The sequence below is a fragment of the Dryobates pubescens genome, chromosome 20, assembly GCF_014839835.1.
Source record: "Dryobates pubescens isolate bDryPub1 chromosome 20, bDryPub1.pri, whole genome shotgun sequence".
Taxonomy (NCBI): domain Eukaryota; kingdom Metazoa; phylum Chordata; class Aves; order Piciformes; family Picidae; genus Dryobates; species Dryobates pubescens.
In genome coordinates, this window is record NC_071631.1 from 4506122 (window position 1) to 4573020 (window position 66899).

General features: G+C 53.4%; 5 protein-coding genes and 1 long non-coding RNA gene across 8 annotated transcripts; 1 reads left to right on the top strand and 5 right to left on the bottom strand.

Annotated features, from left to right (window-relative positions):
• Nucleotides 1–3770: 3770 nt before the first annotated feature.
• LOC128898233 (uncharacterized) lies at nucleotides 3771–4953 on the bottom strand. Its single transcript, XR_008462758.1, has 3 exons — nucleotides 4698–4953; nucleotides 4521–4623; nucleotides 3771–3945 (listed from the first exon to the last, which is right to left on the bottom strand). It is a non-coding gene; the product is annotated as an uncharacterized LOC128898233 (long non-coding RNA).
• Nucleotides 4954–8101: 3148 nt separating this feature from the next.
• Nucleotides 8102–15194, bottom strand: MEAF6 (MYST/Esa1 associated factor 6). Of its 3 annotated transcripts, none has more exons than XR_008462751.1 (8): nucleotides 15050–15194; nucleotides 14786–14901; nucleotides 14622–14709; nucleotides 14134–14179; nucleotides 13382–13574; nucleotides 10120–10178; nucleotides 9390–9423; nucleotides 8102–8899 (listed from the first exon to the last, which is right to left on the bottom strand). XR_008462751.1 is itself a non-coding variant. In XM_054170671.1 (8 exons), exons 1-8 carry the CDS (start codon nucleotides 15143–15145, stop codon nucleotides 8891–8893), a joined length of 612 nt encoding a protein of 203 aa, XP_054026646.1. In that variant the 5' UTR covers nucleotides 15146–15194; the 3' UTR covers nucleotides 8102–8890. The 3 variants fall into 3 exon arrangements, 2 of the variants coding, with proteins under 2 accessions (XP_054026646.1, XP_054026647.1); XM_054170671.1 differs by lacking the exon at nucleotides 10120–10178 and adding an exon at nucleotides 10281–10310; XM_054170672.1 differs by lacking the exon at nucleotides 10120–10178.
• Nucleotides 15195–16880: 1686 nt separating this feature from the next.
• Nucleotides 16881–19437, bottom strand: SNIP1 (Smad nuclear interacting protein 1). The gene is made up of 4 exons (XM_054170659.1): nucleotides 19243–19437; nucleotides 19072–19168; nucleotides 17918–18513; nucleotides 16881–17360 (listed from the first exon to the last, which is right to left on the bottom strand). The coding sequence occupies exons 1-4, from the start codon at nucleotides 19419–19421 to the stop codon at nucleotides 17096–17098; spliced, it is 1137 nt and encodes a 378-aa protein (XP_054026634.1). The 5' UTR covers nucleotides 19422–19437; the 3' UTR covers nucleotides 16881–17095.
• Nucleotides 19438–19580: 143 nt separating this feature from the next.
• DNALI1 (dynein axonemal light intermediate chain 1) lies at nucleotides 19581–23579 on the top strand. The gene is made up of 6 exons (XM_054170685.1): nucleotides 19581–19661; nucleotides 19738–19853; nucleotides 19934–20103; nucleotides 20774–20952; nucleotides 21568–21732; nucleotides 23212–23579. Exons 1-6 carry the CDS (start codon nucleotides 19581–19583, stop codon nucleotides 23245–23247), a joined length of 747 nt encoding a protein of 248 aa, XP_054026660.1. The 3' UTR covers nucleotides 23248–23579.
• A 635-nt stretch (nucleotides 23580–24214) lies between these two features.
• GNL2 (G protein nucleolar 2) lies at nucleotides 24215–35963 on the bottom strand. The gene is made up of 16 exons (XM_009908393.2): nucleotides 35807–35963; nucleotides 35635–35719; nucleotides 34489–34583; nucleotides 33902–34041; nucleotides 32257–32441; nucleotides 31713–31779; nucleotides 30319–30477; nucleotides 29655–29768; nucleotides 28885–29013; nucleotides 27698–27802; nucleotides 27430–27588; nucleotides 27189–27296; nucleotides 26437–26858; nucleotides 25722–25801; nucleotides 24975–25060; nucleotides 24215–24403 (listed from the first exon to the last, which is right to left on the bottom strand). The coding sequence occupies exons 1-16, from the start codon at nucleotides 35868–35870 to the stop codon at nucleotides 24260–24262; spliced, it is 2142 nt and encodes a 713-aa protein (XP_009906695.2). The 5' UTR covers nucleotides 35871–35963; the 3' UTR covers nucleotides 24215–24259.
• Nucleotides 35964–41843: 5880 nt separating this feature from the next.
• On the bottom strand, nucleotides 41844–48341 carry RSPO1 (R-spondin 1). The gene is made up of 5 exons (XM_009908392.2): nucleotides 48067–48341; nucleotides 46084–46275; nucleotides 45101–45250; nucleotides 44585–44773; nucleotides 41844–43413 (listed from the first exon to the last, which is right to left on the bottom strand). The coding sequence occupies exons 1-5, from the start codon at nucleotides 48158–48160 to the stop codon at nucleotides 43256–43258; spliced, it is 783 nt and encodes a 260-aa protein (XP_009906694.1). The 5' UTR covers nucleotides 48161–48341; the 3' UTR covers nucleotides 41844–43255.
• Nucleotides 48342–66899: the final 18558 nt, after the last annotated feature.

The window sequence follows — 66899 nt, forward strand, 5'->3', positions numbered from 1 at the left end:
GAATGCTGATCAGAACTGTCCCTGCTGCAGGCTTTTCCCTCCTGCCCTGAGCTGCTCATGGGCCATGGGCCACCACCCTGGGGCTGCCTGTGGCTGTGCTGTCACTGGGGAGTTTTCAAGCCATGTCCTGTGGCTCACCACTTCCTCGTGGTGCTGCAGCAGGCAGGACAGGACAGGGCTGCTTTGCCTTTGACTTGTTTCTTACCCATCTGAAGTGGGTTAGGTCTTCCTGTAACACTGAGCTGCTGGAGCTAAGGAGGTCACACAGGCACCCTGTGAAGTTTCCTACACAGCTGGGTTGCACTGCTTCACCCTGTTGGCAATGTGCAGATGGTGATGTGTCTTGCTGAGCCCCATGAGAGGTTGGCTCCTCTCTGAGCAGTTCCCCCCTCCAACAGGGTGAGAAGTTGCTGATGTTCCCTTGGGAAGGGGGAGGTCTCAGGATGAGCTAGAGAATGGGGGGCAGAAGGCTCCTGAAAAGCATCAGGAACCAAGAAAGGAACAGAATTGCTGTGATGACCCAAGGCTGTTTCAGTTGGATGGTGGAGTCTCCTTCTCTGGAGACTTGAAACCCACCTGGATGCATTCCTGTGCAGCCTGCCCTGGGTGATCCTGCTTTGGCAGGGGGGTTGGACTTGATGATCTCTGGAGGTCCCTTCTAACCTCTAATGTACTGTGATGGTGGGGTCTGGCTGAAGGGCTAGGAGCTGAACAAAACAAGTCTGGTGACCCCATTCATCACCAGCTCTTTCCTTCCAGATCAAACATGCTGTCCTTCACCCTCCAGCAGTGCTCAGGTCACTTGTAACCTGTGCTGCTTCCTGCTGGAGCAAGGTCTCTGCTCTCAGTATGAGATCACTGTGGCTGCAGCCTGGCCAAAAGCATAAGGCAAGTCCAAGGAGGGTGGCCTGGGGTAGGGAAGACTTTGACTTGAATGTGAGTAGGCTGTGTGAAGGTACTTTTAGAGAGCAGTGAGGGATACAGCAGGATGTTTGGGGTGTAGGGAATGGTCTCTTGGCCTATCCAGTTATGGTAGAAATAGATGGAAAAGGTAAAGAATTTAACCCTCTGGAAAGATTCCAACCCCACCTGGACACTGCTCTAGGCAAGCTGCTGTGGGCTAACCTGCTTTTGTTGGGGGGGCTGGACTGGGTGGTCTCCAGAGGTCCCTTCTAACTGCCTCCACTCGGGGGTTGTGTGGAAGGCTTTGCTCCCACTGTGCAGTGGCAGTCAGGGCAAGAGTTCTCCTTCAGCAGCGTGTCCTGACCTTGTGTTTTCAGATCAGTGCTCCAAAGAGGGAAGGAAAAACTGGGAAGCTGTGCTGTGGCAGAGGTCAGGGGAGGAACTGCTGCATTCTCATTTCTCCTTCCCCTGTGCCAGGAAGGGCCCTGGGTGGAGAATGCATCCAGTCTAAGAGGATCCAGCACCCAGGGGCTGCAGGGCCCAGCTGGGTTTGCTCCCCAATCCCTGGCAGCAGCTGCCTGCTGCGGTTCTTGCTGGCTGAGCTCCCGTTTGAACCACTCTGCTTCCCCCTCGGGGGATTTCCAGGATGTGGCTAGCTCAGCTACAACACCCTACGGCGTTTGCAGAGACGGGAACCTGACCCGAGGCTTCAGCAGGGGCTGTGGGAAAGGGGCAGCTGCGTAATGGAAGGACAGGAGTGTGGCATCGTGTGGGGGCTGGGGCAGTGCCACCCGTCTGAGGCAGGTCACCGAGGAGGAAGCAGCCTCAGCATCAAACGACCCTTTTCACCCAGCTCAGAGGCTGCAGGGCTGTCCTCACCCTGTGGGCTGGAAAAGGAAGAGCTGCCCCGAGCATGGCAGCAGCTCTGCCCTGCCTGTCTGGGGCACTGACTTGCAGAGAGTGTGAGCAGCTGCAGAGTGAATGTGGCACCAAGGTGAGCAGAAAGGTGCCAGAGCTGGAGAGGGTCTGGGTCCTGCCAGAGGGGAGGGATGTGGGCAGAGGCAAGGAGGCTGGTGGTGTGCTGGGGATGGTGCAGTGCTGCCACTCACCCTCCAGTCAAGCATTTTTCAGTTTCCCTGTCGCCAGCCTCCCGTGAGGCTTAGGCCACGTCCCTGTGGTGCTCCCTGAGGCTAGGATTTCCCTGGGGAAAGTTGTTCCTTCAGGCGTTGCAGCAGGGAGCAGAAATGTTGTCTCAGTTTCTCTTGAGCAGGCTGCCCAGAGCGAAGTGACCGTGGGGAGCAGCCAGCTCAGCCCTCCCGGAGGAGCCACCGGCAAGGAGCAGCCCTGAGCTGAGCTTCACTCTGAGCCTCGCCCCGGCCGCCGCCCCCGGCCCGCATTGCACAAACTCGCTGCAGTAAACACAGCTCTGGTTGAGCAAGAGGTCAGGAGGATCTGCACGGTGTGGTGGCCACAGGCCTCACTCGGAGATGGGTGGTGAGTGCTGCAGCAGGGGCTGCCAGCCCGCTGAGCTTCTCCAGAGCTGGAGCACGGAGCTAACGGGGCTTGGGCTTTTTTACCTTCTACCTCCTGAGCCCCGCTGGCAGGGGAGTTCCAGCCCAGTGGATTGCAGCTGTGGAGCTGAGCTCTGGTTGCAGCAAGGCTGAGCACTTGTCACTGCAAAGCTGGTGTCTGACACCACCTGTGTTGGGTGATGCTGTTCCTGTGCAAAAAGGACCCGGGAGTGGATCATTTGCAGGACCTGATTTACTCTGAGGTGGGACAGCCTCACAGTTAGAAATACCAAACACCCTGCAGCAGCCAGGTTGGTGCAGGATGAGTCAGGCCACTGCTATTCAGGTTGCATCAGTTCCCTGATGTGGGTGCTGCATGGACACGTTAGGATCACTGCTGGCTGTAGGAACCTGTCCCCAGCCCCTGCACCTGGCCGGCTCCCAGTTAGGGCTGTGGGGATAGTTTCCATGTCCTCTCCAGGGCCCTGGGAACAGCAGCCAGCCCAGGGTGATGGCAGCTGTTCCACAGCCTTGGGAGGTTAATTCTCAAGCAGAATCAGCCCAGTCTGCCTGGTGCTGGTAACAAAACCCATCATGAAAGCATTCCCATAAAAGCTTTTGTGCTGGAGGCCAGTTCTCGGGGCTGCAGGACTGTGAGGAGCAGGGTCACAGGGGAGCCCTCAGCTGTGTGCCATGGGGAGATCTCTGCACTCACCCCAAGGGAAAATTCCACCCTGGAGCAAGCACCAGCTGGGGAGGAGACAGGAGAGACTGCACATTCCTCTGGCTGGTCCCAGGGGCAGGTGCTTGCTTGTGTGGTGGGTCAGGGCATCTGCCCTGCTTGGAGAGCCAGCTTTGGGTGCAAATTTGTTCCATGCTTTGTCCCCTGCCCCTCCTGGAGAGCACTGAGGTCTTTGCAGTGTGGTGGGGGCTCAGCCATTCCAGCCCCTGCAGGGCAAGGACCAGAGAGACACAGCCAGGGGACAAGTGGTCTCTGTATTTTATAGCAGTAGGGGCACAGCCTGTAGTCCTGTGAGGCTGGACCAAGGCTTGGGTATAGACCCTCACCCAATGCCTTGCTTGGAAGCCCAGGGCCCATCCTGCTGTCTGTGGTGCCTGTGGCCATGTAGGCTCTGCCCTCCTGTAGCTGGGAGGCTTGGCACCTTCCCAGTGCCCCACAGCCCTGTCATCTCCCATTCCTGGGCTGAGGTCTGGCTGACCCACCACAGCTGGTGTGCTCTGTGCAGCTCAGAGCCTGCTGTGCTCGGCACTGGCACTGCCCAGGCATGCCTGGCTGAGCTGTTCTGAGGGTACCAGGACTCCTCTGCCCCCCCAGGAGAGCCATTTCCCCCTGGCTGCTGTTGCAAGGAGCCATCCAAGAGCTGTGTTGTGTGTGGAGCACCTGGTGAGTGACTTGTCTGGCCCATGAGGAAGTGGATGGGGCAGCTCTTGGGTTTTGCAATCCATCCTTTGTCTCAGTGTCTCCAGCTTGTGCAAGGTGAACAGGAGCTGGTGCTGATCTTCCTCAGTCCTGGAAGCTCCCAACAAGCTGTAGCAGAGCAGGAAGATGCTCCTCACTGGGCTCCACAAGAGACAACCCACCTGGGGCACAGTCAGCCCCAGGGGTGGCTTTAACCTGTCCCAGGCAGCCCAGGAGCCTAACCTCTTCCTGCTTCTGGGAAATGGCCACAGTTCTGCTGAATGGGTAGGGCTGGGCAGGATGGGGGAGGACAGGGCTGGGCTGGCACTGAGGGATGGAGCCATAAACAGGGACATGGGCACACAGCCAGGACCACACTGTCCTGTGTCCTGCAGTGCCTGTACAGGGAGGGACGCATGTGGGTGCTCTGCTTGTGCCATCACTCATGGTTTGTACCTGTCATGGAGCTGCTGGCCCCAAAAGGCTGCCTGGGCACGGGGATGGCTGCCAGCGTGGCTCTGTCCACTGGCGTCCTTCAACAGAGCCAAAGGGTGAGAGGGGAAGCGATGGCTGCTGGTCTGCCAGTGCTGCCCAGCGGGGAGCTCCATCCTCAGCTGTGGCTGCAGGTGGCAGGACCCCCCCCCCCGAGCATAGGCTCCCTGTCCCCCGAGGTCCCCAGCTACTACCTGCCGTCCTCTCCCCCTCGCTCTCGCTGGCGCTTTGGTCCTCAGTGTCCCCCAGCAGCTCGGGGCTGTCACTGCCATCCCATCGCCGTGGGCACTCCTGCAGCTGAGATGGGCTGTGAGGGTCTGGGGTACCCGAGGGGACTGGGGGGAGGTCTGGGGACCCCCCCAGGACCTTACCCGCTGGCGCAGGCCTTGCTGTTCCCGCAGCAGCTCCAGGAAGCGGCTGCTCCACAGCAGCTTCTCGGCGCCCAGCTCGGTGCAGAGGAAGCGGACGTCAGCCTCCAGCGCCTCCAGCCTGCCCAGCACGGCCTCCAGGGGGTCCCTGCGCCGCTGCCGCTCCACCACTGCCCTGGCACCACAGCTCAGCTCCTGCCGGCACCCCGTGACACCCACCCTGCCAGGGACCCCCCCCGGCTGTGCCAGGGACCCACCTGCCTGCCCGGGCTCCAGCGCAGCAGTAGAGTCTTTGTCTTCCTCTTCTTCCTCGCTTCCCTCACTGCCGCTTTCCAGCCTCAGCCGCAGCGCCACGCCAAGCTGAAAGCCCCCATGGACAGCAGGGACTGACACATCCACCTGCAGCTGAGTCCAGGCCCCTGGCACTGCCTCTGACTGGGCAGTCCTGCTCTGCCCTGGGGATCTACAGCCCCGCTGGTGCCACAGGGCCACCCAACAGACCATGCCACTGGGCTTGGCTGTGTCCTGGGGGTTGGAGATCTCTGCAGCCATCGAGGCATGGGGGCACCTTGTGGAAGTTACCTCCTCAGTGATGTGGAAAGCTCCATCCCAGCAGCTCTTGTAGCAGATCAGCAGGTACTGGGGGAGAGGATGGCAGCCATGTGGTGAGTGCAGCAGGCTTGACTCTGCCTCTGGGACTGCAGAGCCCAGAGCAATGTCCCATGTCCTTGGGGCTCTTGGTGGGCAGAACCAATACAGCACCATGGGCCAAGAGGCAACCCTTCAGCGTGAGGGTCCCAGTGCCCCAGCCCTGCTGCCCCAGCTGCACCAAACCACAGCCCCCAGTGCCACCACTACAGAGCCCTGGCAGCGTGCCCATGCCCCAGCCCCTGCTTCTGGGCACACACCACGTTTGGAGCCAACACAAACTGGTGAAGGCCCCTGGGGGAGGGGCCCTGCAGTACCAACCCATGCCAGCCTCCAGAGCCACCGCAGCCCGTGCAGAATCGTCTCGGAGAGCGAGAGGAGCCAACGGCACCCAGCACGCAGCAGCTGCCTCCACCTCAGCACCGGCGGATCCTGCCTGCCCATGGGGACCCTGCGGACCAGGACACGGAGAGGTGACGCTCCCACGGGCCCGGGAGCCGCTGCCTCGCTGCCCAGAGGCGTGCCTGGCAGCCCTGGTGTGCACCACCACACACCGGGGGCGAGCCCTGCTCCCCCAGTGCCGGAGGCCAGCACACAGACACACAGCACACAGCCCAGCAGGGACTCCTGCTGCCCCTCCCCAGCTCTGTCCCCTTACCGGCTGATGCAGCACCTCAGGACCCCTCCCCAGCCTGGCCGCTGCCCTTCCTGCCTGGTGGCAGCTCTCGGCCGCTGCTTGGCTGCTGCCCTGAGGTCGATAAACTCCTGTCTAATCCTCTTGGGATTAGTCTTTCTCCTGCTATAGCTTTGGTGGCCATAAGGACAGCTGCTGCTCTGCCACCCTGCATTTGCTCTGCTCAGGATTCAGCTCCTGCAGGGAAAGGCCTTGGCATTTAATGATTGATTTTTCCCTTTCATCAGCATTCAGGTAAAAGTCTGTGCAGCAGCCCTGGCTCCTGTGTCTAAAGGCCTTCCTGGGGACCTTCCACCAACTCAAGCTCTTTAGGAAGAGAACCAGAAGCTTTCAGCAATAGAAGTTTTAGGCACAGCTGCCAGAGCCTGGCTCTAGCATCCAGCTCACAACACAGGAGCACAGGATGTTAGGGCTTGCAAGGGCCCTCTGAGGATCAGTGAGTCCAAGCCCCCTGCCAGAGCAGGACCATAGACAGGTCGCAGAGGAATACATCCAGATGGGTCTTGAAAGTCTCCAGAGAAGGAGAAACACTTGTAGGGGATGGTGATCATACTCCCAGAGTGACTGCAGCCCCCGCACTGTCCACAGGAGAGATGTTGCTGCAGAGCTATGGCCGTCGGTGCCTGGCCTGGGACAAGCAACTGTTCCCTTGTCCCTGCCCCATGGTAGCCACAGGGCTGCTGCCCATCAGCAGGAGGCAGGAGGGCAGGGCTGTGCCAGCAGCAGGACAAGAGGCTGTTAACTGGGACCCAAGCAGTTGCCATTTCTGCCCTGATCAATGTGCTTGCTCCCTGGGGCTGCTGCTCTCACTGTGCTCATCGGAACAGGCTGTCCCCTTCCTTTAGTGACAAACACTGCTGGAGGCAGTAAGGTTGCATTTTCCCCTTGTCCCCACAGCTCCCCGGTGCCTGTCACAGGGACAGTGCAGCTGATTGATTGCCACAAACACTGCCTGCACTCACAGGACTCCAGCTATACCAGCCCTTTGCTGCTGCTCTGCAGGTCAGTGTTCTGGCCAGAAAGGTACAGCTGCTTTCCTCCAGGTCAAAGAGAAGGGTTTGAACCTCTGAAGTTCAGGTGCTCTTGCAGTCCTTGTGTTGGAACAACAGCAGCAGTGGGAAAAAAGCTGCTTTTTACCACGGCCAAGTAATCCTTTCTTCCAGCAAAGCAAAGCCTTTTAGGAGTTCATGCTGTTTCCTAGATCTTCCACCCCCCTGTATTTAACCTCTCTCACTTAAAACACAAAAAAGTAGGCCAGCTTTGCAGCTTGTCCTTTAAGCTGTTCCATCCTGAGATCCACAGCCCTTGACAGCAGTGCCAGCAGCTTGCCCTGGCCTGGGACAAGCCCTTGCCCCGAGTGGCTGCATAGCTGCATTGATCCCTGAACAGAATGCGGGAGAACTTCTTCACCTCCACACCTGGCTTTTCTCCTGGGCACTACTCTGTTACCTGCTGGACTGCCTGGAGGGAGCTCAGAGAGAGACAAGGTACCTGGAGAGCAGAGGTGCAGCAGAAGTTTGTGAACACTGGGAATGAACTGAGTTGCTCCAGGTGCACACAGGGGGTTGTGGGGCAGGGGCTGCAGCCCATCCCATGGTCCTCCCTCCACCAGCAGTGTTTAAGTAAACACAAGTGCCTTACAGCCAGGTAATAAACCCACCCACTGGCCTGGGGGCAAAGCAAAGCTGATTTTGCCCTCAGCACTGGCCCCTTGACTGGCTCTGTGAGCAGCACCCAGCACCCACACTTGTCCCTCTGTGTACTCATCCAGAGGCAGTCCTGGCTGCTGGGCCCTTATCAGCAGGCGTCCTGCCAGCAGCAGCAGCTCTGACTTACAGCCAAGTCCCACCTAGAAGCAGGATTAGCTGAACATGGCTAGAGAGATTAGTGCCTGGCAATCCTTTCAGGACTCAGTGTTGTGTCTAGCAGAGGAAAGAGAGAACAAAGAGTGACAGGGAACAGCTCTTATGCCAAAGTGGAAGAATTCCAGCAAAGTCCTCACAAAGCAGCCGGAGGATAAAAAGCAGGAGGAGTCAAACTGTGGACAGAACAAAACAGGAGAAGAGAGACAAACGTGGAGCTTTATTGTTTATGTACAAATGACAGAAGTTTGCATTAAAAAGACAATCCACCCAACCTTGCAGACAGCAAAGAGCAAGATGGCTTAGAGCTCCAGCCTTCCCTGCATCTAAAAGCAGTTGTGTGCATTCTAGGGGATGGTGTTCAAAATGAAAAGTCAGAGAACAGGGCAAAGCCAACTTCTCCTCTGCTCAACTAAGAATCAAAATGAGCTGCTCCACAAAACGAAGATCCTTCCACTCTACACAGATTAAAACAAAGAAACCCAAAGTCAATTTGTTACCTATACACTTCAGTTAAAAAAAAAACAAACAACAACAACGACAACAAAACCAAAACAAACCTACACAGCTAAGTATCAGCAACAGAAGTCATCTAGGTCTGACAACATGGATGGGACATACTGACTCATACCCCAGTTCCAGTGGAAAAAGGAATAGCTCTCCAGGGGCTTGCAGATGACAGGGGTGGCAGCAGCATAATCAGCCAATTTTAGGAAGTTCCCAACTGAGGAAGCACAGAGTTGTCAGGAATTCAGGACTACTACTACTACTACTACACCTTAGTCCTCTTGCAACTCAGGTGATTTCAAAATGAGGCAAAGTACATGGTCCAAAATTTCCCATCCCCCCACCCCCCAGCTAAGTTCTTTAGTGAGCCCCTCCATCTGCAGCCACTGGGCCAGAGCTGCCATCCTGCTCATTCACTCGACTGGGACTTTTCTCAGTGGGGATTCATGGAGACCTACATCCCAGAAGCATCACCACTGATGGGTCTAGTAGTCCTGTGGAGAGAGGAAAGGAGAGGCACATCAGGAGCTTTCTCCACTTCTGCTTGCAGAGCTGGGATTCTGAGTCTTCTCTCACTTCTACATACCATTAGTGGCAGGCAAAAACAGAAAAGAGATTTTTGTTTGTTTGTTTGTTTCTTGTAGCTAAACATTCAAAAGAAAAGACCCTTCCAAACCTGCATCAACCACAACCAGGTGCTTGTAATGCTCCAGATCATGACAAGGTAGCAGGACGCAAACCGGCTTTTGCCATCGCAAGCGCACAGCACTGAGCTGCGACCTAGCTCCACCACAAGCCTACCTGGGCTCAGTTACTGTTAAATCCACCAGACAAAGCTTATTTCATACCACGGCATTCCTTCAATCCATGAACATAAGCTCTTAAATTACAGCAGAGGGAGGCTTTGTGAGATTAGGAGTCAGTCAGCCACTCAAAAAGTCTACCGCCGAGCAATGAAAACAAGGACAGAGCACGGATACTTACGGCTCTTGGCTTTTTGTTTAACTTGAGATCAATCCTGTGGTTGGAAAAGATAAGAGAAATGTCCATTTCAATACATTAAACCAACACTCGAGTTCAAAGAACCAGCTACTGCATTATGGCACAGGCTACAACAAAGACTAATTGGTTAATTCGATCCACATTCTCAATTGGGCTGAGCCAAATCACTGTCCCAGCGTTACTGGGCAAGAGAGCAGGAGGGAGATGGAGAGTGGATTCTTTTAGGTTTTTGGCCAAAAAAAATAAGTAAGTAATAACATATGCAACATTCCATCCTCTCCAAAAAGAGTTAATCAAGGTTCAGCATCAAAATCACAGGGAGGTTAAAGCAGCATCAAGGAATAAGGTTAATCAGGCATGCTCTATGTTAATCTGTTAGAACCGGAACTATGCCACGGGGTGAATTATTCAGACATAGTGAAAATGGTTAATTACTGGGAGTAAAGAAAGGGAGTTTAAGGCAACAGGGTTTTACAAGAGCCAAAAAAGGAGAGAGTTGGTTACATTTTGGGTGTTTGGTTTTGTTTTTTTTTTTTCCAGAAGGAAATATCCAAATCTACACTAATCTCCTTCAGAAGCAAAAGCCAGAAGAATCAGGTTGGAAACTACGTTTACAAATTGTCTCTATTAAAAGTGGAAACAATAGAAAAGGGGGTGGGGGGAAAAAGGAGAGTGAGGTTAATTTTGCTGAAGTTATTAAATAAAATGTTACCTCCATCAACGCTTTTCTGTCTCTAAAAAAACCTTCCCAGCCTACCCTAATATACATACCTACAATTAAACAGATAAACTAGGGGTTAGAAAGGTCTCAAAGGCACATTGGTGTCTACACACTAACAACACAGCACAAGTACTAAGTCAAGTCAAACTTACTCAAAGTCATAATCAAACATGCCAGACGGGCTGAGGGGCAGCATTTGAAAGGAAGAAAGCAATAGAAATTAATATACTAATGAATTAAATCAATTAGTTTGATTAGCCACCCTAGTGAGATTACTGAAAAAAAAATAAAATAAAGTAAAAAGAAAAAAAAAATGATAATCAAGCCACTGTTCAAAGGTCTGCAGAGCTCTAAACCAGGGCTGGGCACAAAAGGAAAAAAAAGCTTTCCAGATCTAGCAATGCAGAACCCCCTCCCCACGTGGATTTCTGGGAGAAAAGAGTCAGAGCAGAGGCAGAGTGGTGCTGCGGGGGGGATTCTAAAGGCTGGAGAAGGCAGCTCAGAGCTGTCAGTGCAGACCAGCTCCCAGGCAGAGGGAAACTGATGTGGCTGCAAAAACCAGCGAGGGGGTGGTGAGCAGCAGCAGCTTTGTCTAGATCATTACAGCAAAGCAAAGCTCCTACAGGCAGAGGTGGAGGCAAGAAGGAGGTGGCCAGCTTTGCACCCAAGTGTCCTCATCACGCACACCCCCACACACACCACACCCCCCTTGCACCCACTCCCTCCACAGCTAAACAGAGACCATGGGCACTTGGCAAGAGCTCGTTGCAGTTTGGTGGCACCACCCCTTGGCACTGGCATGGACACCCAAGTGCTGTCCCAGACCCAGTTCTGCCCCAAAGCCAACAACTCTGTCTGATTGTGGGAAGGGAATCATCACCAAATCAGCTGGAACCAGCAGCTTGTCAGCACTGGATTTTCAAGAGGAAACAGGATTGTTTCCTCCCAAAATACTCATTAGCCATGAAAGCTGCTGAGCACACAGAAAGTCCTTGTCTTGGCCTTCCTGTGGCCTCTTGACTTCAATCAAGCACTGGAACTGCTGTCTGGTTCCCTGGCTTCAACTGTTTGAAGTGAAACTGCCCATTCACACCAGTTCTGCCCAGTCTAATCCAGCCCTCCACACTACTCAGGGTGGCAGAAAATCCAGTGGAGTCTGTGTCCCTTCAGAGTGCCTGTCCCCAACAGTTCCCAGTCCTTCAGAACAGGTGAACAGGACTCAAATGTAAGCTGGCCACTAGAAATGCCTCTGAACAAAAGGAACTGCTGACACTTCTCTTTGGTTTTCCCTTTTTCATTCCATGGACTCCAGGAGAGCCATCACAGCTCTTCCCAAAGGGCACTGGGGGCTCAGAGCATTTGGAAGCACTTCCAGCAGACTTCTTGACGGTTTTTTTTAACCCAGATATAGTTGGAAATTGTTTCTGTCAAAATGTAGGGGACAGTCAGGAATGGCAAGCACAATTTTAATGGTTTGGGGTTTTTTAACAGATACACTTCACAGTTTTCTTCTTGCAATAATCTACCTAGCCGTGTTAAGAATCATAAGGTAGTCAATCACTAACTCACTAAGCCTTCCACAGCACAGATGTGTCTGAGGAATCTCTGAGGGTAGAATTTCTGGACCAGACCAGACCAGGGCTCCACTTGTCCAACACTGTCCCCAACAGGAGCCAGCATCAGCTGCCTCAGTGGCAGGAACACAGCAGAAATCCCAAACTCCCCCAACCTGTCAGTGAGGCAGGATCCTCCTATCTCCTGTCACTGGAGTTTGGGTTGTGGAATGAAGCCAAAGAGTTTGTCTCATGCACAGCACTTGCCTTGGCCCCACTGCAGGGCTGTTTGCTCCCCATGGAAGTGCTCAGGATTCCAGAATTTGCCACTTTCTGAGGCTGCTCCTCAGTTCTACAGCTTGTTTCTCTAAAGTGGTTTAGAGATGCAATGTCTTGTGTTACCCCTGAATTCCCTTCCAATTGTGCACAGGCAAATAAGGAGTTTTCAACTGCTTTGGCTTCCCAGTTCCCAAGCAACCAAAGGGACATCTGCTATCTTAGGATGTTCACCCAGCTGAGCCTCTGCAGGAGGAGATTCTAATCTAAGAATTAAAGGCACACTAATGACTCAAAACCTAACGAAGGAGAAAAAGCAGTTAAAAGTTTATCAAGAACTCTACCTACCTCTCCATGTCCTCCCAAACCAACCCTCCCGCACTTTTACCACTTTTCTTTCAAACACTTCTCTCTGGTACCTGCATGGGAAGGTCCCTTGAAGAGGAAAGGCCATCCACACACAAAGCCAAGATGCTCACAGCGGGCAAGGACACTTCATTTGCAAAAGCTCTTTGCCTTCTAACACTCTGTAGGTACCAGTGCAGCCACAACTTCCAGGGAAGTGCAGCTCTGCAGTTAACTGTCTCCTCTTGCCAGGGTTTCCTCCCCTTGGGCCTGACCCCACAGTGGAGTCAGCTCCGTGGGGCACCGAGTCCTGGGGAAGCCGCAGGCTGTGCCAGCCCACAGGCAGCAGGTGTGAGGCAGGGGGAGGTGTCTGAGGTTTTCAAGCCCCCCCAGCCCACCGTGCCTGCCTCAAGGGTGTGCTGTAAGGGGCAGAACTGGTCAGCTAAATTCAATCATAAACAGTTCAGGAGATGTGCTTCACAGGAATTTCAGGTCAGTTTAATAACAAACACTTTGAGGTGAACATGACAGAGGAACCCTTCTATGGCATAGTCAAAAGAGACTCAGTTTAGGACATGACAGCTGAAAGGGCTTGGAGTGGGAATCTTTGTGAAGACACTGGGAGTGTCCACATCCCCAAAATGTTCAATTTGCTTCTTCCCCCTCTTTCTGCAGAGGAAGCACTGACACTCCTGTCTTACTTGGCTCTGCAGAAACCAAGAAGCCAGCACAGGAGGCCAGGGCTGCAACCTCCCTCCACTGGAAGGAAGAAAGCTTTATTTTCCTGCAGAAACAGAACTGAAACATTGGGCCAGAATCAGAGCTGCACCAGAGCTGGGATTAGTGCCCTGTGCTGTTTAACTTCTCCAGCTTCAAGCCTCCCCTCCTGGACACAAGAGGGGAAATGAGGTCCTGGTGAACATTATAGGACGTGTACAACTGAAAACAGAACAATCACCAAATACATGACCTGAGCTGCTCATTATTCCAACAATCACCAGTTCCTGTCATACAAGGCAGTGAATTCCACCACAGCTAAGGCTCAGACACAGGACAAGAAAGCTGCTGGCACCACTAACCTGTGCCGGTTTTTGTTCTTCCGTTTTTTGTGGCTGCTGTGGTGGCTCCCAGAAGAAGTAGAGGAAGCAGCTTTCTGGGGTTTCACCCCCTGCACAGACCCGTCCAGCTCTTCAGCATCCTCCTGGCTAGGCTCATTCTCCTGATTGTGGAAGTCTGGAGAAGTGTCACTTTCCGTGCCACTGCCCGGCTCCCCTAGAGCAGGACAGAGAGAGGAGCACAGAGTCAGCCCCGCAGCTCACAGCCCAGGCTGCCCTGGCAAAGCTCTGCACGGAGGCAGCAGAGATGCACCAAGCCCCAGGGCACCAGGAGGAGGAAAACCTGGATAGTGGACAGCAAGCGACCTCCTCAGCCACTGAAGCACACGAGAACTGCATCTGCTTTGGTGTTCATTACACAAACACACAAATCCTGACTGTAAGCAGCATCTCCCCACCTCACCTGCACCTAAACAGCAGACACACAAACACACTGCTTCAGCTCCCCCAGCCTCTGCCTCCAAGGAGCTCCAGATCTGTTCCAAGAAGGTTTATGCACAATAAACCCTCACTGGCTCAGCCTGACTTCTGCTTCTCACAGTGACTCTTGCTAAGCTGGGGGCCAGAGCCCACACTGCAAGTGCTCAGCGTGGCAGCCAGTCTCTGGGCAGGAAGCACATACAGCAGGGACCCAGACAGCTGGAGATGGGGCTGAGGGGTAAGGAGGAGTATGAATCCTTCCAGATTACTTTGAGGGGAATGGAGAGGTGACTTACGCTTCTCAACAAGCTGGTCCTGAACTCCAGCTAATGCACTGACAGCCTGCAAAAGGGAGAGGGACATCAGCGAGGGCAGCAAGTCACCCACTGCCCCCCAAAGGCTCAGAGCCACAGAGATCATCTCACAGAGACACATCAGGACTCTGCTGTGAAGAGCCCAGTGCCAGCATGGCCCAGCAGAGTGGGGTGAGGAGCAGGAAGATAAAGCCACAGATGACAGGGAACGTGTGTGGCATGGGTGGCTCCTGGCTCTGGGTTACTGCCACCTCTCCGGGCAATGGCAAAAGAGTTTCTGGAAGAGGCTGCAATGGGGGGTTGAAGACGCTCGAGATGGGGGAAACTGGGCAGGTACTGGATCTTAAATGGGAAACTGGTCCTGCAGGTGCAGAAGCACCAAAGGAAAAGGATGGAGACTGGGATGTGCACAGGGTCAGGGCTGTGCACAGGGTCAGGGCTGTCCTGCCGCCACCCTGCCTAGCACTCACCGCTGCCGAGGTGACCGAGGACTTGCTGAAGAGCCGCTCGGCCTCCTTGAACTTGCGGTTCCTGCGGTCGTTTTTGCTGTTGGAGTTCCTGAAACGCAGAGAAAGGCGATAGCTCGGGGCCGCGGGGCCGGGCGGGGCCAGGCCGGGCCGGGGCAGGGACTCACTTCTGGTTGGTGAGGTACCGGTCCCAGCCGCGGATGATGTTGCCGTACATCTGCGTGTCCTCCAGATAGCTGCCCTCGAAGGCGTAGATCTGCCGCTCCAGGTTGGCGAGCGTCTCCTGCCGGGCACAGGCAGCGTATGGAACGGGCCCGGCCCCGCGCCCGCCCCGCGGCCCAGGCCCCGCCGCCCGGCCCCGCCGCCCGCCTGCCCCGCGGCCCAGGCCCGGGCCCCGCCGACCTCCGTCTATCCCCGGCCTCCGTGCTCACCGCCAGCTCCTGCTTGCGCTTCACCAGCTCGGCCAGCTCCCGGCGGGTGTCGGGGATCTGCGGGGGGCCACCGGCCTTAGCATGCAGCGCGGCCATGGCGGCTGCGGCCTGCGCGGGCCGGGCGGGGCGGGGCGGCGGCGGCGGCGGCTGCGCTGCCGGGAGGGGCCGCCGGGGGCAGCGCCGAGCCCGGCCCCGCCGCCAGCTCCGCCCGGCCCAGCCCTGGCACGGAGTGTCCCCGCCCGCTGCCCGCAGCACGGAGAGCCGGAGCTTGCGGCTGGGAGCGAGGCGCCGATATGGAGGCCGCTGTATTACGGCCGCTTCGGTTTCCACCACCCTCAGCCTCGGCACCCCCCGGTGCGGCGGCCGTTCTCCAGCACCGACGGCACCGGCAGCTCGAAGCGGGTAAACTCACGCACCGGATCCAGCCAACGGTGCTGCTTTGCGGGCCCAGTCCCAAGAGCAGCCCGAGAAGTCAGCTTCCCTTTCAGCGCACCGATCAGCTCGGTCCACAGCGCGGCTTCCCAGGAGGATTTCCCCGTGTGAAGCTGCCTGTGACAGCCTGGGCACTGAACAAGCTCCCGGGGCCGTGCTCGATAAGGAGGGTCCAGGCAAGGGGTGGCATACAGCCCCCCACCCCTCCACAGGCAGAGCCTCTCACGGAGAGAAGGTCTACATCTTCAACTGATTTGGGGTCCTTGATACTGCAACACAGACTGAAAACAAAGCTGTTTCAAGGAACATAAAGGGGGAGAGGAGAGACACCAGAATAAACATTACCACTAATATCAAATAGGGCTAAATGTACAAATTCTTTATTTAAAAACCCCTAGAGTACATATAAAGGAGATCCTCCTGGCAAAACTCATCCTACCACCATTTGAAAACCTACCTCAGTGCCCCTATTTACATCAGAAACTTCCAGGCTGCATACAGCAAGATGCAGCACCGGTATACATGAAGTATGTACACAGCAGGGATGAGCTGGTAACACTCAACAACAGCCAGGCAAATGAGTAAACAGTGTGGGAAATACACATTTCTTATACCATAACGTGATGGGGAGAAGACACCAAAACTTTCAGTGAGTGGAACTGGCTTTTCTCATCCTGAAGAGTATTCTCTCATGAGGAGGAGACTATTTTAAACAAGTGACTTAGATAAAACTTAAATAGTGCAAACTCTGGCTAAAACATCTCACCACAGAGAGGGGATTTATGCACAGTACAAACTCACCCAAGGAGATGTTACTCGTGGGGCAGCAGTGGAGTGAGGAACAAAGACCCCAGTGTCAGACCCAGGCACTCAGCACCCAGGGACAGTTTCAGCACTGTCACAACAGGTAGGGGCAGACCCTGACCCAGTCACAGAATTGACACCCAACCCCTGTCCCCCAGGAAAGGTTTCACTTCCATTCCAAAGAACCTTGTAATTTTTGGTGTATTGCAGTGCATGTTGCCACAAAGCAAACAAGGACCCAACACATGGACACAAGAGGGGCTTGGCACCATTTCTGCTGCCTTAGCTGCCAGCTGGGTCAATTCTCCTGTTTGGAGCTCCTCACGGGCAAAGGGATTTGGCAAACTACCGACAGGATGCGTTACAAAACATTTTGTGTTACTTTCTAACTCATACTTCAGTTCAGTAGCATTTCAAAGGGCTATGACAAAACAGTTAATAAAATCCATGTCAAGATATGCCGGTGGTGGTTTGCAGCTCCCTTGGACAAGGGCAGTCTCAACGTGTGTTCAGCATTCCCAGCAGCTGAGCTTTCACATCCAAGAGCTCTTCTGCTTCTTGTGGGGGGGAAGGAAGAAAAAAAACAAGGGGCAAAAAAAAGAGCAAGCTGTATTTCCTGATACACAGAACTATCAAGAGATGGAAAATCAGTGAGCTTCCCCCAAATATGCTAGGAGATCAGCAACAAAAAGGACTTTAAGGCAATAAGAGGCATCAACGCTGTGATGCTTCAGCGTTCACATCCCAACACACGTTCAGCTGCAAAGAAACTCTTTCCTGTCCCACCCCCTGCCATCTCCTCCTCAGCTGTTAACTGTCCGACTCTTCCTCCTTCTCCTCCTCGTCATCATCGTCCTTTGCATTGGCCTCAGATTTATCTGAGGACTCGTGGAGGAGGACGTATTCCCTGCTGCTGAAGCCGAACTTGAGCACATCCTTCTCCTTCAGTTCGTAGTAGCGCTGGGGCTCGATGCGCTGGTTGTTGAGGAAGGTGCCGTTCCCCGAGCCCAGGTCGATGATGTAGGGCCGCACGCGCCGCCCCACGGTGCCATCGGCACGGGTGTACTCCACCAGCCTGGGGAGGCAGAAACACAGCCGCAAGGGCATCACACAGTGCGAGAGCAAAGGGCCTTTCCACGAGCCCCAGCACACCAGGTCCCTGCTGTTCAGCAGCAACAATACCGTGTGAGACAGAGGGAATTTGGCCAGGCTGCATCATTGCCTGACCCTTCTGATGTAAGCCTGCAACTGGCTGCGCCCAAGGGAGCAGCTCATCGGCAGCAGCAGCAGGAAACCCCCTTTTTAGAGATCAGCAAAGTCTGCTGTGAAACACCCAGTGAACAAAACCTCTCCCTCTAACGCTTTCGCTGCCAGTCACACCGGCCAGCTCATCCCAATTCAGCTAGAGCTCTGTTATTTCTCTTGCTAAAAGCCTGCTCACAGCTCAGTTAGAGCAAGCAGCAACTTTTGATTGCTGCTGGGATGACAGGCAGCAGTTGGACCAATATCCCATCTCTCTAATGTACTCACAGCAGACCCAGGTCTCAGCTGCACACACCCAAGGGTCTGGTTTTCCACTCAGAAGCTCCTGAGCAACCCCTATCACAGCAGCAGCAGCAGAGCAGCACTTACCGGTACTGAAAGACGGCGTGCTGCTTGGAGCAGGAGGGGTGGTCGATGGGGATGTCGGCGATGCGGCGGTGCCGGCCCAGCAGGTAGGCGCTCTGCCTGTGGATGTACATCACGGGCAGGAACTCATCGTTCTTGAAGGGGTAGAGGCGCCAGCGCTTCTTGGGGATCCGCGCCTCGGGGGGCTCGCTGTACTTAATCACAACGCCCCGGAAGGTGTTGGTGTCCTCCAGAAGCGCACCCGACAGTTCAAAGCTTGGTTTCTCTTTGTTGGCAGAAGCTTTTTCTTTCGGTTTGTTATCAGATTGCCCCAGTTCGGGGTTCTGGTCAGCACCACCACCCCCCTCCTCGTTGTTCTGTCGATGCTCTCGTCTCCTCTCGTTGTAAAACTCCCTCTCTGCTTGCTGCTCACGGATGTTCTGCGCATCCCTCTCTCGCTCGTGGCCTCGAACTCCAGGCCTCTCACTTGCATTCCTCCTTCTGTCTGAGTGTTCTCTGTGCCTGTCTCTGTCACTGCTTCTCTCCCTCCTGTGTTCTTCCTCTGATGGATGCCTCTGCTTCCGCTCCTCATTCCCTCTGCGGCTGTGATCATCTCGCTCCTGCAAAGAGGAATCCCTTACAGTGACAAGTTCAAAGATAAAGAGCCCCAGTTTAAGACAATCTTTTAAGAATCTCCCCCAGATTTTAAGACAATCACAGCCACACATAGAACCCCGTGTGCCTGGACATGTTGTGTGCAGATCAGACACACGGCAGCATAAACTTTCTGCACTGCCAGACTATTTGAATTGCTGCATTCTGCACTGATCAAAACCAGATCAAGAGACAGCACAATGCACCACCTGCTCCATGGTGGCACGGCTGAGTTCACACACGTGTGGATGCCCAGTTGCTCCGAGCAAAGCCTAAGAGGGGAGAGTGCGGGGGGGGGGGTGTGTTCCACGAGGTAGTGGCCTGCCCAAACGCCCTCCTTTCCCTGACACCGCACGCTCCGAGGATCAGAAGGCAACATCAGCCAGGTGAGAAGCGCTTTTCGTACCTCGCGTGGCCGAGTTCCCACAGGTACAGTTACCGCTGGGGAGTCGGGAAGCGCGCAAAGCTCCGCCAACACCTCCGGGACAGGACTGGGCCTCGCCGCTACCGACAGCGCGATTTACCTGCTTCACCTTCACGGCGGCGTGATGCGGGCTCCGGCTCCGTCTGCCACGCGGGGACCGGCTTCTCCGCCCGGACTTGCTCTTTCTCTTAGGCGATCTTGAAAGCAACAAAAGGAGAAAATGAGCCGCGGGGCCGCCCCAGGGCAGCGCGGGGCCCGCCGCGGCTCCTACCTGCTGCTCCTGCCGCGGCTGCCCTGGCGCGGCCCGGCCGGGCCCCTTCTCTCCTCGGCCGGCGGCGACTGGCTGCCCCGCGCCGAACGGGAGGCGGAGCGCCGGGGACTGCGCTTCTCGGCCTTCACCGCCGTCTCCCGCCGCCGCCGCTCCCGCCGCCTCTCTGCCGCCGCCTCCATGGCGCCGCTTCCGGCCCGCGCGCTCCACCCGGAAGCGCTTCTGCCGGTTCGGCCCCGCCCCCGGCCCGGCTGCGCCTGCTCAGCGGCCGGCCCGAGCGCCCGCGGGTGCCCATGGTAACGAACCCCGCGGTTTCCATGGTAACGGATGCCGCCGCCGCCATGATCCCGCCGCCGGACTCACTGCTGCGCTACGACACGCCCGTGCTTGTCACCCGCCGCACCGAGAAGCGCTCCCCGAGGGTGAGCAGGGCCCAGCAAGCCGCGGCGCCGTGGGCCGTGCTCCACCCGCTCCTACCGTGCTCTGTTCTCTCCGCAGGCCCCTCCGCTGCAGGGAACACCGTCGCCGCCCGCACCGACCGGGCCTGTCCCGCCAATCGCCGCCGAGTCCTCGAAGCGGGCGCAGGAGCTCCTCAACGCCATCCTGCCGCCGCGGTGAGCGGGGGCCGGGTCCACCCGCACCTGGCAGCTCCCGGACGGGCCCCTTTCGTGACTGCCTGTGTCTCTCGTGGCAGAGAATGGGGCAAGGAGAACCACCGGTGGGTGCAGGAGGTGTCCAGCGCGCCCGGCACCCGCCTGGACGTCGTCCAGCTCCAGGAGCAGCTCGACCTGCGGTTGCAGCAGCGGCAGGCGCGGGAGACTGGGATCTGCTCGGTGCGCCGGGAGCTCTACTCGCAGTGCTTCGGTCAGTGCCCTCTGTGGTCGGGGGGAGGCACCGCCCCGCACCCCTGAGCTCCTTGAGCCCTCCAAACCTACCGCCCCTCAGCGCTCCGCCTTCCAGAAAGTTGACTGCAGCTTCAGTCCCCGCAGGGCAGGGCTCTGTAACCTTTACCACTGGCCGGGGCTCTCGGCTTCTACAGGGAGTATTTTACGGTAGCTGTTAACAACAGCTGACACTCGGATGTTGTAAAGACAGAACAGTGAAAGATGCAAAGAATATCAGCACTCTCTTGGTTGTACCTAACCCGATTACAGTAGCTTAAACTCCTTTCTGTTACCCACTCTTGCAGGCTGATGACCTGGTTCAGAGGCTGCCATGGGTTTGAGCAGGATTCTCCTGGAGGCTTTTAACTTTTGAGGCTTCCAAATAACCAAAAAAGTCACATTTTTAGGAGTCTGCCATTAAAACTTTAGTGGATAAGCATCCCCATTGTCACCAAAGAGGCTGTGCCACCACCGATTTATTTCGTAGCACTTGATGCTACAGCTGGAATGTAACATCACAAAACCAATTATTATCTCTAGTGCCTGGTGCCTGCGGTGCAGAGAACAGGTAAAAGCCAACACTCTCTGGCCCCTGTGTGCACCCAGCTGCACAGCAGCGACTCTGACTGGGTCCCTGCTCCCTCTCTCAGATGAGCTGATCCGGCAGACCACCATCGCCTGCGCCGAGCGTGGGCTGCTGCTGCTGCGTGTCAGGGACGAGCTGCAGATGACGCTGGCTGCCTACCAGGCGCTGTACGAGAGCAGCACAGCCTTTGGCCTGCGCAAGGCGCTGCAGGCTGAGCAAGGCAAGGCTGACATGGAGAAAAGGGTGAGTCGGGCTCTTTTTCACCCCAGCCTGCAGCTTTCAGTACGACACAGCGGGAGGATGTGACAGCTCAGGTCCTCCGCGCAGTCAGTTGTCTATGGTTCCACAGGATGGCAGCAAAGATCGGCAAAACCCTGCCCTTGCCTTTCCCAAGCTTTAATTGCCCTCCGGGAATGACGTGCTGCTGTAGCTGGAAAGCTTGAATGTACAACATAGAACTTTGCAGCATCACAGAATGTCAGGTTGGAAAGGACCCCAAGGATCACATCTGGTCCAACCTTTCTAGGTTAACAGTAGAGTTGAAATTAGCTGACCCAGCACCCTGTCAAGTTGAGTCTTGAAACTGTCCAGTGTAGGAGAATCCACTGCTTCTCTTGGGAGATGTTTCCAATGCCTGACTGTTCTCATGGTGAAAAATGTGTTTCTGGAGTCCAGTTGGAATCCCTGCAGCACTAACTCATACCCATTACCCTTTGTCTTCTCTCTCTGTCTCCTTGTAAAAAGAGAGTCTCCCACCTCTTGCTACCAACCCTTTATGTACTGGTACAGAATTTGTCCCATCTTAGCTGAAAAGGTGACTAACAAACAAAACTAGAGAGATCTGTGCTCTTTTCCAAGATTGCAGAGCTGGAAGAGGAAAAACAGGAGCTGGAAAGACAAGTGAGTGAGCAGAAAGCTCTGTGTGCAGCTACCGAAAAACGGGAAGACGAGAAGCGGCAGATAGAGGAAAAGAAACACTCTGAGGAGGTTCAGATCCTGAAGAAAATGAACCAACAGCTGAAGGTGAGTAAAATAACACAGTTCCAAATAGTAAAACTTCTCCTGTTGTGATCAGATATAAAAAAATAAATAAATCACTTTCTCCTTGTAGTTTTAGAGGTGTTACATTTCTGATGCCCTTTGTGTTAATGTCCTGCTTTAAAGCCTAATGAAAAGGGAAAATGTTGCTCTTCCATTCGCTGCTCCCTTGCTCCATCAGCAATTGGTCAGGACTAGCAAACCTGAGGATGGCACCAGCAGGTGGGGTTAACTGAATTCCAGTCATACACTTGCCAGGGAGAGCTCAGAATTTGTTCAGAAAATAATAAATGGTTTTAGTCAGGAGAAGAGCAGAAACCTGCAACTCAACCCCCCACAGCAGATGCTCCAAACTGGTCTGATACCCCAGAAATCTATTTCTGCATAACTGTGAGGTTGCAACAGCCACCTCCCTTCTCCATTAACAACTAGAAAATCAAGAGAAGGCACATCAAGATGGTTAGTTTCTTTGCTGCTGGCCATCAGAATTGCTGCCCTGATAACAAGACAGAGCATTCAACAGTATCACCTCCTAAGAACAGCTGAGCACTTGTGCAGCAGGGACTGCACCACAACAGGAGGGATGCTGTACATGCTGCCTTGTGAAAACAGAGCTTCTGAAAGGAAAGAAATCCCACACCTTTTGAGTACAGAAGCTATCATAAACATGAAATGTTTCTGGCTACAGTTAAGCACACACCCATCGCCCCAGGCTGCTCCCTCTACCTTCACCACTCCCACAGCATCTCCTTTCTAACCCCTTAACATCTCCAGGCCATCTTGAAATGTTTCAGGGCACAAAAATGGAGTAACTTAGACCACATGTGTGTGCTGCCCTTGAACCCGTGTTCCTCCCTCGAGCATCTGCCCAGCTGTGTAGGTACCACTGCTGGGGATGATTTTGGTGGCAGCTGTAGGAAGAGGACAAACCCAAGAGCTGCAGGCACTCGGTGCTTCACGGGGAGCTCACCCATCAATCTACTAATTGGGCGTCAAGTTGTCTCAGTAACTGAGAAACTTGCTGTTCCCAGCTACTTTTGTCCCAGAGTCAGTTTACGTTCCAGAGGCTGGAGTGCCAAGTATTTCATTTAGCTAACGCAGCCCAGCCTGAAATCAGAGCGTTCAGACCATGGTTTCAACAGCTTTTATTTAATTTCCTCTCACTGCTTTACATTACCAAATGACTCTTTCATTGTATGGAACCAGGGCCAGCTCTTTTCTTCTCAAGAGTGCACCAAGTGAGAATGCCAAGAATGAAAAGCTAATTTATAAAACATGCAGGAAGGAATGAGAGAGCTGGGGGGGGGGGAAAGGCAAAAAAACCCCAGCCTGCTTCTCTTCAAGTATTGCAGCATCCCCCAGCTCCTCCCTTGGTGTCGAACAGACAATTGACCACTTTGCAGCAACATGGCTTTAGTTTATAGGTTGAATCTCATTTGACTTACTGTCTCATTTGTTTTTCAGGCCCAACTTGAAAGCATCGTTGCAGCAAATAAGTAGACTGTTGTTATTTTTTTCTGGGGGGTTGCCCTCCAGGCAGTGCTCAGAAGAGCTGTCAGAGCAAGAAGGTTGCAGTTAAGATTTGTCTTCATAAAACCATCTGAAATTTCCACTTACCAGCAACTAGGGCAGAAGAGCTCTGTTCTTTCTGTCTTCCTTTCTTGCCTTCTTCCTTTTTTTCTGTTGAAGAGTTGAAATTCAGGAATTGGAATTCTTTGTTAATTACTTCAGCCTCTTGCAATACCCTCTCAGCACTCAGCTCATTGAATAGTCAAACCTGTCTGGGCCTTGCCTGGTGGAACTATGTTAGACGACCTTCAAAGTAATAAACTGCTAAACGTTTCTCTCCCAATCTCTGTAGCATGAATTACTTTGCAGATGATGTAGAAAATTCAGAGTGGCTACAATAAGCCTAAGTCACATTCACTAAGAAATTGCAGGTTTGGGGGTGGGGAATGCTTTGAGTATGTGCAAGTTGTTGTCCATTGTACCTCAAAACCCTTTGTCAGTCATCAGCGGTGGCCTGCGATGAGCAAGGCCTGAAACAGAGGGGTAGGACAGCATGCCAAATGTCACTGCTTGGTGGAAGCTCATGAGGTTAGGTGGCTCACCAGGAGGCTATACATAGGAAGCAGGCATAGGAATGTTTGTTCACTGCAGTCATCTGACAAACTCCATTAAGCTCATTTCCAGAGCAGGGGAAGAAAAAAATCAAACCACCCAAACCAACCCAAACCAATCCCCACCGCCCCCCAGCACTGAGCATCATTTGGGGACATGTTCTGCCAGCAGAGTGTTTACTGGCCTTAGCTGGGGATGTGGAAATACCACGATCTCCAACTGCATAAAGAACTTTCAGATGATGCAGAAACAAAGAGCAAGATGCTGCTCCTGGGAATGAGGCAGCCAAGGCCAAGCAGGCTCTGAATGGGAATTACAAGTTTTATATTAAAAAAGCCACTGCACACCAGAGCTGGTTTATGTAAAATTTAATAGAAGAAGCAGTTACTGCTTAATGTTTGTATTTTTTGTGCTTTGATCTTTGTCCCTCCAAGCCAGTTTTTTTCTTGTTCTTATTCTTATTTTTCACGTTGTGAGTTTCATAATACCGGACTCCGACTTTCTTGGAGCGCTGCTGCCTCTCAGCTCGCCTCCTCTGCAAGGACACACAGAACAGATCAGCAAACCCCCAGCACCACAGCCTGGACTCAGCTGCATTCTTTCAGAAGTTGGTCACTTTGCATTCCACACACACCTGAATGTCACTTGGTACTGAAGTGACTCCAGATTAGCACACAGACAACAGACTCTAGACGATTTCACTTGGTATTTCAGTTATTGTAGAACTGTCTAGATTTCATCAACACAAACACAAAACAGCAGCAGCAGCTGTTTGGAGACAGACCAGCAGTGCCCACCCAGTTCCAAGTCCTCTCATCTCCCAGCAGTTAGTGAGCAGAGTAAAGCTGAGAGCAGGGCAGGTACCCACAAAGGATTCTCCTCTGCCAAGTTCTTCCTCTCATGGCTACCTGCTGGACCCTTTTACGGGTCCATGCCCACCTGGCACATGCTGCTGTCACACCTCAGGTCAGCAGCAGGTGCCCCCAGTGACAGACCCAGCTCTTGCTGCCCAGTCTCAAAAGCTTCTCAGTGACCATGGGCAGTCCATGCATAAAAAGCCAGCTCTGTGAGCCTCCTCATTGGTACCCTACAGAAATCACACTTACCTCTTTGGATGTAAGCTTCTTGCATGGCTGACTGTCATCATCCTCTTCCTCCTCTGCTTTCCTTTTTCTTTTCTTCTCTATGTTGCCTGCAAACAGCAGAGATCACACACTCAGGCATCTTCCAGAACACACATCTGTGTGCAGAGCTTAGACTGGGGTCACCATCCCAGTTACTCCAGCAGAGCACTCCTCTGGTCCTAGTTTAACACCACATGTTCCTTACCAGAGACATTATTACTACAAACACTTCTCCTGAGCAGCAGATTGCTCAAAGCCCCATCTGAGTCCAGAAAGATTCCAAGCCTTGTCAGAAGAGGCTTCTTCCACATGACTTTGTCTTTAATCAAACTTACTGTGAAAGCTGAAGCCAGAGACTCTGGAAGTCACCAAAGTTAAAACCTATAGCCTGAAGTAGCTCTGTGCTTTTATAACCTCGTAAACCCTTTCCACTCCCTCTGTGTAATATTACACCACGTGGAATGGCAGCTGCTCAGATGCCATCTGCCCAGAGCACCACTCTTGGGAAGGATATTTGTCCTCACCCTCATTCACTAGCAGAGGGACAATCTTACCATGGGCAGAAGGGCTACAGTGAGGTCATCAGGCAGCCCTTTGATCAATTATGGAAAGATTTAAATAGCTTTAGGGGGAAAAAAATCTGCAACCAGGAGTTAATGAACATTTCTTCCCCTAACTCCCTCTTTTCTCTTGCTTGTAGAGTTCTTTAATCTACCAAGCTTGTTTTACCTCTGTCTTCAGTTTCTTTGGGTTCTTCAGACTTCTGCATGGATTTTGCAAACACTTTTTCACTCAACTGCTTTGGGATTCTACAAAAGAAGGACAGAATAAGCACCCAAAAAGGGGACAGAATAAGCCACAAGAGAAAGTTGTAACACCAAATGTAACCATCTCTGAGGGATCAACAGCTGCAAAACCTGTTACAGTGATCATGTCTCTGCAGCTACAGGGTTTGTGCACTGCACAAAGCACAAAACATAATACTTGGCCTTGAAATCTTCATCCTCACAAAGCTGGTGGATGAGCTTTGCTAGACCTGGGCTTGCTCTGAGCTAGAACCCTCATGTACATACAACAGAGACCAGCTGCTGTGTCCAAGCAGGACATCAGCTTTGGTACTGGGCAAGAACCCAGCACTGAGGGTGCAATACTGCAACCCAGGATACCAATAGATTTCTAATGCACAGCTTAAGAGGGAGCTTTCCAAAAGGGAAAACATATTTAGTTATCCTGGTAAACAGAACTTCATGGAATAGGCTTCCAAAAATCAAACTACACTTAGCAAAAACTCAACCAGGCTAAACCAGGCAAGCTGGGGGCACTTGTGTGTGTGACAGAGGAACCAGTCAAGCAAAGTCATAAATGGAGTGAAACTACAGCAGAGCCACATTAACCCTTGTCCCCCCCTTGCAAAATATCTGAGCCCCTGACCAGACTCAGGTACCTTATTGCTGAGAATCTTTTGGCTTTGGCTTTATCCAGAAACTTTTTGTATTTTGCAATCTTCTCATCCAAAGCCTTAAGGACTTCCTTAGGGCTCTCCTTGGCGACTGGCGCAGCCAGCTGCGACTCCTCCTCTACTGAATTCTGAGGCTGCTCATTTTCCTCTTCCTGCTCCTCCTCCCCAGATGAGTCAGTGTCTGTCCCATCAAAGCCTGGCACATCTACAGGAACCAGGTCTTCCTCTGAGAACTGAGGTGCCACATTAATCCTGCCAAAGTTCTGCCGGACGTGAGCCATCAGCTGTTTCATTTCGCTGTCTGCCTGCCTCTGCTCTTCTGCTGGCTCCACACCTGGTGCTGCTGACTCAGAGATTGTCTCATTGTTATCCTGGCTGGATGGCACAGCCACTTCCAATGCAGGAGGCTACAAGAAAGAGTGGAATGGACTCATTATCCACAAAGTCTGTCCCACCATCTCCAAGAGCAGCACCCATTTCATCTCTCTGCAAAAAGCCTAAGCTGGCACAGGCTAACAATGTGATCACTGCTGATATTCTTGCTTTGCAGATGATGCAAAAGGGCTCAGACATCTCAGACATCACTGCTGCCTGCTCCTCATCAAGTTCAAGTGAGTGTCCTGAATCACCAGACTTGGGAAGAGCCCCAGACTTGCAGTGCCCAAGTAACACTCTGGGAAAACAAAGAGCGAACACCAAGCAATAGGTGAGAAGAGGCACAGGCATCACATTCTCACCTGGGGACCTGCTTCTGCATTTGGTGGCTTCACAAAGAATGGGATTCTGCCTCTCTGCCAGTCATTGAGAACCATCTTGCTCACAGTCTGAATGTCAGGCTCGCCACCCTGAAAGAACCCAGGAACAGCTTGTGGTTTGTCCTGCAGACATGACCATCTTTCTATAGGAACATTCATGTTGCCCACGTTCAGTACCAGGCCACATGCTCTTCCAGCCTGCAAATGCAGGAAATTGTCACACCTTGAGCAGCTTTCCAGTCCTAGCAGCAAGTTTCTCAAGGAACTCTTCAGTATCCTGCCAGGAATCAATTTTGTAGGTCCTTCTGATGTACTCTGGCTTGGCTCTTTCCAGCACAGCACCGATGTGATCTTCAGGGCTCTTAATCTTTTCAACTTGAACCTGAAAGCAAACAGCACAATATCAACCCTTGGTAAGTGTGCATTCATTTCTTCAAACCCATCACCCTGAGGACAGCAAGGCCTCCCCAGCACTCCATTCAGACACATACCACTCCCTTGAGCACTATGTCTGTTTCTGAGTCTCCAGACGGATAAACCACGCCGGGGCAGTCGATGAGGAAGATCCGCCGCATCAGGGTGATGTACTGCCACACCTGCAAGAGCAGAGTGCCCCATGTCACCTCCTTCCACTCCTGCCTTTGAAATGCTTCAGCACACAGGAGTCATCTCAGGAACTTGGTATCAGCACAGAGAAACACAACACCACTTGGCATTGGTGTCAGCAAGCCAGGACGCACCACACTGTGGCTCCTCCGGTGTCAGCCAACACCATCCCTGTGCTTCTGCACCAAGGCACCAGCTCACAGCACCATGGTGAGGAAACTGCAGCCACAACAAACCCCAATATCCTGAGGCTTTCCTCTCCCATGATCCTTAACTTCAGGGATATTTAGCAGTAAAAGGAACAGGCTAGCAAAGAGGATTCCTGTAACTCTCTGGTCCTGTTTACTTGACCAAGGGGCTGGAGCACCTCTGCTACGAGGTCAGGCTGAGGGAGCTGGGGTTGTTCAGCCTGGAGAAGAGAAGGCTCCAGGTAGACCTCCAGTACTTGAAGGGGGCCTACAAGAAGGCTGGAGAGGGACTGTTTACAAAGGCCTGGAGTGATAGGATGAGGCACAATGGTTTGGAATTCCAGAAGAGTAGATTTAGGTTGGCTATTAGGAGGAAATTCTTCACCATGAGGGTGGTGGAATACTGGAACAGGTTGCCCAGGAAGGCAGAGGCCCCATCCTTGGAGATATTCAAGGTCAGCCCTCTGACAGGGCTCTAGGCAGTATGATCTAGTGAATTATGTCCTTGCTCACTGCAGGGGGGTTGGACTAGGTGACCTTTGGAGGTCCCTTCCAACCCAAACCATTCTATGAAGAGAGTTAAAAATCCAGCAGTGGCAGAGACTGGCAGCACAAACACACCCACCCTCTGCTCTGGGAGAGCACAAGGAGTCAAGAAGAGCTGAGCTCTTTAGATTCCAGCACCACAGGACAGGTAGAGCAGGAACTCAGGGATGCTGCCAGCAGGACAGCTTCAGAGCATTACCAGTCCATTACCCAATGTTTGGGTCACAGAGCCTGTACAGCTCAAGGTCTAGGCCTGAGAATGTCACAGAGCCAATCTTGCAGGAATTCTGCACTTGTATAGCTAAATTCTTATTGCTAATGCAGGGCTCTCTTCCTACCTTTGTTTCACCTGCAATCGGGGCCACATTGCAGACCTTCTTGGACCGTAAGGTATTGATCACAGAGCTTTTGCCAACGTTGGGATAACCAATGAAACCCACACTGATCTGCTTCTTGTCAGAGTGAAGCTGTTGAGAAAGAAAAAAACCCACAAAACCAAAAGAGATCAGCTCCTTCCTGTCAGGAGAAAGAGGAGCAAGAATACATAGAATACATAGAGGATAAACCAACGTGCTCTCCAAGCTAACTTGCTGCTTCAAGAGGAAAAGGCATTCCCTGGCATTCCCAGGTGCTCTAAAATTGCTTGGGAATGTCTTGTTTAGGTTGAGAAACCAAGCAAATACAAAGGGCAGCTGGGCACAGAATACAGATGTGTCTTGAAGGGCCAGCAACTTAAGACAGCAGAAAATGCCCTTCTTGGAAAAAAGAAAAACACCTTGGAGGCGAATACCTTCAGGAACATGGGTACAGGCAGGGCATGAACAGGTGTGAAGCATGATCCTTTCTTATAGCAGTGTCAGAGGGACACTGCCTAGGAGTAACTGAGGCCAGGGAATGGCAGTCAAAGCCCCTCTTGCTGGATCTCTTCAGTCTGACAAACACTTGGACCATATTTGAAGGAACATCTTCCATTTCCCCTCCAGAGAGGGCAGCTTTGCTGTCGTTTGCTGGCAGAACGGCCACAGGCAAGTGCACTGAGCCCTACATGCTAACAGCAGAGGAATTTCCATGCTAACCTCCCCAAAGAACAACACAAACCACTCCATACCTTCCCAAACTGCCTCAGAAGCTGTATGAAGGCACCTTTGCCAAAGGGGTTTGTGAGGCTGGCATGGAAAGCCAGTGTTGGATACTCCTGGGAAAGGACAGCAACCCAGCGCTTCTGAGGAGCAAAAGAGGACTTGGTCAGGGAGAGGAGCTGCTGGTGAGCAGGACACAGCATCCCTACTCGGGTCACACACACAACTGCCTATGAAAACTGCAGTGTAAGAGCCTTTGAAGCACTTCACCAAGCCAGCAGCTAAAAGGACAGAGTATTGTTTTTAGAAAAGACAAACAATTTCCCCAAAGCGCCTTCCCTGCTCGCTAGAGCTAATTAGGTTAACTACATAAAGCAAACCAGCTGTGGGGGATATGGATCTTAGGCAGGCTAACATTTAGCAGACTCTAGAGACATCAGCTGAACTGTTAAAGCCAGACAGAGGAAGTAGAGAATTTGTGGCTGGTGAGTGTTGCTCAACTCAGCCAATCTTGGACAGATTTACACTGAAATCTTTACTTTTACAGCAGGCAAGCAGAGAGTTCCCATTAAGCCAGCCCCAGGACACCCTTTGAGACCAGCATGAGCCCCAAATGACTGGCAACAGAATCAAAGCAGAAGCTACAAAAGGAACAAAGAAGGTCCAAGGAGCACCAGGCAGGACTGTGCTTACAGTAGCCCAAGTGGGAACAAGATCACACTTGTTCAGGACAAAGATGAGATGTTTCCAGTGCTTCTCCTTTTTAAGGTAAGATTCCACGTGAGGGGAGCGAGTACCCATAGGATCCCTGGCATCAAGAACTTGCACCACAACATCTGATGAGTCTATCACCTGAAAGAGATCACACAGAAGGATCTTGCAGAAAGCCAAGACATCTAGAGGAGACACTTAGAGAATTCACACCATTTTCTAAACAACATCATCAACATTAAATCCCTGCACCCTTCACAAACAGCTGTGACTACCCCCACAGGCCAGGGAAGCTCAGACTAATGCCCAGAGGTTCTTCCCTCTCTTCCCTCCAAATCCAGGTCAAGAGCTGAACAGCTTTACCTGTCCTTTTTGCTTGCAGCACTTGGGAATGAAAACACTGCACAACATTAATTGCTTCAGCAGACAAAAACAACACTCAGCCATCCACTCTGCAGCAATTCAGTTCTGCCTTTTCATAAAGGATCAGAACATAAAGTCTGTTTTCTCCATCAGTATGAAACACACAACCAAGGAGGAACCTGCTGTTAGTCCACTAAGGATCTACAGCAGGGAGCTGCCATTTTATGACTTGCTTTAAGCCAAGTGAATTTGTTTCACAGCTATTTCCTGCATTTTTGGCAGCCTCTTAGCAAAATCTGTTTTGCTCTATCATTCCCAGAGCTTTTAAGTCTAAATGAAAAGGTTTTAAGCTACATTCAGAAATTCAGAGCAAAATGTCAAGCAATTTCACACCTAGCAGTCACAGAGAGCACTTCTCAGCAGTCAAGGTGGCTCATGGGGAACTCAGGGTCACAGTCCTCCAAAGATGACCCTATCAGCATGCCAGATGCTTTCAGCCTAAAGAAATGTAGGGGGCATGTGGTTGGTTTATTTGTGGTGAAGCCCCAGGAATCTAAGAGAAGCAAACACTTCCATGCTGCCAGTCCACCTCTAGACCACGTATTTTAGGGATGTTTGTTCCAGTGGGACATGACCTCAAGAATCAAGCTCAGCAAGGCAGAGACTGGAAGGAGAATGTTTGCTCTTTCCTACAGCTGCCTTTTTCTGCTCCTGTCCACAAACTGCATTAACATCAGGAAAGGCTGCATGGTGCCCTCAGTTCAACCAGGCTATCGGGAGAGCAACAAGGCACTCAAGGCATCTCCATAGAAAGAAAGTCACTGTCTAAATGTTTCCAAGAAACTTCACAGCAAATTCAATTGTACCAAAGCTTCCCCAAGAGAGCACTGAATGGCTTTCACAGCCTTTCTGATTAATGCTGTGCAGGATTTCCCAGGCTGGGCTGAAGCACCTCACTTGGTAAAGGCTGAAAACCAGAGAAGACTCTGCTGTGTCTTATCAACGTTGCTCACCTTGTAGAGCTCACCCCAGATTCTTTTGGACTGCCCTTTCTTATAGATGTCCTCTTGTGCTTCATCCCTGGAAGTGGATTGTCAGAGACATCAGCAACCACAAGCCATGGGTTACACTGCTGTCTTCTCTAAAGCCATGTACAGACAAATGAGGAGACAAGGCCCAAGTAACAGAGAGCTGGGTGGGATGTGCTCCCCTCCCACCCTCCCCCTTCAACCTACCCATGTGCAGAAAGATCCCACAAACATGCACTCTTTCCAAGCTCCCCATCTGCCCACTGGTGAGCTTCTCATCTAACTCAGAATCTCAGCCTGGAGATATTCTGACAGGTGACAGGAAATTTAATCACCAGTAAAGACAGAAGAGTCACACAGGAGCGAGTCCAGTTAAATACACAGGGGGAAAAGAAGACTGAACAAAACCCCAAATCCAGCTAATTTCATTTTTCCTACTCCTCATGACAGCCTCTCTGGATGTATTGGATCCTGCTTGAAAGGCAAAGCTGGCCTTTAGAGGTGTAATGAAGTCCCCTTCCCTCTTTACCGCACACCGGTGTCTTCTGTCACCAGGTCTCGGTCCTTGCCCTGGTCGTAGGCATCCGAGGAGGCTTCAGCGTTCTCCACCAGTGCCTGCACGTCACTGACTGAAAGAGTTGGTCTCTTCCTCTGGGATTTGGGCCCAAACGTTGTTTCAAACGTTTCAGTGTCAAGAATGTGAACTCTGGCGGTCTAAAGAGAAGCAGGTTGGTGAAAACCTCCCCCTCCAAGCACTGGTTTCCATCTGGTGACAGGCAGCGAGCAAGGCCCCAGCTGCAGGGGGACAGGAGTTACAGGCCCCTCTCCTAACAATGTTTGAGTTTTCCAGCTTAATCCCTCAGAAACACAACAGTGGATAGTTAATAACCAACAAAACACACTGTGCTTGCCAGAGAACCATGCTTCAGTTCTCCCACCATAAATGATGTCAAAGGCAATTAAAGCTCCAGTGATGAAAATTCAGCTGCTATCTTTGATCATTTCTGATTTTTGTAACAAGTGCACAAATCTCTCCAAATGCACAGGTTTTTGTCGGGGACAATTACAATCAAAACTGCAGATTTTCAAGCCTGCAATGAAAGCCAACTTTTCTTGGACCAGCACCCAATTCACTGCTGAAATCAGGTGGTTTGGTTTGTGTTTCTTTGAGCTTTTCCCTTCGTTTCAGTACTTTTTACGCTATCAACCTGGAACGCTTCCATATGAAGAACTAGCCAGTGGAGTCCAAAAGGACAGGTCAGATGTCAGGAAAAAGCCAGCAATAACTACAATTCAATTTACTAGAAATGAAGGCTGCACACACAAGAATTTCTGAATCAAGATAAGAAGCAGATTGGAGCTTGGGGCTGTCACACGGCAGGGCCCTCAAAAAAGGTCCTCCTGCCACAGGAGCCAATAGAAGCATTGGCACCGAAAGTGGGGAAGTGTTGAGGTCACCCAAAGCTGCCCTTGGATGCTTTAGGGCAAGTTTGCTGTCAGAGAATAGGATTTCTAACATAGAACAGATACTTGAATGTGTCCAGACAAAGGCAACGGGGAGAGGTCTGGAGCACAGCCCCACGAGGAGAGGCTGAAGGAACTGGGGTTGTTTAGCCTGGAGGAGGCTCAGGGGAGACCTTATTGCTCTCTATAGCTTCCTGAAAAGAGATTGTAGCCATGTGGGGGTTGGTCTCTTCTCCCAGGCAACCAGCACCAGAACAAGTTTAGGCTGGAGATGAGGAGAAAGATCTTCCCAGAAAGAGTAATTTGCCATTGGAGTGCGCTGCCCAGGGAGGTGGTGGAGTCTTTGTCCCTGGAGGTGTTCAAAAAAGGAGTGGATGTGGCACTTGAAGCCATGGTTTAGTTGTCAGGAGGTGTTAGGTATTAGGTAATAGGTTGGACTTGATGATCTCTGAGGTCTTTTCCAACCTGGTTGATTCTGTAAACTCTCTCACTATGGGAAGTAACATCCTGCTACTTGACATTCACAGTGGCAGGCTCTCAAAAACATCCCTCCCCAAGTCACCTGCTCCAGCTGCCCCTCCTAACAGGTCTAGAACAGGCCACTTCCCCAGACTGAGCACAGCACCACAACCAGCCACAGACAAAGGAGGCTTGTGGCAGCTCTGTGCACCCAGCCCCTAGCTGTGCCCGCAGAGCGCAGCGACACCCACGTGTGGTTTGATCCGGTCATAGAAAAGGGACATGGGCAGCTTCTTCTGCTTCATCACCACCCTGTAAGGATCCTTGATGACATTTTCCATCTCTTCTTGAAACTTCTGCAGGGAGGATTGCTTGATCACACGAGTGTTTCCTGAGTGCAAAAAAGATCAACGTTGCCATCCCCTGCCTTAGCTGCTTCAGACTCCACCAATGAACCATTAAAACTCTACGTGCAATTAAAAACACCAGCCACAAAGACTACGAGGGCTTTGACTTGAGACAACCCCTAAATCAGCATAAAGAAGCCAACCTCTCTCTTTCCCATCATTTAAAGAAACTTTGAGAAGCATCCCTTGAACACAACACACAAACAGATGGGTGAGGCCCCGGAGATGACCAGAGGAGACAGAGTAACTCCACTTTAGAGGGCTGCAGGGGGAGTAGAAGCCCAAAGCACTGATACAGGAAAGCCTGAGACCACCTCCATGTCTGGGGGTCCTTTGCCTTCATTTTCCATCTGTACCACACAGCACTGAGACCCTCAACACCCTCCAACCACAGCCAGTTCCATGCTTGCTGACAGTGGAAGAACACTCACCAAACCATTTAATATTTGGTTCCACTCTTGCAACTGTGCCAGGGGCCACCGTTGACTGATACTGCAGAGGCTTGATCACTTTACCATGCTTGTTTCTAAGTGAGAGATGAGAACACCTGTAAACATGTAGGGGCAGCACACCCTCCTCTGGAACCTTTGTTCACCAGGCCAGAGGAACAACCACCAAGCCCAGAAGTGCCCATAACTGGGGTCCCCTGAAATTGTTCCTGGAGATGGCACTGCCTGTGAATGGTAATTAATTGAAACACTGGCACAGGAGAAGTGATGCCAGCCAGTGTCTCACTCCAGTCTGACCACAAAGGCTGCTTTTATCACATCAGGAATGGCATGCTGGGGGGCAGAAAGCCCCCAAGTACAAATTCCTCACAAACACTGCTTCTCATGGGCTCCCTGGAACTTTGTAACCAGCTCCACCCATCAGCTGGTGCAGAACACTCATCACAAGACAATTTCCAAGCTGAGACCTGGCTTAAATTTAGCAATTTAAAAAATACATAGTCCCCAGTGCGCTCTGAAAACAAAGCCAAATCTGGCGAAACAAAGCAGCTAATCTGAAGCAGGGCTCTTGGAAAGCCCTGCAGCACCTACACCATGGCTGAGCCCCATGTCACAGGGTGGAGGCTGCTCCACTGCCAGCAGCTCTCCAGGGGAGTCCCTCAGGGAAGGGCCTGTGGGGAAGTTGGGCTCTTCAGAGGTGAGTTTTTCAATTCTGTCGCTGTGGAAAATGAAGGAATTCTGGGCATACTGGGGGGAGGGTCACGACATTCCAGTGAGCACACAGCAACTGTTCTGCATCAGTCTCCCAGCTGCGCTCTGTGATACCCATCGCTGCCGTCTCTGGAGCTCAGGACCCGGTTTCCCGGCAATCGCAGCTCCACACCCAGAAACGGAGCCGTTTGCTCCCAGAATGAGCACAGCTGCCCTCGCCGCGCTGCCACTCGCCGCATGGGCTGAATGGGCTGGCTCCAGAGGCACCGCTGGTCTGCGCCGCTAACCGCACTCCCTGTGCTGCGGGCCTCCGGGGCATTCCGGCAGCATCACCGACAATGCAGCGACCGGCATCTGCTCACGGCCGGTAACGGGGCCCGGCCCCGCGCCCCAGCACAGCCCGAGGGCAGCTCTCACCTCCGTTCCTTCTGCCGATACATGTTGAGGCGCCGGATGGTGGCTCGGTCCCGCATGTTGTTTCCTCCCGCGCCCCCCACGCGATCTGCGAAGACAAGGCAGAGTCAGGCCTAGCCCGGTACAGGAGGAACAGCCTGGCCCGGCATAGCCCGTCCGGGACCCCTACACGTACCGGGGTTGGTGCTGGCGCGGGAGGGGTTGATGGTGCTGCGGCCCTTGTACCGTGGCTTCACCATGGTGCTGGCGGAGCCCCTGCGCGGGGCGGGCAGCGCTCAGGGCCGGATCGGGGAGAACCAAAAGGCCTCTCGGCCACACGCGCTTCACCGGGCAGGAAGCGGTGGAAGACACACTTCCGGCGCGGGGGTCAGCACGGTGACGTACTTCCGCTGTCTCACTTCCGGCGGCGCAGGCTCACGAGGCTGCCCTGCCGGCCGCCTGCGTCCTCGGTCGCCATGGCAACGCATCGAGCCAGCCCGGCCCCGCTAGCCTGCTTCCCCCGGTTCCCTCACGGCCCCATGGTCCTGTCCGGCCCTGCCTTGCCCATGGGACTTCACGGGGCCTCCCCAGCTCGGGGCCACGTCTTGTCCGCTATGACCCACCCGCGGGGCCCGGTCCGGCCCCACCAGGCCGAGGCTCGCCTGAGCGCTCCTGTCCGGGGCGGGCTGAGGGCGGTGGTCCGCTGGGCCAGCGGGGCGACCGCAGGGACCGTTTCAAAGGCAGAGCGGGCTGTAATAGCGAGGGTGCTGGCACAGGAGCCCTCATTGTTTGTGGAATGTTGTTTGTTCACAGAAACATAATGAAAATCATTTGCGAGCTTGGCATTAAGGCTCCGTTCCTCTCGCAGATGAACGCATGTGGCCAGCACACGGCTGTCTGGGTGCAGGGGCGCTGCTGCGAGCGCTGCTGTGTCAGAGCACACGGCAGGCCAGGACCGCGGGGCTGTTCATGGACGCACAGGGTTGTTTTCTCTGGGTGACTGGCAATGGCTTCTAAACGTTAGGAATAACAATGCCTATTTATATGCATGTAAAGAATCGCACGAACAGGGCAGTAACTTAAATCGAGGCAAATTACACGTCTGAAGACACAGCCTGCATTCATCTTGCTGCCAGATTTTAATAGAAATTGGAAAGATCCTCACCTAGGGGGAATTAACAAAGCTCCACTAAAATGGTGTTAATTTAGACCAGAGATTGGGCTGGGGCCAAACTGCTCAGCACGTTGGGGAATCGTTCCTCAAACCAAGGTCTGGCCCCGTGCTTCTAAACGCTCATTAGCAGCCGAGTGTTCACGGCGAGTTCCATTCCCTTCTAGTGCTGCTAATGCTCTTCTAAATCCAGAACAATAACACAGCTCCTGCAATTATTTTCTTTTTTTTTTCCTTCTTTTGATGCTTTTCAGCACTTTGTTGTAGGTAGTGCCCTGTCCCTGCTGTACAACCCAGCCCAAGTGAGTCAGGACTTGCGAGATGTGTTGTAAGATGGCGGTCTTGACTTCTCAGGCTGTTTTGGTTAAGCCTGTGATTTCTCTTGTAGTTTTTTCCTCCCCCCCTCTTAATAGACTATTATCTGTGCCTTGGGCATTTAAGAAAAATTACACATTGATGTGGGCACAAAAAAAATTAATTCCAAATTGCAGATAATTGTTTAAGCTATCAGACTTGAGGCTCAGGCAGAAGAGTTTTCCCCGGACAAGTGTGTTTTCTATTAGGGTTGATATCAATCTGTCAGAAGATCCTTTTGATTCTCAGATTTTTTAGACTAAATAGTTGAGTAATACTCGCTCTGTTCTCCCCCACTCTTTCTTCCTTTTCCTTAAGAAAACACTCTTCTTATTGTTAGCAAGATACCTTGGAGTGCATCCAGAAAACTGCTGTCTCTTTCTGTGAAAGAATAGAAATAGCTTTAGACATGAGGTTGTGTAGTGGAGGACTTTTCTTGGTAATGCCTCAGAGTTAATTGTTGAATTCCCACGTCGAAAGCTTTAGCAGGGAGGTCTCGGCACCACTTTCCCCAGCCTTGCTTACAGGGAGCCCTCTGCTCCCAGTTGGAGTGGGCTATAAAGCTATATTTTGGGCTCAGAAGAGAAGATTATACTGATAATGTAGGGGAATTGCATTCAAACCAGAAGAAATTCCTCCTTTCAGCTGCACTTTCCTCCCTCTCATGTTTTTTTCCTGACCAAAATGGCATTACTGGGGCCAGCAGCTGGTATTTAACTCGCCGTCCCCCTGTAGCTGTGGTTGTTTGCTTGTGTATCTGATAACACCAGTCAGACATTTCACTCTGCTAAACCCACTTTTTTGTTGCTCCATGACTCACAAGCTTTTTGTTTGTTCTTGATGCATCCTCCCAGCTCAATTTTGAACTTTTGTGTGTGTGTTTGTGTGTCGCCTTCTTAAATTGGCTGCAGCGGGATGAGTCCATCCTGCACACCACAGCTCGGGGGGAGGGGGGGGGGGGGGTTCATGGTGGGTGCCAGGCCTTAGCATCATCGACACGAGTAGCTTGGCCATGGCTGGAACAAAAATCATCCTTGGATTTCATGTGGCCTCTTCCTTGTCAAACTCCCAGGGAATGTGTTTGCGTGATGCCATCAGGATGACTCACTGCCATAATTACATATGTTCTGAGGGGTTATTCCCATTGTATTATTAAAACCCAGTGATGTTTGATTTTTGGCAGGAACACTCTTCCTTGTATGATTACAGATTTTGTCAATTAAATGAAGGAAAAATAGATTTCCAAGACTTCAGAACAAGACTGGACTTGTACTCCCAGAACTTTTTCGGTGTGGCATTGAGCTCCTTTGTTTTATTTAACTGGGTAAAGGCAGCATCAGCCATCTTGCTCTCCCTGTTGCTGTGAATCTCTTGCAAAGCACAAGGACAGAAGTGGGCTTCTTAGCTAGCCTTCAGGATCACCCTGCACACAGCCAGAGCTGTGAATGGTTTATCTCCACAGTAGTTTTCCTATCTCGTGTCCTCAGGAATAGATTTTTGGGGATAGAGCTTACGAGAGCAAGAGACAACCTGTTTGGCAAAAGGCTCCAAGGTTGGTCAGGAAGAACCAAAGTGCGTTGCCTCAGATCTGGAGTTGACCAAATGGTAACTGAAAGCAGCAGGGGAAAGCTGGAGGGAGGAGAAAATCCACGTCAAGCAAGAAAAGCCAGAGGCGTGCTGGCTTGATATGTGGCAGGACCTGACCTGGCCAGCAGTGAGTGGCAGAGGAGATCCCAGCCCCTTGTTTAGCTTGTGCTGTAAATAAAATATTTTCTACCCTATGGCCTCTTTTCTTTTACTGCTGCTCTTCCAAAGTCATGGAGGTTCTGGCAAGCAGCCCCAGCTGAGCTATGATTTGGCATTCAGATGGGTTGAATATATTCTGTATAGATGGCACTGGCTTGGTTTGTGGTGACTGGTTACATACAGCTGCTGCTTCTGTTATTTTAGCAGAGATTCTTCCACAACCTTGTGCCTGACATCTCTCTCTGGGAAGACTTCTGATAATAAAACCTGTAAATTTCTCTCAAATAGCCCTGTCAGTGCTCTCAGACAATGTAACCCAAGCAGTACTATCAGGGATAACCTGCTTCACTATCCTACTCTGTTTCTTTTAATCAAAGCTCAGATTTCTTCTGAGTGAGAAATCATTTTAACATAAACAAGAGCTAAAGAATATATACATTGCCTCCACCTCCAGGGGGGTTGAGAGCCAGTAAGTGATTGTCTGAGGAGTGTGTGTGCACATTTAACTTGGTTGTGGCTGCTGAAAATGCAGATTTATGTTACACAGAGAAGGGAAGAACAGCCTACAAGCACCCTGTGTTTGGTGAAATTTGTCTGCTTTAGCCCCTAAATCTCAGCAAATGAGATAGAAATTAAACAGTTCCAAAGCCATGACTGGAAGCTGTCAATATAGAATCATAGAATGGCTTAAGTTCGAAGAGACCTCGGAGATCATCTACTCCAACCTCCCTGCCACACGCAGGGACACCTCTGAACAAGACTCAGCTGCTCAAGACCTCATCCAACCTGCCCTTGAACACCCCCAAGGTGTCCCCATCATAAGAAAGACCCAGAGCTGTTGGATCAAGTCCAGAGGAGGCCACAAAGATGATCCAAGTGCTGGAGCACCTCTGCTATGAGGACAGGCTGAGGGAGCTGGGGGTGTTCAGCCTGGAGAAGAGAAGACTCCAGGGGGACCTTGGAGCTGCCTTAAAGTAACTGAAGGGATCCTACAGGAAGGCTGCAGAGGGACTTTTCATGAGGGTGTCTAGAGACAGGGCAGGGGGGAATGGTTTGAAGCTGAGGGAGAGTAAGGTTAGACTGGAGCTTAGGAAGAAGTTCTTCAGTATGAGAGTGGTGAGACTCTGGATAGGTTGCCCAGAGAGGCTGAGTTCTTCCTTGCACTTTGTTCCCTGTTACTGGGGTGAGTTACCCCAAAGCCCAGCAAAGCACCCAGAAACATTCCTGTGGCTTTTGAGTGGAATTCTGGCCAGCAAACAAGCACCAGTGTGTTCAGCAGTAGAAGTTTTCTGTGTGGCAGAGTTTTTGACAAGGATCTGTCTGTCTGCCTGCATGTCTAGCAGCTACTCCTCCAGCTCAGGTGGTCGAAGTACAGAGCACAGACACACGGAGATGTGGGAGCAGCAGCGTTCCCATGCTGTGATCCCTGCAGGTAGATTTGGCTCCTGGGCAGCAGACAGAAGGTACTGAGGAGAGGCTCCTTCTTTCCCAGACATTTCTGATTAGCTGGGATTTGACTCCAGTTCTGGTGAATAAAGCAGACCAGGCTTGTTCAGCAAACCCATTTATTTGTTTATTTGTTTCAAGAAGCATATTTTACAGGGATGCCATGGAGAGAACACCGCCACGGAGTCATTCGCTGGGGCTGAAGGAGAGCGTTTGTGTGCATGGCAGTTGAGATGACACCAACCTAAGGGCCAAGCTCTGGCTTGGACTGTTGAGCTCAGGGTGCAAATCACGATGGTCAAAGGCAAAATGTTTCTAAGTTGACAGAGGAGGCAGCTCTCTGGGAGTGGGAGCAGATGCAATGCTCAAGCTAATTAAAGAAAGGGAAGTGGGATTCAGACTTTCACGTTTTCCTCCTGATTTTTCTGAACCAATTTAACTTTAAAATCACTCCTCCTGAAGAATGTTGGATTTCCCTAACAGGCATTTTAAACTTTCCTTTGCTTTTCTCTCTCTTTTTTTTTTTTCTTCCCATTTTGCTATGAAGTAAAGGAAGAAAGAAAAAAAAAAAAGAAAGGAAAAGGCTACAACAGAAAGAAGTTTATCAGGTTATCATTTTTTTCCCTCTTTTTCTAAATACCTCTAGAGAGCTCTCTGAAGTGGTTGTGTTGATTTATGATGTGCAGTTTAATTTAGAGATAATATCTCCAGGAGTTGCTGAGGGGGATCCAGTCGGTGAGGGCTGCACTCCCTTGACTTGGTCCTTGTTGGGAACAGGCTTGGGAGGCTGCAGCAGGAGGGAGGGCTGGGCTCTGAGCTAGCAAGCTGAGGGTGATGAAAGGGTACCTGATTCTTGCTGCTAAAAGCAGAAGGGAAGAAGGGGTTTGCTTACATGCAACACCATGGCACAAACAAAATGCTCTTCTCAGAGGCTAGCTGAGGCTAGGACACAAAGTGAGAGCTGAGCTTTCAGCTGGGAGGCTTTCAGGAACCGTCTGAACGTGATCCATAAACAACCCAGAGGATGACTTTCAAGAACCTCTTTCTCTCTCTGCTTGGAATGCTGCTCGTTTATCATTGTGCTGAAATGGAATCCCCTTTAACTGATATAACAGCTTCTTGTTTACTCAAACACAAAGTGGATGATGGGCTGAAAGGTTTGGCTGCCAGCAGAGCAGTCATGAGGAGCTTGGTACAGCTCCGGAGCTGAAACAACTGTGCAGCTCCCACGGCCTGCACTGAGCCAAACCAGCCTCAGAGTGGATGGAGCAAAGGGAGGGCTGAGGTGTCCTCTGATGGAGCTGAGTCCTCAGACCAGGACTGCTGGAGTGAGCAGAGAGCTCTCCTGTGCTGATTTTATGCTTGCTGGCTCACTCTGCTCTCCCAACCTGCAGAGCAGAGGAGGTGACGTGAACACCAGCATAGCAGAGATTGAACTCACCAGGCTGAGCTTTGGGTGAGCTTTTCACTGTCCATCACCTCACCAGTGGAGCTTAGGTGCTGCAGTGACACATCACTGAGCCACCCTGGGCACATCTCTGGATCCAGGGCACCTCCTCTGGCTCTGTCCCTTAGGACCTGAGAGCTTTTGCTGAACTCTGGAGGAATTAAATGTCTGCACATGTTTGTATCAAGGAAGCACATTCTAAAATACCAGGGAAAGGGAGTGGTAGCTGTGGAGGGTAAAGCTCCTGCACAGAGAAGGCAGCATCCACCTGTGCCCCACACAGGTCTCATGAGGTCTCTGTCCTGCACAGTCCTGGTCCCAGTTTCTCTGCCCAGATGTCAGCTCTGCTAAAGCAGGAGCACTTGTGCTGAATCCAGGGTATTCCAGCTGGCACCATGCAGACCAGCAGCTTCTACCAAACTTCAGAGTTTGCTTCTCCTCTGCAGAGCCTGGGCTGTGCCTTCCCCCCACCCCCCACCTGCCTGCCCTCCTGCTGCTCCCTGGGTGCTGCCCACACAGCCGGGACAAGCGCAGCCCTAGCCCGGGATGGGGTCCTGCAGCTGTGACTGTAGGAGCAGAGCCACAACGTTTCAGCAACCTGTGGTTTTGGTAACCTCTCCTTTTCTCCATGTGCTGCATGTTAACTGGATCCTGCAGCGGGAAATTCCTCAGGGGCTCCGTGGAGCTCAGCTGGGGTCCTGTGAGCGCAGGACAGCTCATTTGTGGCTGCAGTGCAGCTGGCAACGTTTTTTCCTGGGATTTTCTTAAAGCTTTGGTGAGTTTCCCTTCCACAAGCGAGTCTCTGTCCTGTGGGACACCAGCCTCCATAGGGGCCAAGGCATTAACCACACACTCGGGAAGCTGGGTTGTCATTTTTGTTTTCTGTGTTTTTGGGGGTTTGTTTTAATTTGAAATAACTCTTTGAAGCAGATTCAGGGCAGATACCACTGACCTCTTACCACAAACGTTTAACATGTACTCGTAATGATAAAGTCATACAGCTTAAAACACAAAATAAAGGGGAAGGGAAGAGAAAGAGGCCACTGCTTTTGTGTGAGTCCAGGTCCCAGGTCACAGAGAGCGGCCACAGAGGTCCAGTCTTGACCCCCTGGCAGCAGCTGTGCTGTGCTGTGGCCGCATGCCTGGTCTCGAGTCAAGGCCTTTGGTTATGAAGTCTCATGCTGGCTCATACTCCACCTCTCCTCCCTGCAGCGTCCTCCATGGGGCCCTGGGGAGGTCAGCTTCCTTCTGGCTGTGCTCTCGCTCCTTGGCAGTGTCCATCTGCGATGCCAGGAGCAGTGTGTATGCAGCCTCCTTAAATACTGTGTGTGTGGTTCCTCTCAGGTCTGTGGGTCGGTCTGGGAGTATATGTCTGTCTTTCTGGATGTGTGTACGTGTTGTGTAGCAGTGCTCTGGTTCAATAAAGCTTTCATATACATAGCAGCAATGAAGTCTTGCCATCAAGTGACGTAAAGGGGCAGCTACTGGGCAGGGCTAGCGGCTGTCACGGGGACCACGGCCCCTCTCTGTTTGCTTTTCCTCTTCTTGGTGCCAGACTTGGCATCTTTGGTGTCTTTCCGATTTCTGTTCCCATTCACATTGCCTTGCTTGCCTTGCTCTTCCTTTTTCTTCCTTTTCCCTGCAGTAAAGCAAAGGGGCATCAGTGAGGGTCACCAGGCAGAGAGAGCTGGCCCACACCCGCTGCTGCCGGGCCATTGCTTCTCCCCCATGCAGAGAGGGGCCCAACAACCTCCCTGTCTGGGCTTTGCCTAAATGTAAGCAGGGAAGAAGGCTCCCATCAGGGTTTGGGTCTGTCACAGCCAGCCTGCAGCAGCATCACTGACACCTGCATCTCTCAGCAGCCACACACCAAGGCTCTCAGCTCAGGAGCTGCCAGCAGAGCCACTGCTTCCACCTTCCCCTACCCAGAGCTTCCATCCTTCTGCTCTTAGTCACTGCTCAGAACCACTTTCCCTCAAAACACTGAACCCAGCTGCAATCCTTGTCTACCCCATAAGGGGATGACCCAACCACCATTCATCCTGCAGACACTCATTGCTAAGCATTCAGGAGAGGAGGACTGAGTCCCCACAGTGCCCAGGCATGCTCTGTGCTGTGGTGGCCAGGGAAGAAGCTGAACTGTCTGACAGCCTGAAAGAGTCCAGCACAGAACCACGAAAAAGATTAAGGGAGTGGATTATCTTCCTTAAGAGGACAGTCTGAGGGAGCTGGGGCTCTTTAGTTTGGAGAAGAGGAGACTAAGGGGTGACCTCATTAATGTTTATAAATATGAAAAGGGTGAGTGCCAAGAGGCTGGAGCCAGGCTCTTCTCAGCGATGCCCAGTGACAGGACAAGGGGCAATGGTGGAAGCTGAGGCACAGGAAGTTCCATGGAAACAGCAGGAAGAATTATTTCACTGTGAGGGTGACAGAACACTGGAGCAGGCTGCCCAGGGGAGTTGTAGAGTCTCCCTCTCTGGAGATATTCAAGACCCTCCTGGATGAGTTCCTGTGTGGCCTGGCCTAGGTGATCCTGCTTTGGCAGGGGGGTTGGACTGCATGATCTCTGGAGGTCCTTTCCAGCCCCTAACATTCTGTGACTCTGTGTGACCAGCTGTGTGTCTGACAGCCCCCATCATCCACCCGGGGGCTGTGCCGTTCCCACCCGGGGGGCTTCCTAGCTGCTGTCATCTTGTGTTCCCTGCGCCACAGAGGGGAGTGAGCTGCGCGGTGGTGGTTGTGATAGGGACCATCAGCTGAATACTGGAGCCTGACCAGTGAGGGGTGCTGGACGTGCCACCCCTGCTCACCTTCGGGGCACTGGTTCTTCTGCACGGTGCAGCGCCGCACCTCGGTGGTGGGAGGACACAAGGACAAGTCTCCGGAGGGAGCCTGCAGGATCCGCCGCGTTCGGTCTTCATTGCCCTTCTTGAAGCCACAGAGCTTCCTCTTCTTGGAGCAGGGCCCCCAGGGCCCCCACTCACTCATTTCACATTGTGCTGCCAGATAACAAGAGAGGCCAGCAGTGACTCTCATTTCTGTGTTGGTGCTCCCAGAGCCCATGGTCACCGTTGCAACCCTCCCCCTATTGCAGGCTTGCTGAGGACATGTATTTGCCCAGCAGCTTCCTATGTTTCCAAGTCCCCTCCACCCCCACACCTTGCTGTGCTGCACAAACTCCCAGCCACCCCTCACAGACACAAGGCAGCAATGCTGGGTGCTGCTCCCCATCTGGGTTGGTTTCCAGAGGGCTGGACCCAGTCTGTACCCTCTCAGATAACCCCTCCTCTCTGAGGGGTTCACCAGAGTGCCTGAGCATCACTCACCAGGACTGCTGCACTCCATGGTGCCATTGGCAGCAGAGTAGCCTTCGGGGCAGGTGATGTAACATCTCCCTTTGTGCAAGTACAAACCCTCCTTACACTTCGTGCAAAAGTTTCGACTGAAACAGGACTCACAGTTCTCAATTTTGCATTCTGGGGGTAAAAAAAACCAACACAACAAAGCAAACACAAAGCTGTCATGTAGTCTCATGTGAGCAAAAGACTCAGGAAGCTCTTGACTGCTACCTGGAATTCACTCCTGACTCCGAGGGACCTGCCAACAGCCACGGCAAGTCTCTGAGCCTTCTGCCAGGCCTGGTTGTTCCACTCAGACAGAAGTCAGTTTTCTTAGCCCTGTTTGCTGTGCTGCAGCTTTTGCAGCCAGCAGCAGCCATAGCCAGATTGAAATTGTGCATGGTTGGGAAGATTTGGCCTGGTGTTCAGCTTGTGAGCATCAGACACCCAAAGTGGGACAGGACAAGGATTAAAGTCCTATGCCAACAGCTCCAGCTGCAGGGACAGTACAGGCTGCAAAGGGCTTAGGTGGAAATTTGGCCATGAGGCTGGTTTACATGAAACTTCCATTTTTTTCATGTCCAGCTTCTTGCTGGTGCTTTGGCTCAAAAAGCCAAGGATCTCATTCAGAGAGCTGCTTGGCTGTGGTGGATGTGCAGAGAAAGAAAGGAACTTTAGCAAGCAGCACCTTAAAAGCTGAAAGAGGAGCAGTAAAAGGTCCCAAGGACACTGTTTAGGCAGTCTCTAGTGGCTGTTCAAAGGGAAGGAGCAGCAAAACCTGGCCTCAAGTTGCACTCAAGGGGTGTTGGCTATCATCAGTGTAAACAATGGAGTTATTCCCTGGGGAGGTCACTGCCTTCTCCCCTTCATCACAGCCACAGCATCTCTCACCTGCCCACAGGTGGCAGGATGCCCTGCAGAGCACCTCCACCCTCCCAGGTGTGCCCCTCTGCCCCCCAGCCCGCACTCACTGATGCACTTGTTCATGTCTGTGTTGCGAAGGCCGAAGTAGCCCAGGGGACAGGAGGGCAGGCAGATCCCGATCTGCCGGATGTCATTCCTCTCCAGAAGGATGAAGAGTTTGGGGGAACATCTCAGGCACCCGTTGAACTCGGAGCACAGGTCACAGCCCCTGGCACAGCCCTGACTCAGCTCGGTGCTAACTGGAAGAGGAGAGGCAGTGGTCAGTGCCCACACAGGTCGGCTGAGTGTGCTCCGGCTTCAGTCCCAAAACACCAGCATGCAGGGGCAGGGACTGGGGCAAGCTGAGGCCTGGGGTCCTGCTGACCTGCTCTGTGTGGCTCCTGCCAGGAGCCCCAGTGCCCTCAGGTGCCAACACCATGCCAAGCACAGGCACAAGGGCCACAACAGCAGCAGCAGTGAGGAGCTGGACCCAGCAGCAGCCTTCAGCTCCGCACAGTCCCAGCACTGCCTCCTCCCAGGCTCCCTGCCAGCTGCTTGTGCTGGGCAGACACCCACGAGGGACATGTGCCCAACATCTCTCCACTGTGTTCTCTCTTGGAGCTGGCAGTGCCACCCTCCCAAGCCACAGACAGGCAGCAGGAGGAGCAGGGAGCAGAGCTGCGTGGTGCTTGAGCAGAACCCTCTGACCAACTGTGCTGCAATCTGAGCCCTGCTGTGTCCTGAGCCTCATCTCACTCTGACCCTGCTTACATGATCTGTATCTGGCAGGGCAGGAGACTTCACTGCCTCCAAAATAGAGGTGTGCTCTCAGCTCCTAAATCCAGTCCAAGAAAAATACTCAATCCCATGTCTTGAGAGTTTTCTGCTTTTAATTATCATATAAAATGCTGCTTGTTTTGAAAGCAATGGCATTCTTTGCAGGCTAGAATGCAGGTTATTTTTATTAGTTCATTGTGCAAACAGCCTCCTTGTTTATAGAAAAGCTGTGTGCTTCAAGTGTATTCTGTTAAATGCTGTGTTTACTCCACTTCAAAAGCAAGCGTGGAGCTCCGCAGCATTCACGTGCCAGACCAAGAGGAAAGAAAACTTCTCTCCTCCTGCAGTGACCCGAGACCCTGGCAGCTCCCCTGGTGCCTGTCCCTGCCCCATCGCTAGCTCCGTGAGCACGGAGGCTGCTGTGACCTTAGGAAACAAAAGAGAACACAGAGGAGCACCCCAGCCCCACAGATCCTCAGTGTCATGTGGCCAGAGAGGCTTGCCAGGTCTGTACTGGGAGGCCCTCATGGCATTTTAGGCCTTGGCCCCCAGCATTCAGGGACTCCCCAGGGGATCCATCCCCATCCCTCCTGCAGCACTGGGCCTCTGTGCCAGGATCTGCTTCTATGGCAAAGGTCTAAACTGGGTCCTCACTGGAAATTGCACTTTATAGCATTAGCCATGACATCAAGCTTTCCTTGTTCTCACAGGGCTCAGCAGTCCCAGCCTTAATATAAAATCATTTAAATATAATTTAATTTCAAACCGGTTTAATGTAAAACAGTTCTAAAACTGCCTTACAGAAACGAGGGCAATGCCTTGTGGATGCTCCTGGCCCATTCAGCCTGGATGACCTGCGTGAGCCCAGAGCTGGAGCCAACAATCCGGGCTGGAGGGACAATTAAAAGCCCATTCAGCTCGAGTCACGCCACGGCCTGACCACCCCACAGCCCCACAGCCCTCACCAGCAGAGCTGGCACTGGCCAGCCCCTGCCCTGAGCCACAGGCGGTGGGGCAGCATCTCCCCACCCCTGCCCAGTGCTGCCCACAGGGTCAGTGGGGGCAGCTGCCCGGGCAGTCGCCTGCAGCTCAGGGCGGTGGCAGATCCAGTGGGACAGGGTAGTGCACATCTCTGCATGGGTGTGGGGCTCAGGGAGCTCCGAGGGCTCACAGGGCACCCCAGGCTCTGCCCAGCTCTCGGTGCTAGTAAACGCATTCACCATCTGCAGGAACCGCACAGCATCAGGAGGAGAAGAAAAGTGTTTCATACATACTTCGTCGTTGCCTCTTGCCCTTCATCACTTTGTTGCTGCCTGTTAGATCCATCGAGCTTAGAAAAACCACCACCACAAACAGTCCAAGCTGCATAGTAACTCTCCAGCGCTGCAGCCCCTCCGTCGCAGGGTGGTCGGAGGAGCCGGCTCCACAGCTGGGGATCTCTCTGCTGCCGCTACAACGTCTCAGGCGGGATCAGAGCCGAGAGTCTGTGCACAAAGCCTGGTACAGGACCATATCCACCAACGAGAGCAGCAGCAGCAGCGAGCTTAGGTAGCAGGTAACATGGCTCTACCTTCATCCCTGTGAGGAGCGCAGGGGCTCGGCTCTAGTCCCATCTGGGGGCTGTGGCAGCCAGCGTTAGCTGCTTGCAGCTTCCAAGTGCACTCGCAGGAACTGCAAAGGAAGAGGAGCAGGGATTAACCTGGCTGTTGACATGTCTCCCGGAGCAGCTGGGTTTAGCACTGCAGCAGGCAAGCCATAAGGTGAACGAGAGGAGCAGCATGCAGGGGACGTGGGCACCCGCAGTGGCATCGCCCTCCATGCTCAGCCACAAGTCACCGTGTGGTTAATGACAGCCAGCGCAGGTCGGGACGCCTAATGCAGCTTTGCCATCTGCCAGTGCTGCACACAGAGATGGCTGGGACTTGTTTAAAATGGTGCCAGTCCCCCTTGGCTGCCCCTCCTCGGGTAGCAGATGGCCTCTGCGGACTGCCAAGTGCTCAATATGTTTCCCATCAAGTGGGCACCTCTGAGCCTGGTAGCTGAGCCGAGCAGAAAGCGAGCCTTCAGTCCCAAGCTGGAGACGGGGCTGTCTGGGGACGGGGCGGGATCGTCCCATGAGCTGCCCAAGCACTGCTCAGAGGAATTTCCAAACCTCCCAGCTTCTATTCCCGGGAGCAACAGGGAAGGGTCAGTGCTGCCTGTGCGGGCAGGGGCAGTGCCAAGCAGAGCCGAGCACAGGAGCTGTTCTGCCCATGGAGGAAGGCAGGCATTCAGCAGAAAGCACAGCTCCAAGTGCTGTGCCCATGAATGCCACGCTGCCCTCAGCAAGCTGCAGCAGTGAGTGGCCCAACATGTGTGGCAGGAGAGGGTGATGAGAAGGCAATGCCGGGAGGACAGGCTGGGCAACAAACCAGTTGTTCTGCATAAACTTCTGAGAGAGCAAAGGGAAACCCAGTGCACCAGGAAATTGCTGAGTGGCAGCCCAGCAGGCAAAGATCCAGGTGCAGCCAGCCTGGGAACCGCATCCTCACCCTGGAGCATCTGAGACCTTGCTCCTGCTGCTGCCTGCGCTGCCCAGCTGTGGAGCAGTGCCCTGCCCGCCCCGGAAATGTCCTATGAGGTGTCTTTCCACGTGCCCTGTGGCTGCCACGCAGGAAAGGTGACCTCTGGGCTGTAGCAAGAGCTCTGGCAGTGCCAGGCAGAGCCACACTCTTCCCTCTGCAGCTGGCAGAGCGAAGCCCCACCAGTGGCTGCCATTGTGTGGGAATAAAGGCGACAACATTTGCTCTGTGAAGTCAAATGAAACAGAAAATGGCTTTAATCCCTTTAGAATAACTGCGCAGTGGCCGATGCCCCAAACGGCCACTGACGATGGTGCTGGAACCCAGCCTGGCTGCAGCCTGCTTGCTGCCCGCGGGATGGACACAACCTCCAGGGTGCTGCTCCATCTCACGCCCACCTCAGGGTGGGGAATCTTGCCCGGGGCCACCCGCTGGAGCAGCACCCCCTGCTCCCGCCCAGCTGCTGGGTGGTTAGGGCGACAGCAGCAGGACAGCTGAACGAAGGGAGTTGCCCACGGCCGCAGTAGGCTGGCAGCATCTCGAGTCACCTGCTGCATGGAGACGCGACTCAGGACCCTGTGCCTCAGCGCCGAGGTGTGGGCACCTCGCAGCAGCTTTGCAGCAGCGAGGCTGGGAGGCCGTTGGGCGCTGCCAGGCTCTGCCATCGCTCTCCTGCCCCGATGGCTTTGAACTTTTCACCGCGTCCCTGCCGCGGCTCTGCCGAGCTGCCGGGGCGGGAGCAGCGCTCCCCACGTGCTCATCGTTCCAGCCCACAGCTCCTCCGCAGCAGGATTTCAAATAAATAATTAGTCGCTTGTGTAAACACCAACGTGTTCTGCACTTCCCACTCTGTTTGCTGCAAGCTGCTTTATAAACACTGTCAAGTGCTTAAGCTGGGCTCTGGGAGTGTTTACCAGAGCAGCAATCCCACTACAACAACCCTCAGCCTCCTTCCTCACCACGCTTACATGCCAGGACCCGGGCACTGCACCCACCTCTGGGGTGTTAGCTGGGGTGAGGGGGCAGCGTTGGCACAGCAAGGTCCAAAACCTGCCCGGATGGGAGCTGGAGAGCTCGATGCTGCCAGCCCACTCTGCCTGCCCCCGGACTTTAATTGCGGCAGCTTTGCAGGTGAAGCTTGGCCGCAGGAAGCCCAGGCTGAGCCTGCTGGCGTTCTGCCGTGTTTACACAACACTCACAGTTTAGGCAAAGTCCCCTCAGAGGGGGACAGCAGCAGGGATCTTCTTTGGGAGCAAACACAGCCCCAGCGTGCCAAGAGCCAGCGTGAGGCTTGTGCCGCCGCCACAGACCCCATCCCTCAGGGCATGTTCAGCGCAAGGGCAGGGAAATGCCATGGGAAACCTTGAGGCCACAGCACAGACCAGACAAGCAGGTGCTTTGTCTTGCCTGTTTCCTTGCTGTCTCGCCCGAAGAGAGCCTGGGCCTCCAGCCACAGCTGACCACTCAGCACAGCAAAGCTACTGGCCCCCTGGGTGCTGAAAAGCCAGTGCCGAGACGGGTCACTGTTTCAAAACCTCCCTCAGAGTGTCTGCAGCGTTGCCCACCAGCAGAGGCTGAAGCAGGAAAGCCAAGCTCCCAGCTCTTCCCACCCTCACCTCAGGACACAAATTATGATTCTTTCTGCTATTGTAGCCATCGGTCAAGCTCAGGTTGCTGCAAACAATTTCCAGTCTAAACATTAGCAGGATTTATGCCATTATCCCATCGACAGGAAGAATTCGGGGTAACCTGAATTGCTCTGAATTCGTGTATGGCCCCTGCATCTGAGATGACAGTAAGCCTTGTTTGCAATTCAATCAGGATAAATTGGTCCTTGGGAGCTCCAATACAAACCAGAAAATGTAAACCATCCAGATAATTTACCATTAGTCCTCCTACACACAAGGTGAGAAAGACCAACATTATATCCCGGGGATATTCGAGACCTAATCCACAATAACTGGGCTGCTGATGTATTGCCTCTGGCGGGCTGTACCGGGCTGCCCCTAATGTAAACGGGCTCTCGGAAGGTTTACCGACCCCGGGAGAGAAGGACCAGATGCTTCTTCAAGGGCTGGAGGCAGCACAAAGCCCAATTACAGCAGCAGCAGCAATGAACCCCTGCGAACTGCCAGGGCAGCTGCCAACAGCGGCTGGCCATCAGCTCTGGGTGCAGGGGGATTCAGGTTTCCAGGTCCTGGAGCTGGATTGATTTGAATTTCACCTTGGGAGTCTGTTCAGGGAACAGACAACTCCACAAGGAAAACAGATTTCAGAAATAGTTTTGCCTGCAGGCATAGCTTTGCAGGATTTCACCCGCGTTTGTTTGGTCCCAGCAGGCTCAAGGATGGGGACAGCACCCAGGACAAACCACCCTGAGCCCTCCCCAGCCCCAGGGCAGGCAGAGTCCAGATCCAGGAGAGGGTTTATGGCAGCAGTCAGCTCCATGCTGCCAGATTCCCCAGCCTCCTTCCCCATAAACTTTACACAAGCCTGTCAAATAAGAGTGGCACCCAGATGCCAGAGGTGCTGGGAGGGGAGCAGGAGGAGGAAGAGGAGAAAACAAGAGAGGGCTTCTGGGGAGAGCAGGGCCACGCACATGGATGGGTCCATGGGGCATGTGGCTGTCCTCACTCACAGCATTATGAGCTGCTGCCTGGCATCTGAGCCAGCCAGAGCAGGGGCACAGGGAGACAGCTCCCAGTGGGTACTGACAGGGACAGAAAGGAGACTACACAGGGGCTGGAGGAGATGAGCTCCTGCAGACTGGCACCAGGAGCAGCCATCCTGTCTGAGGGTGGCACAGCTCCCTGGCACCACCAAAGCCTTCAGGCTAGTGTTAAGCAGCAGTAGGATAGGGTGATGCTGGCAAGGGGTTGGCACTGCTGCCACCATGAGCACCCCCCCTTGCCTCCCCAGCCTGGCCCTGCCCTGGAGAGTGGCTGAGCTGCTTGTGCAGCACGGCTGGAGCTCAGCAGGTGGGATATAGCCAGCAGGAGAGGAGGCACCTTTCAAACAACAGAAGCCCACACACGAGGTTATCTCACTGCTGCCTTGCCCTGCCTTGGCAAAAGTCTCCAGCAGGCAGAGCCTCCCCAAGACATCTCAAGCTCGCAGCCCCAGGGAGGGAGCAGATCCAGCAGGCTCTGAAGCCCACATCTCCCCTCACTCCCTGCCAGGAGACACGAGTGTCAGGAACCAGCCTCAGGCAGGTGAGTGCCAGTGGGCACGCAGAGCAGGAGCCTCATCCAGGCACAGCCAGAGACTGTCACCAGAGCCAGACTTGCAGGGCAGCAGCATGGAAGAGGGGTGAGGAGGTGACCACCGAAGAGTGCCGAGTGCTGTCTGCATGGCTGCCTTGGTACTGACCCCTCCAGGCAGTGGCAGTGGGGTGATGGCTACACAGGCACTGCAAGCTGGGGTGCTGCAGGACCAGTAACACCCAGTCCCCATCTGCTGGGGCACAGCTTGCTCAGCCCTGCAGCACCACCATTCCTGTTTTACAATGTGCCCACAGTGCTGGTGCTCCCCAAACCCAATGCCTCTGCTCTGCCTGCACCGTCCTGCCCACTCTGGGTGGCCCCATGGCTGGAGCTCCCTTCCTGCTCAGCGAGCCCTGCAGCAGAGGAAAGCAGCAGGATACTGCAGGCAGTGGCTCTGGGGCCCTCCTGCTCTTTGGGAAAGTTTCTCTCTCCCGCTGTCTTTGCAAGGGATATTTCCCTGTCAACAAGGCAGAGACGCTACTCGAGCAGCACTGCGGAACCCTCTCTGGAAGAAGGTCCCAGGCACACACGGCTCGACCATCACCACTGCCACAGGGTGTCTCACATGCCTCCAGCCAGCTAACGTCTCCACATGCACACGCAGAGCCACTTTGTTCTGCTTGATCCTTGAAGCAATAAAAGAAGGCTGCATTAAGTCAAATTTCCGAACCAGAAGGTCTTCATTTGATATTAGATCCGAGTGCCAAGTTCTGCAAAATCCCTAACCCATAAACTTCACTGAAAAAAAATAAAATAATAAACCCCAATCTGGCAGCAGAGTTCTCCACAGCATTGTTGAGGTCTGACTCCTTCCACCAGCTTCTGCACTGCATTCCCAGGCTCTGCGAGGCCGTGCTGTGACCCACGGATGGGGAACACAGGGAGGAGAGGCTGCTGCCCAAAGCCGGCTCCTCAGCCCAGCCCTGGGGAGCTCTGCAGCAGCAGCAGCAGCACCCCAGACTCCCCACCAGCCTCAGCCCCCTGCTCTGCTCAGCTCCTTGCCTGCCTTGGGCAGTGCACAGGCAGCAGCTGCCCCACGCAGCGCCGTGCTGAGTGGTACCACAGGCCTCTCCCTGGCAGCCCTTCTGCTGCGGCATTCTAAAGCACCAGGAAGTTTTTGAGAAGGGGATTTCCATTTCCCTCTTGCTAGCACAGAGAGGTGGCCGTGCTGGTCTGGTGGAGAAGGCAGCAGCGAGGCCCTGGAGCAGGCTGGGGGCTTGCTGGGTGCTGCTTTCCCACCAAAACAGAGCAGCATCTGGAAACGTGCCAGAGCCATCCCGGCAGGCACAGCTCAGGCGCCGCAGCCCTAGGAGCTGCCTGGGGCTTCAGCCACAGTCACTGCAAAAGCAAACCTATTGCTGCTAGGTACAGTTCCAGGCAGGTTCAAGCCTCCCACAGCTCAGTAACTCCTCATACACCAACCAGGGACAAAAGGCACGAGAACAGCAGCAACCAAAGCAAATTCCAGATCAGGAATTGCAAACTTATCCATATCAGAGCAATGCAGACCAGGATGCTGAAAACCTCACTCTGCCATCAGAAGGGCTCCTCAGCAGCCCTAAAATCCCCACAGCCTGCAGAGATGTGTTCAGCAGGTTCCCCTGCTCCTTGAGACCCTGAGTGGGCAGGGAGCAGGGGGTCAAATGTACAGCCAGGGCTGCCGGGGCTCTTGTCCTACACGAGTGTGCACTCACTGAGCTCAGTACCCAGTCCCCCTTTTACCTTAGTGTAAGTGTGTCCAAACAAGGACTGACAGCAACCTGCCACAGCTGACTCCAAATGAGGACTGTTTGAAAGCAAATTTCCAGAGCTTACAGGAGCCCTGTGAGACTTAAGCCACTGTGCCCCTCAGAGGTTCTCCAGGCAAATGTAGAGATGGAGCCAGGAGCAAGCACCCTTAGCAGCACCTGGGGCCTTCTGCTGGGCCATGTGTAAAGGAAACATCTGCCAAGAGTGAGCTTCCTGCAGGGGTTTCCCACACTGGCTCCCCCACCAAAATGTCACTGCCTGGGAGCCCTGAGCCCCACAGAGGCAGGAGCAGCCTTAACTCCAGCAACAGCAAACACACCCGGGGAAATGATCACCAGCCTCTGGGCATGAACTTTCTCCAGAACAGCCACTGCTGCAAGCTTGGCACAAGTGGGTGTGAGTTCTGCCTTTTTGAACGGGGTTGTCAACCAGCACCATCAGGACAGGAGACCCAGCTCTGAGCTCTGCAGAGCCTGGTACCACTCAGGGTGGTTTGCAGCACCTGTGCCACCTGGCTGCACATGTGGGAAAGCTGCAGTCTCAGAGGAGCATCCTCAGAGGGCAGGTTGGTGGTGGGTACAGCTGGAAGGCTGTCTGTGTTTGGCAGGCTCTTGGGCAAGGACAGGCACTTCCATCCTGAGAGAAGCAACAGGTCCCCCAGGTGCAGCACTGGGGAAGCTGTCTGCTGCTGGTTCCCACCGCTCTCAGCTGTGATCCCCACAGGCCAGAGGAGGATCACCTGGTTCCCACCTCTGGCCTTCAGTTCTGTCTCATGTCCCTGCAGTGCAGCAGAGTGGCTCAGGTGATGCAAACACGGAGTTGATGCTTTGCCGCTGCCTGCGCATGCCGGCATGGCCAGCTTGCCCTGGCTGCATTCAGGGGGTCAAATCCCTGGCCCTGCACCCCAGCTCGCTCCCTGCTGTGTCCCTCAGGGTGGTGCTGCTGCTCTCACAGCAGCTGTGCTGGGGCTGGGCAGCTGATCCAGCTGAAATGAGCCTTTTTTCCAGGGTGGTTTCCAGGCATGTCGCAGTGTCGGCATTCCCAGGCCCGCTGTGCTGCCGCCCTCCTCCCACCCATCCTCTGTGGCCTCGGGATGAGGTGATCAGGCAGGCAGGAGCTCACCTGCTGCTGGGTGCCAGGTGGGCTTTGAAGAACGTTCCATGCAGATGTTTCATACAACAAGTGCTGGGTCCCCATGGGATCTCAGCACAGCCCTCGCCACCACAACAGCACTGTAAGCACTGCCCCAGGCTCCCAGACCTCCAGGTAGCAGGTACCTGCTGATGCCTGTGCAGCAGAGTGAAGGCTCCATGCCTGCCATACCATGCAACATGCTTCTGCCAGTATTACCCTATTTTAATGCCTTTTACAGTAAGACCCCTTCAAACCCAAACCACACCACCTGACCTTCCCCTCAGCCATCTCCAGGGCCATTCAAGAGAATGCAGACATGAGTTAGAACAAACCCCAGCAACCTAGGGGGGACCATTCCCCAGTCACCCACACCCACATCTCGCAGCACCCAGACTCAGTCACCACAGAGGACCAGGAGGACAGAAGCTGAATCATCACCTTCACCTGAGCCCTCCCTGGGAACGTGTGTCCTTGCCCGGCTACAGCCAGCCCCAAGCCCTCCCTACCCCCGCGGCTCAGCAGCCCAGCGCCGGGATCCAGCAGCACTTCCCTGCACATCAGCACGGAGTGTTACCAGGGATGCCTAATTATTGCCACGATCTCTGTTAACCATTTCCCCACTGTTCGCCCCCTCCCCCCTCCACCCTTCCGCCCCCGAAACCCAGGGAGCGTTTACTTACCCCCCACTTTCTGGGTGCCCGCTGTGCCTCCATGGGTGCTGTCCTCTGCGGGAGGCCAAGTTAGGGGCAGCCAGGACAGTACTGAGCCAGCAGCAACTGCTCAGCTGCCTCGTCCCCTAATCGCCCAGCACGGGCACGCTCCTGGCTCTGGAAGTCAGCAGGAAGCAGGCAGGGCATGCAGGGCACGCAGCCTGCCGTGACTGCGCTGCGGCCAGCGGGACCGCGGGGCTGGTCCGGTGTCAGCCCCGAGCTCCGGCGAACCGATCGATGCTGCAACGAGCCCTCCGCGTTCCCTTCCCGGCTCTGGCAGGGGACAGCACACAGCAGCCCAGCTTCCCTGCACAGCCCCACACACACCTTGGGGGTGGGGGAGCCGGGGATCCCGGCAGCTCCGCCGTGATTTCTCGCAGCTCTCATTGTCTGCGCTCATTATCCACATTGCACAAGGCAAAACCCGCAAGTCGGATGCTGACACGGCTTGCGTTCCTCATTAGCAGCCCACATTGCAAAAGCTTCATCTAAACAAACATGCATTCTGAAACCCTTACCTCTGACTTGTCACTCCCTCATCAACTGCTGAAAAAGACTCTACTGGTTTCTCAGCTTTAAACCACTACAAAACCAACTACAAAAATCCACGGTTCCTCCAGAGAAAGTTACACACAGGTTTCTGTCCAAGAAAAAAAAGAGAGAAGAATACATTCATGGCGAGGTCATGGAGCAGTCTGGTGCCTTTGGGTCTGGGTATTTTTGTTTTGATTGTTTCCTTGGTGGTTTTTGTTTTGGTTTGGATTGGTTTGTTGGGGTGGTTGGGGTTTTGTTTGTTTGTTTTGTTGGTCTTTTGGGGGATTTTTTTTTTTTGGGGGGGGGAGGGGGTTGTTGTTTGTTTGTTTGTTTGTTTTTAAAGCAGGTTTCTAACAGCTTCCCAGGTTGCACGCAGAGGAACGAACCCTTCTGTGATGTGCAGGCTTTCAGCTCGTAAAGATCGCCCAGGCTAGTTCATACTCCATCAGCCCACGCTGCTCCCTGCGTGTGCAAAGCAGAAAGTATGTGATCATATCAGAGCAATTTGCACATTAATAAATCCTGGTCTCAACACCGTAGACTCCATCCCCAGCCACGGGTAGGGGCTTATTATTATTATTATTATTATTATTATTACCACCAGAGGATCCAGCTTTTGTGAAGGCATCTAAGTGCAAACTCCTGCATGAGGGAATTCCACCCCGCTAGTACCACCTCCTAAGAAAATATCCAGCCAAAATATTGTGACTGTTGCAAAACCTGGACTGGAGCTCCAAGAAAGGACCTTCCAGCGCTGCCTCCGGAGCCAGCAGGGTCTCAGTGAATCACTGCACTGACACCAGCTCGCTGCCTTTGGAGTCTTTTTTATTTATGGCAGTTAATGCTGAGTTATTGCTCACATCTCAGTGCTAACTGGCATATGAAGTCATCAGCTGTCACAACTGCATCTGTTAATAAACATGTTAAATATTAAAAGCAGCTTATTACGCTCCGGAGGGGAAAAGCACTAAGTGAAGAGCTCCAAAGCCTGCTTACGTTCGATTCCTGTGCAGCAGGAGGAAACACTCAGGCTCAGGCCAGCAGCGTGGCTGCAGGGAGGCTGTGCTGAGAGGTCCTCAGCAGCCCAGGACCTCTCCTTCCCATGCCATCCTCAGGTCCCCATCCCTTCTCCACCTTAACTGAGAAAGACGTGGGCACACGGGGAAATGTCAATGCTCAGGCACCTTCACCACGTCTGGCAGGCTGAGCAGGATCTGGCCCAGGCAGCATCCAGCAGCTTGCCTTCTCCAGCCTTCTGGTGTGTGATGCCACCCTAACCTGGCTGTGCCTAGCAGTGGGCAGCCCCAACCTTCTTGCCCCCATGGAGGAGTCAGAAATGCCGCAGCCCCAGAGTAGCCTGGGGAGAGTCACAAGGACTCCCCGTCCCCTTTCATGGCTTCCAGATCAGGGGCTCAGGTGGCGAGGGAGCTGTTGCTCATGGGGCACAAGGCCACACAGTGCTGGACCCTGCACTGTTCTCTCTGTACAAGCCAGAAAAAGTGTCTGCCTGCTTCCACAGTGGCTGGCAATGCCAAGTGGCTGGCAGCAGCAGATCCCCATTCATGAGTGATCCTTGTCCCTGTCTCTAATGGGGCTGATGAGGTGTCCCTGGCTATGAGGTTCTGCTGAGAGCCCTCCTGCCCTGGAGAGGGCTTCCAGGGGCAAGGCAGTGTGGCAAGCCACCAACCAGCCCCTTGGCAGTGCTCTGTGCCCCATAGACCCCAGCAGGCTCCTGGAGTCCCTGAGAGCCCAGGGGAGTGTGGGCAGTCACATGTTCCTGCATTGTGGGGTCAGGGCCCACTCCCACCCAAAGGTGAGCTTGGGAGGACACAAGGGTGGGTGAGGAGGGGTGGCAGAGTCTTGGGAATCTCAGACTAGAGCCTTGCCCCTCTCTAAGCCTTGCCTTGTCCAGATGCCTCTGGCTCTCTCTGGCTGAAGGTACTTTGCAGGCTGTGCTTTTTGAGGGGTGCTGCAGAAACTCAAGGGCAGCTTTTCCTCTGCAGTGTGCTCACGTCGAAGCATGTGGAGGGGAAGTTTTATTCATCCTGCATTTTCTTTAGCACCTTGTTAAACATCCCCCAGTTTCCTACTCATAAACAGCACCTTCTGAGCTTGCTGCTATCTCACAGGAGCATGAATGGATGTGGGTTGAATATTGGGCCCGCTGCTAAGTGGTCACTGGTGCAAGAGCTTTTCTGTTTATATTTGGAAGATTGGGATTTGTTTTTTAAATTACTTTCTATTCTAGGAAACTCTAAAATATCATCAATCATTACCCTGGGACAAAACCAGTTCTGATTTTAGGAGTGCAAAAACCCCTAGTGAACCAGAGATCCTAGCGCTTTACGCTAGCATTGAATAGCCAAACTATTTCCCTTCTAATCTCCCAGAGCACCCCGGCCCCGGCTGACAGCTGTAGATCAAGTTTCAGTCTGGAGCGAATGTTTATAGCCGAGCACTAAAGCCCAAAGACAGAGCTGTGTAATGGAAACGCTGACAAACCCGCGGCAGGAGCGGGGCTACCGGACCCGGCAGTAATTAGCGAGCGGCGCAGCCTATCTGAGGGCAGGCAGAGCAGCGGTGCCTGCCAGCTCCCTGGGGTTAGAAGGTATCGCTGCAGAGGACACTAAACCACACTAAACCCAGCCCGAACGCCCTCCACAATAAATCCAGCGTTAAGTCCCCACAATTTCTTCCCTTTCTGACAGGCAGCTGATTTACCGGTTTGGTTTTCTTTAGCTAATGGCTGTTGAGGCTGATCCTCAATTAATCCTAACCAGGCTGCTTCCCTCTCTGATACAAAAGGACACGGAATTCCACATTTTTAGCAGGGTGCAAATGCCAAGCGGCTCCAGATTGAAAGCAGAGCTACTGACTTGGGAGATTTTTCCCTGCCACCCACAGAAGTGCTTTCTGAACAGGTGCCCAGCAGCAGGGCAGGGCAATCCTGGCAGCTCAAGCTCCCAGTGCCAGGGAGCGTTGTCCACACTCTGTGGCATACCCTTGGGAATGCACTGTGCAGGGAAAGGGACATCTGGATGTCTCTCAAGCAGAAAAAGGTTGCCTGAATTTGCTGGTTTGGGTCACAATAGGTGGAAAATCAAGCAGCAGGTTGAATCCTGCCCTGCAGGTATCACCCAGCCTGGGCAACCCTGCTCCATCACTTCCAGCCTTTCTGTGGTTGGGCTCCATGTCTTGCTCTGCACGGAGCCAAGGGGAGACCCTCACTCCCCCATTTCTGCAGAGGGAGCACTGACTCCCCCACATCCCCCAGCCTAGCTTTCAAGCACAGGGTTCCCCTCCCCATTAAAAACCTGCTGCCTTTAGGTCGTTCATCCCTCTCCAGTTCTTGCCCTGCCATCCCTCTGCCTTTCCTGGCCAGGAGAAAGGTCTTTCCTGCATGGAAAGCCCACCCTGCCCAGGGACCACGGAGACTTCCAGGCTGGGGCTGAGCTGCCTCCTGCCAGGAGCCATGTCCCTCATCCCTGGGTGCAGGTGAGGACAGGTGGACCCTGGGATGCAGGTGATGGTTCTGATTCCAGGAGCTCCAGCAAGGAGCACCACAGCTTCTGTCAGACCCAGGGCTCTGCACCCCCAACATTAACCCTGTGTGGCGAGGCAGCTACCAGTGCCTACAAGTTTTCAGCTGGCACAGAGGGTGCATTACTCATCCCTGGTGCCTCAGCAGCCTGTGATAATATCTCAACATAAGCAAAAAGCAAAAAAGACGCTCGCCAAGAAAGCAGAAGGAAAGCAAGAACATCCTGAAGCTGTCTCTGACACTCCTAGCCTCGACCTGTGCTGTGCTGCTTCTCTGCACCCTGCTTCAGCACACAGACCTGCTCCTCAGAAGGCCTCCTTATCTCCAGCAGAATGATTGATAGCCTGGGCAATTGTTTTTAATAACACCTGAACACCTGCAGCCCTCATACAGTTATCCCCAGTGCCCAGCTCACTGCACAAACAACTGCTCTGGTTGCAAAGACAACGATCGGGTTCCTGTCACGGGCTGCAGGAGCCGCGCTGTGGGGTCAGGCGTGGGGGGCACGCAGGATCTTGCCTGCTACAGGGAGCAAAGGGGAGCTGGCTCTCTGCTGGCATCACCCAGACGTGCTTCTGCTTCCCAGGCAGAGCAAGCAAGCCTGGGCTCTTGGCTGGGCAGCGCTGCTCGCTGGGCTGGCTTGGCAGGAGCAGTGCTGGCAGTGCCTGTGCCAGCAAGCATCTCCAGCCCACAGTGGCACCACACACTCTGGTGCTGAGCAGCCATGAGCTGCAGAGCCACAGAAACGACTTCTTCACAAAACCCTTTGTGGGCAAAGGAAGAGCAAGATCTGCATGGCCCATCCCACCCCAGACATGGTGCCTGCATGCACCCCCTGTGCCCCCATAGGCAGGACAGGAGGGATCAGGCTTTGTGCTCGGCAGGCACAAGGCAGGGAAGCAGAGGTGGCCCAAGAGCCTCAGTGAGCTCCCTGCTTTCCAGGATCTCCCTTCCATGCATGCCAGGTTTTCTGACCCTGTGCCCTGTGCAGGCTGGGCATTTCCCCCCTCTCCAAGGAGGACATGATGTGCACGTTGGGAAATGCTCCTTTCTCGTTGGCTTGAAGGCCCTTTTCCCCTGTTGTTTGAGGAATGCTGTTTGAATTAGCTCCACGGATTGCAAACAGACCCCGTTGTTTTCCTTTCCCAATGCAGGGAGGCTTCTGTTCTCTCTGGCCTGCTGGATTAACCAGGGGGCCTCACACACTGACCCCTCTGCAGCTCAGGGAAGCTAATTTAATCCCAATATTGTTACAGATCACAGCAGGACAGATCTCACAGATTCCTTGAGGCAAAGCAGCGCTGAGCTCTGGCAGGGACAGGAGCACGCCGACTTTGGAGAGCCAGGAGCTGCTACCATAATTTTTTTTCCTATAAAATTTCCTCTACAAAGCTCCTGAGGCTGGAGGAGAGCAGTGCTGGGATTGGGGGGAACACCCTGGGCACAAGGGTCCCTCTGAGGAGCTGTTTCACCTGCACCCCCCAGCATCCCTTTGTACGCAGGAGGGGGGAAGGCCACTCTGGACCTCAGCTGAAGAGAAGGAGATGCAGCTCCAGCCATTTCTGTCTCCTCAATACATTTTCCCCCTTGGTATCTGCTTCCAGGGCTGGATTTTTGAGGTGTGTTGTTATGAGGTCACACAGGACAGCGAAGCCCAACAGGCAGGTGAGTTTGCAAGCACTTTTCTCAGGCAACTCAGCACTTCAGCTGCTCCCTGCCTCCCTTCCCTACACAAGCCAGAGTCCTCTGAGGTTGGTCACAGCAAAACCATTGGTGAACACAGACATTTCTGCCTGCAGCCTTTTGTCCCACAGTGGATCCTGTGGAAGCCATCTATGATGTGATGCTGAAAAAAGTCATCCAACATAAACCTCACTTCTATTTTCATTGGGAAGATCTGCCCTCTCATCCTGCATGTGATGCCTCAGCTCTTCCTCCCCTTGCTCTCACAACCTCACCTGAGATACCTCAGGAGGAAGCTCAGCTGTCCCACGAAGCCAACCACAGCCCAAATCCATCACACGGCGCTGATCTATATCCAAAGCACAACCACCTCCTCACTCTGGCTGAAGCAGAGTCTGCTCCATGGCCACCGTGTGAGGGGACAACCAGGCCAGAGGGCATTCTGCAAGCAGGGCGGGCAGGGGGACTGGGAGCCCCCGGGACTGGCGGGGGAAGCCCTGCCTCTCCCAGCATTGCTCTGGGGGCTTTGATGTTCGGGAAAAGTAAATTGCTTTGGGACGCTATTAAAGAGAAGTTTAAATGATGACACACCACAGGGCTGGGACTTTCAGCGTTTCTTGTAACTCCATCCAGAGCTGGAAGTGGAAGAGGCCACTGGCACAGCCAAGAGGACACGAAACTGCGAGCCTCTGCAGCAGGAGTGGCTCCATGAACAGCTTGTCCCTCTCCAGGCTTCTGTCCCCTCCCTTCTGCCTCCACTGCTGTTGCACCCAGCAGCAGAGTAGGAGCTGGTGCTGCCATGGGGCTGGGCTGGCCCCGCTTTCCCAGCAGCGCAGGGCAGCGTGTGGGGAGCAGGGATGGGGGCACCCAAGGGAGCCACGGCCCAAACAGCCAGTCCTGGGAAGCTGGGCGCAAGGACAGGAGCTGGGCATGTGGGCCCCTGCTTGAGCCCATCCTCCTCTCAGCCATGAGCAGCTCTTGGGAACATTCCTGCTGGATGACATTTCCCAAGGCATTGGGAAAAGAAAAAAAAAAAAGGGGGGGGGGGGGGGAAGGCAAAAAAAAAAAGAGGCCCTTTTTTTTTTTCCCAATATAAATTCTTGCAACATTAAAAACCCCACACAATAGCTGTAAGCCCTGGAACGGCTGGGGGTAAAAAGCTACAGCTTGACATGGAAACGGCACTGCCAGCCCCAGCAACTGCTTGCATCCCAGATGTGAGACATCATGTGTGACAAAGCCCCCAGAGCAAGGACACGCAGGAAGCTTGCAATTATCGTGGGCTCCCATCACTGCGTGGGGACACAGGCTGCTGACCTCGAGAGTCACAGTACCACAGGACATTACAGGTTGGAAGGGACCTGCAGAGATCAACAGGTCCAGCTCCACCCCCCACCCACCCCCCCCCAAAGCAGGCTGACCCAGGGTATTCTACACAGGAATGCATCCAGATGGGTTTTGAATGCGTCCAGAGAAAGAGACTCCACAACTTCTCTAAGCAGCCTGTTCCACGGCTCTGAATTCCCCACCAGTAACCTGCAGCAGCAAGAGCAGAGAGCCATGGCTGGCTGGGCACTGGGACCAACTCAGGGCCCAGGGTGACCCCCTGGCTTTGCTCCTTGCTACCCCAGCTGTGCCATTGCAGAGTGCAGGCTGTGAGAAGGAGGGATCCTGGGGTGGTCTGGGGACCCTTGGATGGTTTCAGTACATTGGGGTGGTTTAGGGACACTGCAGACACAAAGCAGGGGGTCCCCACTAACCCACAAAGGGCTGCAACACTCACACCAGTGCTTTGGTTGTACCAAAGGGGCACCCAAGGGCACTGCACTGAAACCAGCCTGGAGGCATCTCAAAGATGTGCAGATGTGGCACTGAGGGACATGGTTCAGGGGTGGATTTGGCAGCCTTAGGTTTATGGTTGGACTTGATGAGCTTATTGGTCCTTCCCAGCCCTGGTGGTTCCATGATTGCACATGTTGAGGGAATCCTTGTGCAGCAAAAGCTGCAGAAAGTGCTTGCTCCGCTGCATTCTCAGAGGTTTGCAGCATACCTGTAATTATTTTAACCACAATTAAAGACTAACCCCTGGGACTGGCCCTGCACAGCCTGCCTGCCGCTGCACCCTGCACCGCAGCTGCCCAGAGCTCTCTGCTGGAGTCCAGAGTATGCTGCTGGGGATGGGCTACAGCTACTAGCTGTGTCCTCAGCTAAATCAGAAACTGAACACAGTGCCCTGCAAGGAGCTGGTTCTGAGAGGTTGCGGTGACTGCACAGGCAAGGAGAGGAGCAAGGCCCAGCCCTAGCACTGCAGGGAGAAGAAGGGGCAGCACAGGGGCTGTCCCAGCTTTCAGGGATGGCAAAGGCAGGGAAGAACAGAAGGGACCAAGAAAAAGGAAGCCAAGATGAGGAGAATGAGGGGAAGATGAAGGACTGTCTCATTTAGCCTGTATCTGTGGCCAAACTCCAGCAGCTGCTCCATCACCCAGTGACCCTTCTCCAGCAGAGGAAGGGGATTTGGAAAAGGAGGCTCACAGGTTGAAATGCAAATGGATTTAATAAAATAGAGTTTCTCCAGGGGCCCCTTTCAATCCCCTCCATTCTGTGGTTCTATGAAAGAGACAAACTGGGACCAACATCAATACAACATACATAAAGTTATACTAAGCTGGGCTGAGGTGCAGTGGTCACAATATCCAGGCAGGCCACCCCTGAGAGCAGGAGAAGAGCAAGGTGAGGAGCAGCCCTAGCAGGAGGTTCCTCTCTCCTTCAGCTTCCTCCTTTATGCTGAGTGTGATGCTCGTGGGCTGGACACACCTGGAGCCAACTCATGTCAGTTGTGCTGACTGACTCAGAGCTGCTGATGGCCTGCAGCCCCTGTGGTCTGGAATTCTGTCCCAGCAAAACCAGGCCAGGGAGTGAAGGGCAGGATGGCTGCCATGCCAGCACAGCCCAGCACCAGTCACAAGCCCACAGCTCAGTTGGAGGGACAAGCTGAAGAGCTGCAGCAGCTCAGCCCTCTCTCTCTGCCTTTTTACTTTCTTTCTTTCAGTTTTTGGGAGTGTTCATCACAGAGGACCTTGAGGTGAGGCTGGCCCAGCCTGCACCTCTCCTCACCCCATACTGCAACACTCAGCACACAGTGTCCTCTTCTGTGTCTGTACAGAAGCACTGTGTGGAGCTTAACTACCTCTGAGATGACAGCATGAAGAGCAGCATGGACTGAGTGTGGCTTTAAAAGCTGGCAGAGCAGAAAGCAGTGGTCCCAGGCAAAGACAAGGACGGGTCGGGAGACCTTTGCTGAGTGCCCATCTGAGCAGTGGAGCCCATTTTGGGCTCTGAGGTGCACGACACATGTGTGGGAAACATAGTGCTTTTGCTTTGCACCTTTGCTTCCCTAGGAAGAGCTTAGGTTGTGCTGAACAGAACTACATGTTGCCAGCCACTTCCAGATGAGCTCTCAGCAAATGTGCACTGGAAGCTGTTCCTCGGAGATGCCTTCTCTCTTGCAAGGGGGAAGAGTAATAATGCTCCAGTGACAGTAACATCAGCAAGAGAGCTACCACAACCATGACAACTTCTCGTAGTGCCTTTGCCCTGGGAGCTCTGGGGTTTCATTTCCAATTAAGCTTTTCATATGGTACCATTCAGAATTGTGATGGGAGATGAGGCTACTTTTGTCTAAAAGAGAACATACTTTCACTGCTGTGCCTAGCCCAGGAGTAAGTTCTCCGCTATTAAAATGTAATTTAATTTATCTCCCTGGATTTTGTGATGACTGGGATTTGCTCTAAGGAGACCTATTAAAGGAGAACTTTTGCATTATTAAATGTATGTGCTAGGAAGCTGAGTTCTGGCATCCTCTGATAACCGAGCTTCTTTTCTATCCTCCACTATATCCATCATGATAAAAGCCCCTGCCAAAGCCCTAACTCAAGCCATGCTTCTGGCATATGGTGAAACGAATCAGAAAGAAAGGAAGAAAATATATATGTGTATAAAAGAAGCCCACAAGATGCTCTAGTCCACTTTTTTTAATCAAAGTTTCAAGGATATTGATGGTTTACCTCATAAGGTAAACATTTGTAGCCCAGTTGCTTTCCCAGGGTTAAACCAGACACAAGTGGCTAGCTGAAACTGCAACTAATTTGCTCTGACAGACTCCAGTCAGCTTCAAAATGAGTTTTCTTGGAGCTCTCAGGCCTTTGCACACCAAGCAGTGGCACTGGTACCTTCCCAAGGGCTGCAGGATGATCCCATTTTCCAGGGATGAGCCTGACAGGCTCCCATGGCTCCCCATATTTCTCACCCTGACATGTCACTGTGCCCCCAGCAGCAGGGGGACCACTTGGGCAAGCCAGGTCCCTGCTTGGCCAGTGGCATCTGGGATGACCTGAGGCAGGTCCCCTTGTGCTGCAGAGACGGCCCTCGGGTATGTGCCCCACCAGGCTCTCACCATTCCCAGGTACAGCCTGAGAGGCGATGGAGGAGGGCTGTTCTGCCTCCTCTAGACTGCAAGCAGCAGCCTGGAACACGGTGCAGCTCTCAGGGCTGTATCTATTCTCTGCTGGGTGAGGATGTCACTGCAGCCTTCCTCCTTGGCAGACCCAGGATCAGTGCCCCCCAGCTCCAGCGGTGTGTTCCCTGCCTGCTAACTGAGGGGAACCGAGTGGCCCAGCACCAGCCAGCACCAATCTGTGTGCTGACTCCTGGCCCTGGTGAAATCTCTGCCATGGAGATCCAAGTCCTCCCTGTGCTCCCAAGCCTCCCTTGAGCAGGGCAGTGCCACTCTCCCCACGTCCAGCACTGTCATGGAGCCTGTTGCTCACCATGCCGGCACTGGGGCTCAGCAGAGGAGCTCTTCTCCTCTTCTCCTACAACTCCACAAGTGATCTTTAGCTTGGTTCCAGAAGCACAGTGCTCCTGTGCTCTTTT

What these genes read in the sequence shown, in the direction of transcription:
- MEAF6 (XM_054170671.1), bottom strand. Translation starts at nt 15,145, where the DNA reads ATGGCCGCGCTGCATGCTAAGGCCGGTGGCCCCCCGCAGATCCCCGAC. An exon ending in CCTCGGTCACCTCGGCAGCG is followed by an intron (nt 14,180 to 14,621) that starts GTGAGTGCTAGG and finishes TCCCTTTTGCAG; the next exon opens with GCTGTCAGTGCATTAGCTGG. An exon ending in AAGAACAAAAACCGGCACAG is followed by an intron (nt 10,311 to 13,381) that starts GTTAGTGGTGCC and finishes GCTGCCCCTCAG; the next exon opens with CCCGTCTGGCATGTTTGATT.
- SNIP1 (XM_054170659.1), bottom strand. Translation starts at nt 19,421, where the DNA reads ATGGAGGCGGCGGCAGAGAGGCGGCGGGAGCGGCGGCGGCGGGAGACG. An exon ending in AGCCGCGGCAGGAGCAGCAG is followed by an intron (nt 19,169 to 19,242) that starts GTAGGAGCCGCG and finishes GTTGCTTTCAAG; the next exon opens with ATCGCCTAAGAGAAAGAGCA. An exon ending in CCGCCGTGAAGGTGAAGCAG is followed by an intron (nt 18,514 to 19,071) that starts GTAAATCGCGCT and finishes TCCTCTTTGCAG; the next exon opens with GAGCGAGATGATCACAGCCG.
- DNALI1 (XM_054170685.1), top strand. Translation starts at nt 19,581, where the DNA reads ATGATCCCGCCGCCGGACTCACTGCTGCGCTACGACACGCCCGTGCTT. An exon ending in AGGCTGACATGGAGAAAAGG is followed by an intron (nt 20,953 to 21,567) that starts GTGAGTCGGGCT and finishes CTCTTTTCCAAG; the next exon opens with ATTGCAGAGCTGGAAGAGGA. An exon ending in AAATGAACCAACAGCTGAAG is followed by an intron (nt 21,733 to 23,211) that starts GTGAGTAAAATA and finishes TTTGTTTTTCAG; the next exon opens with GCCCAACTTGAAAGCATCGT.
- GNL2 (XM_009908393.2), bottom strand. Translation starts at nt 35,870, where the DNA reads ATGGTGAAGCCACGGTACAAGGGCCGCAGCACCATCAACCCCTCCCGC. An exon ending in ATGACCGGATCAAACCACAC is followed by an intron (nt 32,442 to 33,901) that starts GTGGGTGTCGCT and finishes GCTTCTCTTTAG; the next exon opens with ACCGCCAGAGTTCACATTCT. An exon ending in TTCTGAGGCAGTTTGGGAAG is followed by an intron (nt 29,014 to 29,654) that starts GTATGGAGTGGT and finishes CTTTCTCAACAG; the next exon opens with CTTCACTCTGACAAGAAGCA.
- RSPO1 (XM_009908392.2), bottom strand. Translation starts at nt 48,160, where the DNA reads ATGCAGCTTGGACTGTTTGTGGTGGTGGTTTTTCTAAGCTCGATGGAT. An exon ending in GGGCAAGAGGCAACGACGAA is followed by an intron (nt 46,276 to 48,066) that starts GTATGTATGAAA and finishes CTCCTCTTCCAG; the next exon opens with TTAGCACCGAGCTGAGTCAG. An exon ending in AGACATGAACAAGTGCATCA is followed by an intron (nt 45,251 to 46,083) that starts GTGAGTGCGGGC and finishes TTTTACCCCCAG; the next exon opens with AATGCAAAATTGAGAACTGT.